Source organism: Pungitius pungitius, chromosome 12 (genome assembly GCF_949316345.1).
Source record: "Pungitius pungitius chromosome 12, fPunPun2.1, whole genome shotgun sequence".
Lineage (NCBI taxonomy): Eukaryota > Metazoa > Chordata > Actinopteri > Perciformes > Gasterosteidae > Pungitius > Pungitius pungitius.
In genome coordinates this window covers 3,521,443-3,591,931 of record NC_084911.1, presented here as the reverse complement: position 1 = coordinate 3,591,931, position 70,489 = coordinate 3,521,443, and the positions used below count along the sequence as shown (strand labels likewise).

Sequence of the window (70,489 nt, the reverse complement as noted above, 5' to 3'; positions counted from 1 at the left end):
ATGAGAAAGAGCTACACAACATGAAGCCGAGTGTGGTGCCGCGGTTGTGTAACTGTGGTTCGGCAGCTCTTTCAAGAGGCTCCCAGCGACCCCCCCCGCCCCCCCCCCCCTTTCACGTGACTTTCGTTGAGGGGACCTCGTATCAGCTGAACAGACATCGCGTTTCTTATCAAACCCACAGAGAACGGCTTCCTCGCCCACTGGCGCTGATTCTGTTGTATTCGTGGGGAAAGTTTGCAGCAAAATGGACCAGACCAAATGGAATGTATTAGGTCTGCAGTGGAGAGTGGCATTCCCAAACGGGCCTTATTAATTAATGACATCCAGCAGAAGCTTTCGTTGTGCCTGAAGCACGATCCGCCCGGAAGGATCAATGTTGGTGTTTTTGTTTTATCCTCCTTCAAATGCAGCACTTTCAGGATAAAGTTAAAATGTTCAGCGTTATTGGCCACTCATTGAGGTACGACGGAAGAGTATTAATAGAACAGCGATTGAAGTCAGCGTGATAACACCACTATTGATGTTAGTCCCAAATAGAATACAAGATGCCTGTGCATTGAGGGTTACACTGCCAACAGGAACTGCTGATTTGCCTAAATTTAAACAAATATTGGCTAAAAACGAGCTCTGGTTGTAGCCCACGGGAAAAAATGTAGTCCCCTGTTTATTTTTCCCCGGAGCTCCCCTGGTGTCCCTGTGGGGGGGGGGGGGGGGTGGGGTCCTGTGCATCTAACCTGTGTTTGCAGTCGCTCATAAGGTTCTGTGAATCCAAACGGAAAGTTTGGGGAGCTTTCGCATTCCGCTTGCATCATCAAACGTGCATCAGACACCGCGGTGCTCCACGTTCCACTTCCTCCAAACAAGTCTCTCCTCCTCCAGGAATCCGGCCTAAAGTGTGATGGTAGAGGAGCAATTGTTTTTGTTTAGTGAAATTTTCCCTCCGAGCTGCTGGCACGATTTCTCCTCCTCGCTGTAACTTTGAAGCACGCTGCAGCACCCCCCCCCCCCCCCCCCCCCCCACACCACCACCCCCCTCCACCTTGCAGCTTTGTTCCTACACAACACTCCCCGGCTCGCTCAGCAACTCGAGCTGCGCTGGAACATTTGTGCATCCGACAGATCTGCGGCGTGAAGACGGTTGTACCTGGAATCTCTCCGGACAAAGAACCCCCCCCCCCCCCCCCTGCCGAGAGCAGCCTCTCCCTCCACCTTTTGAGGTTATGAGTTTCATGTGAGAGATTTGGGATGAGTAAAGGTCCCATGAGAGGAAAGAGGACTAATACTTGATGTCATATTCTGTCTTTTCCTTTACAACCTGCCTCTCGCTACTCTGCTGCTGTTCTATGCAACATTCGTCCTCCCATGATGCATCACTGATGGATTCCCTCAGCTTCAAGTAAGTACACCTGCTTTTCACTGGTATTATTCATGGTTCGAATAGCAAAATAAGACTTTTCCTGTTTTTTTAGATGCCAATAAATGTATATTTCGCTTCAGCTGATGAATAGATCGTAACTTTTGAATGACAGGTCATCAAAAGTGTTTCAAATATATGAAATAACTTAGTTACAGATCTCCTACTAAAGCATGAACTTCTTCCGTATTGTAGCATAGAGGAGCTTATTAAAATGAGATAAATTAAAGTTGAGGTTTGTCATTTTTTTTTTCTTCCTCTTTTGTCAAAGCAAAGCAAAAGTAGAAGAAATCTTATCTTATCTTATCATCGCTCGAAAACTAAAATTAAAATCACCCAAGATGAAAAACGAGGAATAACACTTGGATGACATTTATAAATGATTTATTTCTTGAAGACACATCATTAGTGAATAATTAATATCATTCCCTCAGAAACACTTGAGATAAACTAATTCAGTTTCACAAATAGTCTCCACGGGGCGACGCCCAAGATACACATGGATTCTTTCACAGGTACCGAATGAAGGAGGAGCACAGTTGGGTCTCTTCATCTGCTCGCCTCATGTCCATCAACCACATTTGGTTCAGGCCGGGGGTCGTGCTGCTGCCCCCCCCCCAAAACCTTTGGGCTGTCCTCCTCTCGCGCTTTCAGGAGCAGTTTGTGTTCCATTCTGTTTATTCTCCTCGATCAGTACGAAGCAGTAACTCCACGGTGCCCATGTTTACATTTCATCTGCCTTTTTTTTGCCCCCCCCCCGTGTATTACGAAGGGAAAAGAAAAGTTCCTGGCCATTCTGCATCGCTACATGGAGATCCACGGCACGGTCTACTATGAGACGCAGCGTCCTCCAGAGGTGCCCACCTTTGTTAAGAACCACGGCCTGCTGCCTCAGCAGGAGCTGCAGCAGCTGCTCAGACAGGCCAAGGTGAGGCTTTTTATGATCTGAAGATGGTTTTGTTGACCTGGACGTGAGCCGACCAGCTTATAGCTCCATCGTCACCTCCCCCTTTTTCATTTTCCCGCCCAGCTCTTCATCGGGTTTGGCTTCCCCTACGAAGGTCCCGCCCCTCTGGAGGCCATAGCCAACGGTTGCATCTTCCTGCAGCCCAAGTTCAATCCCTCTCACAGCTCTCTGAATCATGACTTCTTCAGAGGGAAGCCCACCTCCAGGAAGGTGGGTTGTTGTCTGTTATCTCAGCCATCACGATCAAGGCGTTTTAACTTGACCCGTTTTATAGTGAATGTTATATCCCATTTATTCCTCCCCAGGTGTCCTCCCAGCATCCCTATGCAGAGCAGTACATTGGCAGGCCGCATGTCATCACCATCGACTTCAATAACTCTGAAGAGTTTGATGCGACCGTCCGTGAGATCATGAGGATGAATGTATGTTGATTTATTGGTGTTTTCCCTCCTGGCTCAGCATTGCGCATTATTATTCCGGCCTCGTCATGTGACGGCCTTCCGCTGCATAATGATTTCAATAGTTTGCTGTTGCACACTTTAAAGCCTGACTTGACCCACTTCTGGAGCCCTCAGCCTTTCAGTAGACCTCTTAATTATGGCAACCCACGGTACAGAAAAAGTGCTGAGCTGGGCCCCGCTCCGTGCGCCGCTAATTGCTTGAGATATTATGCTCCTCGGGAGGGAGATTGTGCCCACACCTGGGTCTACATGCAGCAGATCATATTAATCAATCACGCTGTGCTCAATCTGTCGCCAGAAACCGCCGCGGGCCTCTCGCAGCGCCAGAGATGCATGTGCACCTGCAGCTTTTCTCGAATGGGCCTTGTGTGTCCCGCTGATTGAGGCAGAGTGAAGGAGACAAAAGCAGATGTATTTGTATTGCACATATCCCACCACGAGGCAAACCAGAGGGAACTTTAAATTGTTATTTTCAATAAAGTATGGGAGGACAAACAACACTAATCACACAGTCGGACCGGGAAAGTTTCCTGTTAATTTAAAAGAATTAATTGGAAGTAACGGCAGCTTAATATTCCTTAATCTTAATGAGCAAACCTTCGCGGTTCAATGTCAAATTGTCCAATAGATAATTCCAATATGTTTTGTATTAGAAAAAGGGATGGTTTGGGAAAGACCATTTCCCCCACCCCCCCTGGCTCTGAATCCATTACATAAATATGCCCAAAAGGAAAATTGCATTGCGGAATATCTGATGAAGTGCCAGATACATTTCATTAAACTCGAATGAAATAAAGTAATAACAGAGCGCTAAAAGCATCACAACACTAAAAAGAACCATCTATCAGTTTAAAGCCCGAGTGCCAGTGGCCTGATAATAAACAGTGAGATCTCTCACTCGAGGGCTCGTGAGGGACGTTCATTGCTCAGTGGAGACTCTTGACACAATGTCTCATGATGTGTTCATGATAATCGAAATCATCAAAAGAATATAGGTTTTAAATTGTAGCAATAAGCCTCCTTCAAAGACCAAAGACATTAAGCAGCCGTTTGTCTGCAGCAGCGGCGGCCTTCCCCCTGTTACAGCCGTGTTCCCCACAACACTGAAAAGCCATTGATCAGTGTCTCCGTGGACCGGAATCTATTTCCTGTCATCAAAGAGACAGACAATGAGCGACGGCCCCTCGCATCGACGCTGATAACGGCACCCGAAGGACACAGGACGCACAAAAACATCATCCTCCTAGTACTTGATGACCTGAAGGCTGCGTTCGGTTGAATCCATCGCTTGACATATTGATGAAGTCATCGCTAAACATAATTAAATCACTTTTCAAAGCTGTCACCTGTGATGTATTAGGTAATTGATTTTAATGTATGGCATGATATAAGCCACTCGCGCTAATGAATGTGTCAGCTTTGATTAACTATCAGATGCTCTGTTCCTGTAATTATATTTTCTTATTTCTGAGGACACACACACACAGACACACTGTTTCTTCATCCGTGTGGACATGTGTGTTTGCAGGTGAAGCCCTTCTTGCCGTATGAGTACACCTGTGAGGGGATGCTTGAAAGAGTTCACGCCTACATTCAGAACCAGGTGGGTCTCAAAACTCAACCAAAGTCAGAAGGCATGCTGGGTAAAGTCACGATGACGCAATGGAAAGTATCTCCATTTGTTGTGTCAAAGCAGATCGAGTTGTTTGGATAAAACACAGTAAGAGAAACCGGATGAACTGTTGAGCCACTTGTGCCTGTCTTATTATCGCTCCATACAATGGAAGGAAAGTAGTGCTTTCTGAAACTATATCGGCTTTGTTAATAAATAATGTCCCTAAATCACCATGGCTACAGAGGGAGTCCACAGCGGTAGTTCAAATAGAATATAATTATAAAATCAAGATACACAAGGTACACATGTTCCTTGTCATTGATTACCAGACATTCAAATTTAGATTAAAGCATCCAAAACCAAATACGTTTCCACGAGGAAAATAAAATGAAAAATATTATGAATCCAAATAGTGGCATTTCCATACGGCCCATATATCCGTCTCTTAACCCTGTGTGTGTGTGTGTCTGTGTGTGTGTGTGTGTGTGTGTGTGTGTGTGTGTGTGTGTGTGTGTGTGTGTGTGTGTGTGTGTGTGTGTGTGTGTGTGTGTGTGTGTGTGTTTAGGAGTGGGAGATCGGAATCCCAGTTATTGGACACTGGCAGCTCGTTTTAATAAACGGGTTCGAAGGCCAATGGGACGTGTCGGGGAAATGTTATTACCTGGGTCTTATGAATAGCCCCAGCTGGATAATTACGCCTCCAAACATGGTTTCCCATTGGCTGGCGTAGCTGCATGGGTATCATTTCCTGGAGGATTCACGAGGTCTTGTCAGCTCTGATAAGCGCCTGTGGATCGTAACGGTTCTTTTTGTCATTGTACCACAGCTGCGTGCGCAATTCTTTTATTAAGTGTTTGCAATACAACAACTAACGCTTTTTTTCTTCCCCCCTCTGTTCCGCCCCGGCAGGACTTCTGTCGCCCCGAAGCTCCGTTCCCTCCGGTCAACTCGTCCTGGCTCGCCGGCGCTTCGGGCCCTTTCGTCCTCCCGCCCAACTCCAGCCTCCTCACCTGGGGCGCCAACGCCGGCGCCCACGCGGCGTGGCCCCCGCTCAGCGCGCTGCGCCTCCTGGCCTCGCCGGAGGGCCAGTCGTGCGTGAGGGCGTGCCGGACCGCGGGACTCGTCTGCGAGCCCGCGTTCTATCGCTTCATCAACATCCGGGAGGCCTTCAGCGCGTAAGGGGAGGGGATTTTTTTTTAATAACGTTGAACGTTAAACGCTGAATTTGAAGTAAACATCATGTATCGGGAGTTTAAAAAAAAATGTTTACATTGATCTTTGGGTGCTCATAGGACAGTTGTTTCTGAGGGGGGGGGGGGGGGGTGAGCGGGAAGCTAATCGGAAGATCGCCAAGTTATTTCGCACAAATGGAAAGATCCTGGATCCCAAATAGCTGCAGGAAAACCATACGTGTGTGAATTTAGCATATAGATTAGCTCCTTCATAGCAGCCTCTGCTGTCGGTGGATGAATGGGTGAGAGGTTGAAAAGGGTTTTTTTTTCCAGTCTACTATACCCATTATTGTGTACACAAATTCATCTTGCATTGTGTCCCAGCACAATGCCGCATGCGCACGATTGATTACTTCTGGATTCATCGTGGACTTCTTGAGTTGCTCATTCTGCAAAATAATAAATTGGTTTCAGTTCCTTTCCCTCTTCGCAGTGTCATGGCTCATTAGCACTCGCAGTTACACAATTATGCAGCAGCACAAACTACAAAGGGAGACACCAGGGCACTCTTTAACTGTCATACCTCCCTTCACGGGGGGCAGAACTGTAACATTAATATGAATTCTGATTGTGTGACAATGATCTTCAAGTCCTGACCGTTCATTCTAATCTTTGTCCCCCGTCCTCGCCTGTCCTTCGTTTCCAGACTGGACCTCCAGTGTGACGGGTTGGAGTCGGAGATGAACCACCTGTTCCCCGCCTTCTCAGCGGAGCATGCGGAATGCGGCCTGCAGCGGGACCCGCTGCTGTTCAGCTGCGCCGGCTCCAGTGGCCGATACCGGCGCCTGTGCCCCTGCAGGGACTATCGCGTGGGCCAGGTGGCGCTGTGCAGAGACTGCCTATGACTGGAGGAGGGTGCTTTGTAGTCGCCCCGTGGCACGTGAACTCTACTCTCAGGGAGCTGCATGATTGTACTTTGAATGTGGTGGGTTTGAGGCTTTTCGACGTGGCTGCAGCGGGACCACAGTTGGCGACGCGAGGTCTCGGCGGTAAAACCACCAGCGGTCGAACTGAAAACGTTGATTTAAAAAGAAACATTGCAAATGCTTGAAATTCACAAGTGTGTTTTTTTTCGGTGTTGTGTGAATACCTACAGTCATAGTGGAGTTTGGATATTTGTACTAGATGCACCCAAAGGCATTTGCACCATGTTGAGATGTACTATTTTACATGTCATGTAACAAATATATTTGTACATAAGTGTTGTTTAATAAAATACAGGCAAAGAGTAATCGATGCCTTATTATTTGCGGGAATTAATCTCTCAATCTCTTGGCCCAGGGAGTCATGTAAAACAATAGATCCACATACTCAAATCTGATTGGTCTAGTTTATCCGTCCCTGAGACCTCGTCCATTTGTTTTTTCCCTCCTGCGAACATTCCTCCCGTCCGCGGAACATAAATATATTTCATCCTCTCAACAGCGTTATAAGAGAAGCAGCTGATCTACTTATAGGAGCAGTTTGAAGAATAATCAGGATATTCCTCGTGAATTTAATGAGGATTAAGTACGTGTCCACACAAACACAGGAATCCTAATTCTGTGCAAATTGGACTTTGTTACCGATCTCTCACTGAAGAACGGTTTCAGGTTCGAGGAAGGAAAGTGTGTGAAAGCACAGGAAAGAAATGGACGACTCCTTTCAGGACTTATCTGCAACAGAGATGCAAATAACCCGAAGCTGCAGCAGGATTTTAATGAAGAGGCTGTTGGATTCAGCACCAGAGAGAGCAACAGGACTCATTTCAAGCCGAGCGTTTGGTGTCCAGTGGCCACGTGTGTGTGTGTGTAGAGGGCCAATGACTGACACTTTTTTTTCTTTATGGCGCTCCGGTCATCCACCAACAATTTAACATTTATTTATTTCTGAGCTTCAATTCCTCGTGTTTCTGTTTCTTGACACATTGTGAAATATAGTCAACATGAATTAATCACATCTCCAAACACAATCAAATTGCTAGACAATTTTATCAATAATGTATTAAATACACAAGTTACAATTATCCTTTTTTCACATTAGTCCAACAATATTTCTTTTGAGCACATCGCAGTGAACACATACTGTACATTATGATGTTAAAGTCTCCAGTTTTCATTTGCATTTGAATCCATTTCTCTTCATGGCTATTTTAAAGCCCCTTTACAGGTGGACATTTTAACATCCTCAGAAACAACGCGATGGGACTCGAGTCATTAACGCGCGAGCTGCTTCTCCACTGGAGCCCAAAGCCTTCCCTTCGGATCAGACGCTTTTAATGAGACGGCCTCAAGGGGCCTCTGCTTTCTCATTTACTGGTGCTGGTGTCGGTTCCATTGATCGTGAGGACTATTTCCCAGTATGGCCCCGATTTCGCCCGTTGCACTTCCTAATCGCTGCCCTCATTTTGAGCTTTTCCTCCCAGGGGAAGGATAATATTTGTGTGGTAGCTGCAGCCAGGAAAGCTGTGACTCTTTCAGGGCTTTCATGGTGTGAATGCAGGTATTTAACAGAGAAAGTTTGTCAAAGAAGGGGTATAAATACACCACTTGAGAGTTTTCTCAAAGGGTGTTTTTTAACACCTATAATTCTGCGCCCTACATTTAAGTGGGGACCACTTTATGCGTTTTTCACCTCTTCTAAAAGGGCAGAAGCTTCAAATGGAAGACGCCTTTTCGTCTCTGCAGCTGTGGAGGGTCGCCGGTGGCCAGAAGATGACGATATGACCGGTCCAATCAGAAAGAGTCACCGACCTGTCAGGAAGCCGGACCCTTTTAATCTGTGGGCCTCGCTGGTCGAGCGACGCAAAGCACAAAGTGACGAGACGTTGAGTGAAGTGGATCTTAGAAAATGTTTCCTACGATCCACCTAAAAACAAAGACATTCTGTTTTTGTCATCTTTTTTTGTGCTCAAGGTTTACTCTGAAAGCGGATAAAACAAATGTCCCTTAATGGCAAGCGGCAAATATCAAGATTGCCATGGCAACGGTGAAAACAACAAACTCAAGGTTGAAAAAACGACAGCACAAACCAACGCTAAAACTTTACATTATTATTACTATTCGATACTTCTTGCTCATCCTTTCTCTCCTGCTCTTTAGTATGAGGGACGGCCTCCCGAAATCATGAATGCATGACATATAATGGCTCTCTGATCCCCTCTCCGTGTGTGTGTGTGTGTGTGTGTGTGCTGATGCCTTTCTCCATAATGGAGTGCACCTGTTGTATGAATAAAGAACCGCAGAGACCTTTTAACATAATGAATATGTGCTGCAGCAGGTCAGCGATGTGCCCGTTCTAGTTGTGTTGCTTATAACGGTATCATACACTTCATTAAGCTCATTTCTTTTCCTTCCTCCACCTTTACGTCTCTCCGCCCTGAGCTTCTCCATCACATGTGAACGAAAACAAGAGCGTTAAATTCAACAGCCAAGCCAGCACTTTATTGCCACTGCACGTCCATTGTGAAATGGTTCGAAGGGGGATTTGTTTCTTTGCTCTTTGTTCTGTTCTGACTCCCTCGGGTTACAATGCAGACAGTCAATACTCCGTGTGCGCCTGACGACATGAAGGCGTGAAGTGGAATCTGCAGGATTGGGTGTGTACCCCCCCCCCCCCCCACACACACACACACAGTGGGGACTGCTGCATTGCCTCGGCTCAGGTCGATCTGGGAGGAGGCAGCGCGGACACAACCGAAATACGTGGAATCACAAAAGCTCCCCCGTCGATCCTTCAGCTCCACGTCCGCTCCTGAAAACCAATATGCACTCGAGCTACACTTGTTTCACTACTCCACACACTCAGACTCAGAAACCCAGCTCTAAATGAATGGTCGTGTGACCATGAACAGCTGGATGTGTTTTTTAAATAACATTATTGAGAAAGCGTTGACCTGGTTACTGTACATAGACATGTCCCTGTTGCCAATGGGTGTAACAGCTGGAATAAGAGAGAAATATCTGTGTGTTCCAATTCACATAAGAACATATTTAGTGTGCCAGCAACATGTCTTGTTGGTCCCGATGCTGAGCGGCCAAATGCACAATCAGGTGGCAACTTGCCGCACGCAGGCCAGCGTGTTATCCTCCCCCGCTGTGACCCCCAAGACTCACCACCGCAGAAAAATGAGCAAAAGGATCAAAGTTCAAATGTATCAATATCAGCAGCTGTAATGTAAAGCAAACAAAGTGGGTATACATCGAATGTGGTTGTTCCAATGAAACGACACTCCGAGGAGAGTCCAGAGTCGTCTTCGGGTTCACATCTGTGACAGACGTATGTCCCCCCAGGGAGCGTCTCCCTCTGCTGGACATGCCACCCTAACCCCCGTTAAAGGGACACGCTGCACACTACACTCATGAGTGCGCATTTCCTCGGTAACGCGCGTCCTGAGCGGCCCCCCCAAAGCAGCACAAAGAGAAGTCGTGGAGGAGGTGGGGGGGGGGGGGGCTACTCCGCGGCTATTCTCCGTTACTGAGTCACGGCTCGCCTCTGCCAGCTGGCTACAGAGTCCCAGCTGTCGGCCTCTGTGCCAACGCCGAGGCCACTCCATTAATGGACGCATTGAGCCCACCAGGCGTAGGGGAAGTAACCCTCCACTGTGTTGTGTGCCAGCGTCTCACATAAGAGGAGGAGGGGGATCTGAGAGGCTTGGTGACCATGTACCTTTAGTCCTGGAGGGAAAAGAAAGAAGGCTGACAGCTTGAAGGGAAAGTAGTTAAAGAGAGAGAGAGAGAGACCGTCCATCCGCCGTGTGGCGCAGCGCCCTGAGTGGACTGTTAGGCTGTAACAGGAGTGATTGAGACAGTGGGGGGGGGGGGGGGGGGGTGCACAGGAGAGAAGTGGAAAAGGTCTCCCTGCGGAGAAAAGGATTTTTTTCTTAAAAAGACGAGCGGAGGAATCGATACAGGTGGTTAAGTGGCTCAGGCCTGGTTCTTATAAAAGCCTGACAAGAGATGGAAAAAGGAGGAAGAAGTGTACATGACAGCTTTTATTAGTGTGCCTTCAAAGTGATCGTCCGCTAACGTCAATGAAAGGAAACACAGTGAAAGGCGAGAGGTCTCAAATGGGAATCATCGTGGCCTTGAATCGAGTCGTTAGGACCTAGATGTAAAAGTTTTCGGGGAGATCAAAAGTATCATGCGGCTTCTTCAGAGTTTACTGAGAGAACTTTGGATTAATTGAGGAGTTGAAAAGGCCCGTTCAGTAGAGAAAAGGAAACGGCTCCACCGCCATTCAAAAAGTAAAGTTTGTCCCTGAAGCCAGAAAAGCATTGTGTGAATGCTTCTACTAAAAGGGTCACAACGGGCAAAACATATCGATGAGGAAGAAAAGAAGGTGTAGGGGTCACTAGTGGAAAGGTGCAACTGGTAAGAAATGGTTAGTTGAGTTGAGGTCATGAGCACGTGGAGGGGATCACCTTCAGGGGCCTTCGGCCAATCGGACCCTCCCATCACGTGAAGATCCCAGCATGCAATTCTATTTTTTAACCGACTCAAATGCGGTTTGGTTGATTTTTTTTTCCCACATCCACCCATTGTTACCAGGTCCGAATCCCTCAATGTTGGCTCTGCTGAGACAAAGATATGAAACGAGTGACAATCATCATTCCTTCCATCTGCGTTTCTGACCGACACAGGGAGGATCGGTCAGGTGACAAACAGCCAGTCGCGCTTCGATGGGACGGGTGCACTCGCGGAGACGTTGGAGCCAGGCCCCCCGGTCGCCGGTGACGAGCGAGTTGGCCTCGTGCCAAAGCGCACATCCGGCGCGGTAAACGATTCGTCTCTTGGCCAACAATGAAAGATGTTCCATCTCCCCGAGAAGCTCCTAATGAGCGTACGCGAGCCCCCGCGCACGCGCATGTTCCATGAATGATTCAAAGCTCGGTTAAATCCATTCTCCCGACGTCCCGATCATCCGCGACTCTCACTTCCCTTTCACGAGGCTCCGGGGCGTTTCGTTGGCATGGAGTTGACCCCGCGTGTGCTCACGGGGGAACTTTGGGTCTCCCTCGTTGTTTCCAAACGACAGTCACTTTGTTTTCTGTCAGCGGGTTTTCAAGAGAGACACAGCGGTTGTCTCTGCATGCAGCAATTCTGCACGCTGCATCGGCTATTTTGAGAAATGGAGCTGCAGGAGGTAGTTATTCTAATCAGATAAGCACCCACCAGAGGACGGTTTCCCGGGGTGATCTCCACACTGTAACCTCCCACTTTGATCGTCCTTAATTCATCTAAATGAGCTGCTTAAGACGGTCACAACTTGCAGAAATGACTAATTACATTTCTGTCATGCAACGCACCAAAAAAAGAAGAAACCCCCCCCCCCCTCCCTGACTTGGCTCTCCTCCTTCTAACATCATCCGTGCTGAAAGCAGAACATTGTGTCGTATCCCACACACTCTGCTCCATGCTCACACGGAAGAATACATCGATACAGAAAGTATCTGGGTGCCTTACGCAATAGTCTGCATGGTGATATCTTGCCTTAAAATGACAGGGTATGAAAAGAGAATAAGATATTTCGGGAGAAGGTGCCCTCCAGTTGCTGCATAGTTAATCACTTAATTCTTTCCCTCTAGAGACTCAACAAAACCCACTTGGTTTGTTTGACTGATGTATTTGTTTATTTGCCTCCTTGCAGCCTTATTAGAAGATCTACAATACACGGCTCCAGAGTTTTAAGTGGGTTTTAGGGGGGGTTTATGGGGTGGACTACTGCATGACTTGGCACAGGTTTTTTTTTTTTTTTCTTCTGCTGGTTGCCTGGCAACTTAAAGTCACGACAAGACTCTAGGAAGTTACAACAAGAAGACGGGAAACAGGCCGCTGCATGAAAGCAAGGGAAGGAGTGAGCTTCAGAGCTAACAGCCCATAGCACATCGTGGTGGTAAATCTATACACGTGTGCATTTCTCTTGTCAAATACTCCCCATAAGTAAAGGCCTGCACTGGATAATGGGTCATTGGCCGATAAAACAACAATGGAGAACAAAAGATAACCTGGAACTGGACGATGACCCCTCTTTTAAATCTCCACAGTGGGTTCTTCTTGCCACCACCTCACAGCCTGCGTGCGCTCCAGCGTCTTTCTCCTTTGGAAAAATGAAAAGTCACTGACGGCAAGCATCAGGATGATTGATTCGGAGCAGGATGGAGGAAAGAGCCATTTGTCACCTTGAGTACAGTGTGTTGCAATCTGGCTTTATAGCAGAAGACCAACATATAGTTCTACTTATCGGGCAGAAATTCAGAGGACACCATTGCACCTGGTCGACAGCTGCAGCCGGATCGGATTGATTTTTTCCAAAATGCAAAGATGAAATGGTGAACAATTAGGCAATAGCAAGCCCACAAAATGTCAGTGTCAACGGCGATGAGGTAAAGCAGCCAACGTGCACAATGCTTTTCCCCCACAGCCCAACGTGGAAACACTGCAGGTGGAGCACACCCTGGACAAAGCTTGACCATTTCGGCACGCTCTCAGAGCTGCAGCCACTGCTCCCAAAATGTCACGCGCTGGGAGAGGCGAGGGAGCCGCTACCCGGGCTGCTGGTGCCCGCTGAGCTGCAAGAAGCACCGAGGTGGAGTCTGTTGTGCTTTTTGGGAGTCGGGCGCATGTGTGGCTCCTGGTTTTCTCTAGACTGCCGGGTCTGTTTACTCCGAGTCCTTTTGTATTACAAGTGGCTCTCAGACGTAATTATTTGAACCCATTTGTGATTTTCCGTCTCACGCTGGCTTTGGCTCATTTTAAGCCGCTCTTCTGGGTGTTTTCATTGAACAAGTGTGCACTTCAAGAATCTCCTTCTCCTCCTCTTTGGTGAGAGGAACGGGGATTTCATGAAGCACACCTCATTTCTCTTGTTTCAAACCCTTGAGGGTGAGCTCGAGGCCGGCACCGTTTGATGTGGGTTTCACAGGGGATCGATGCCATATATATTGAATTAGTCTTTCTGCAGATACACGTACAGTATAACTCCTGACACTCCTATACCTTCAATTTAAGCAAAAATATGGATGTAAAAAATGATCTCTGAACAGTTAGGACAAAACAATAATCTATTTTTTATCTTCCAAGCCCAGAAAGTCACTGTACGGTGTGGGTGCGTGGGGGCTACAGACAAGGCACAGGACCTCAGGGTGGCGGGTTTCAAAACGCTTTTATTTCGTGCTCTGCTGCAATTCGCCGGTATCCCGCTCGCTCGCTCGCTCGGGGTGGCACCCTCCTCGCTCGCCCGCCTCACTGTCATTATAGGGGCGAGAGGACACACGTTAATTCACCCCAGCTGGTTGTCAAGTGTTTGCACCTGGCACTGTTCCCCGAGCCGCTCCCCCTCTCTCTCCCTCTGCGGCCGAGCCAAAACCACGCCCGCCACCACATACCCCCACCGCCCGACTTAGGCCGGGGAGCCGTCCGGCCTAGCTTACTCCCCCCCCCCCTCCCTCCATAGGGCGAGAGAGGAAGTCCGCCACGACCATCTGCGTCCCCGGCCTATGGACCACATTGAAGTTAAAAGGCTGCATGGCCAGATACCACCGAGTGATCCGGGCGTTAGTATCCTTCATGCGGTGGAGCCATTGGAGCGGGGCGTGGTCCGAACAGAGGGTGAATGGGCGTCCCAGGAGGTAGTAGCGCAGGGAGTCCACCGCCCACCGGATGGCCAGGCACTCCTTCTCCACCGTGCTGTACCTGGCCTCCCTCTCCGATAGTTTCCGGCTGATGTAGACCACGGGGCGGTCGACCCCCTCCACCTCCTGGGACAAAACGGCCCCCAGCCCCCTGTCCGATGCGTCGGTCTGCAGGACAAAAGGGAGAGAAAAGTTAGGTGTGTGGAGGAGCGGCTCCCCACAGAGAGTCTGTTTTACCTTCTCAAACGCCCGCTGGCACTGCTCCGACCACTGGACCGGATCTGATGCACCTTTGCGGGTCAGGTCGGTCAAGGGGCTGGTGAGGTCCGCAAAGCCGGCGATGAACCGCCTATAGTAACCCGCCAGCCCCAAAAACCGCCTCACCTCTTTTTTCGTCTTGGGGCGCGGGCAGGCTGCAATTGCCGCTGTCTTGTCTACCTGAGGACGCACTTGCCCACCCCCCAAGTGGTACCCCAGATACCGTACCTCCCTCCGTCCAACTGCACACTTCCCCGGGTTGGCGGTGAGCCCGGCCCGCCTCAGCGACCCCAGCACCGCGTCCACCCGCCGCACATGCTCCGCCCATGTGGTGCTGTGGATAATCACGTCATCCAGGTATGCGGCCGCATATGCGGCGTGCGGGCGCAGCACCCTGTCCATGAGGCGCTGGAACGTGGCCGGGGCACCAAACAAGCCGAAGGGAAGCATGGTAAATTGGTACAAACCATACGGAGTGGAGAACGCTGTTTTCTCTCTGGACTCTGGCGACAGGGGAATCTGCCAGTAGCCCTTAGTTAAATCCAGTGTCGTAAAAAAACGTGCAGTGCCCAGCCGGTCCAGGAGTTCGTCGACCCGGGGCATTGGGTAGGCATCGAATCGTGACACGTCGTTTACCTTGCGGTAGTCCACGCAGAACCGCACAGTCCCATCCTTCTTGGCCACCAGAACGATGGGGCTGCACCATCCGCTGTTGGACTCTTCTATTACCCCCATCTCCAACATAGCCGCTAATTCCTCCCGAACCACTTTTCTTTTGTGTTCGGGTAGTCTGTAGGGTCGTGACCTTACCGTCACCCCCGGGGGTGTCTCGATTTGGTGCACTATCAGGTCGGTGCGGCCTGGCCGGGGGGAGAACACATCAGCAAACCGCTTCTGCAACTGGGCAATGTCTGCTCTCTGGTCCTCAGAGAGATGACCCTCACACGGGAGCGGGGTGGGATTAGCCGCTTTTGGCACCTCCGGCCCCAGGTCCTCTCTTTCCGATACTGTGGAAATCAGAGAAACAGACTCCACCTCCCTCCAGGCTTTCAGGAGGTTGAGGTGGTATATTTGTGTAGCCCCGCCCCTGTCAGACCGGACCACCTCATAATCGACATCCCCCACCCGGCGTGTGACCTCGAAGGGCCCTTGCCACTTAGCCAGGAGTTTTGAGTTGGAAGAGGGAAGTAATACAAGTACCTTTTCTCCCGGTGTGAACTCTCGCAGCTTGGCTCCTCTGTTGTACAGCCGCTGTTGTCGTTCCTGGGCCTGGAGCAGATTCTCCCGTGACATCCTACCCAGTGTGTGGAGCTTTGCTCGCAGGTCCAGGACGTACTGGATCTCGTTTTTTCCGGGGGTCGGACCTTCCTCCCAGCTTTCTTTAATAAGGTCCAGCACCCCTCTTGGTGACCTGCCAAACAGAAGCTCAAAGGGAGAAAATCCCGTGGAGGCCTGGGGGACCTCCCGGACTGCAAACAACAGAGGATCAAGCCATTTGTCCCAATTACGTTCATCGTCGCTAATAAATTTACGGATCATGGACTTCAGCGTCCTATTCATCCGCTCTACCAACCCGTCGGTCTGGGGGTGGTACACGCTCGTGCGGACAGACTTAATGCCCAGTAACCCGTAAAGTTCTCCCAGTGTGCGCGACATGAACGAGGTGCCCTGGTCTGTTAGAATCTCTTTCGGGATTCCAACCCGGGAGATGACCTGAAACAGAGCCTGCGCGACGCTCTTTGCAGAGATATTGCGCAATGGCACTGCCTCCGGATACCGGGTTGCGTAATCCATGAGGACTAACACAAAGCGGTATCCGCGTGCGCTCCGGTGAAACGGCCCGATTAAATCCATGCCGACGCGCTCGAACGGGACCTCCACCAGCGGTAGCGGCCGCAGCGGGGCACGCGGTATGGCTGGTGAATTAACCAATTGACACTCCGGGCAGGACGCACACCAGCGGCGCGCGTCCGCCCGGATGCCTGGCCAATAAAATCGGGCCATTATCCGGTCTAGTGTTTTCCCGTATCCCATGTGACCCGCCATCGGATTATAGTGAGCCGCCTGGAAAATCATTTCCCGGCGGCTTTTCGGCACCAGCAACTGGGTGTTTTCCTGCCCCGTTCGAGTGTCACGACTCTCTATACAGTCTGTCCCTAATCAATGAGAAGTGCGGGTACGACCGTGCTGCGTCAGGGCGCACCAAATGACCATCAATTCTTATCACTTGGTCGTAGGCTGAGCGTAGAGTATCGTCACGAGACTGCTCGAGTGGAAAATCTTCCATGGAGCGGAACTCGGGAACCGCCGGAGTTTCCTCCGGAGGCTCCGCCGGTTCCCTCTCCCCCGGCGGCGTCGGACGACCTCGCGTCACCGCTGAGCACAGCACACATACCGCATGTCCCTGTCGGTCGTGAACGCACCCCCGCAGCCTGCCCCATTAGCGTGTTAAATCCCTCCCAATCCGTTCCCAAAATTACGGGGTGCGTCAGGTGGGAGCTAACCGCAACCTTTATCCTATATTTTCTCCCCCTGAACCTAAGTTCGACGGACACTATAGGATACTCGTGAATATCCCCGTGCACACACCTAATTTTCACCCGCGACGCTTCTACCAATGCCCCAGGCCGAACCAGGCTCTGGTGTATCATGGACTGCGAACAGCCCGAATCCACCATCGCCTGGCGTGTACCCCCCTGGATTCTTACCGGAACGCGGTACGTCGCTCCCGGGCCGGGGGAGGGTGATGGAGCGCCGGCAACCCGGATCACCTGCCCCACCTCCATCAGCGGGCACTCCCTCCGCAGGTGGCCGGGCTGCCCGCACCTCCAGCACTCCTGCCCTGACGTTTGAGAACCTCCCGGCGGGTCAGGAAGGGTGCCGGGGCTTGCTGGGGTCGGGGGGTCCCGGTGTAGGGCCGTCGGCGCCCGCCGTGGGGCCGGTATGGGCCGCCCCGCGGTCGGCTGCTGGCTCCATCCCCGTGGTGTGGCTGCTCCTCGGATTGATGGCGGCGCGCCCTCCCGGTCGCCCCGCCCGCTGGGGTGCACCGCCAGGTGGTCCTCGGCCAGGGTGGTGGCTGCCTCCAGCGTCGGGGGGCGGTGGTAGCGGACCCACGCTGCCGTGCGGGCCGGGAGCCCCTCCACAAACTGTTCCAGCACCACCTTCTCCACGACCTCCGATGCCGTTCCTTCCCCGTTCGGCCGGAGCCACCTGGCGGCCGCGTCCCGGAGCCGCTGCCCGTAGGCGAAGGGTCGGTCCTCCGGTCCCAGCCTGGCGCTCCGGAATCGCCGCCTGTGGTCCTCGGGCAGCAGTCCCAGCCGGTCGACCACGGCCTTCCGCACCGCTGGGTAGTCCCGCCGGGCCGCCGGGGGAACCCCCATGGCGGCCGTCTGCGCCTCCCCGGTCAGCAGCGGGAGCAGCCTAACGGCCCATTCCCCCCCCGGCCATCCGCACGCCTCCGCCGTTGCCTCGAAGGCTTCCAGGAACGCCTGGGGGTCGTCCTCCGCCGTCATGCGGTGGAGGGTCAGGCTTGCCATTGCTGATGGTCCCGGTGGTGGTGGTGATGGTCCCGACCGCTCCACCAATTGCTCCAGCGCCTGGGCCTGCCTCCCCACCTGGGCCTGGAGCATCCCCAGAAACTGCCGGTTCGCCTCCGCTTGTTCCCTCTGCATTGCCGCCAGTTCTCCCATCATTTGCCCCAGCGCGAGCACTGGTTGGGTCGGCATGCCCTGCTGCCCCTCGTCTGTCATCCTCCGCCGAGTTGGGCGCCACTGTACGGTGTGGGTGCGTGGGGGCTACAGACAAGGCACAGGACCTCAGGGTGGCGGGTTTCAAAACGCTTTTATTTCGTGCTCTGCTGCAATTCGCCGGTATCCCGCTCGCTCGCTCGCTCGGGGTGGCACCCTCCTCGCTCGCCCGCCTCACTGTCATTATAGGGGCGAGAGGACACACGTTAATTCACCCCAGCTGGTTGTCAAGTGTTTGCACCTGGCACTGTTCCCCGAGCCGCTCCCCCTCTCTCTCCCTCTGCGGCCGAGCCAAAACCACGCCCGCCACCACAGTCACCTATTGTTGTTTTGTTTTTCCTCAGCAGCATGCTTTAAGAATAGATGCAGACGGAGAATCACGGTGTGTATACACAGGGTTTGTGTGTGTGGGCATGAGAATAAGCAGGAAATTATTTCACTCTTAATAAAAGAGAAAACAGCAGCCATTGCATTTCGATTTCACTGGTCGAAAACATATGGCGAAATCATTTATTTTCACTGCAATAAGAGGCACGGTAATAGAAAACCTCCCTGGGGTTCAGACAGCTCATGCATAAAAATACCTTCATTTTAAACTAACAAAGGAGTCGTCTAAGCATGCAGCATCCAGACAACTATTTGTATTGTTATTAATCTGTGCTTTAGTTTGACCTTCAATCTACCCGCTGGGATCCAGAATAAGAACATTTGGTGACACACACACACACACACACACACACACACACACACACACACATTTACAGGATATCACACATGGGAGGGACTCACAGTGCGGTGGAACAGCCGGCTGTTCTTGTAGAGGAACATTTACAGTTGATGCCCATTAACGCAAGGTTCCCACCTTAAAGACACAAGTCCCCCCTTGTGTGTTCACTCTCTCATATTAAATGTCAATATGTGCATTTCTGTGAGGTTTCTCCATTATTGGTAATTATCTGAGGACCTCAAGTGGACGGGTTGATGAACAACAGGCTCAGGGAGAGAAATGTGAGGGGAAAAGCTCCTTGTTTCCTTTCAGGCTAACGGGGCTCACCTGGCGTGATGTGACCACCTTTCTGACCTGCAGCCTCCCCTCTCTAATTAGAGACAAGTCCCCCCCCCTCCCGCGCTGGCTCTGTTTTTGACCTTTGCACTGCTGCAGTGTGTTGGTTTCACATCTGACAAGCTGCCTGATCACATCAGCTCTTTGTTACGGCAGCTGGGAGGATTTCTACTGTTGAAATGTAGGTTTTACATCGCCGTGGATGCTTTTTAATTAGAATTAGCAGGCATGGGGGGGATTTTAAGGAGCAAATATAACATTTGTGTAATGATGAGTAAGCCAATAGGCCACTGCAACACTCATTTAAACAGAAGATCTCATTGAAGCGGATGAAGCTGTGGGGTCCCACAGTCACCTCGTGCAGCTCGTCTGATCACGAGCTTAAATGTCTTCTCATGACAAACAGAATGGGATTTGCGTTGCTTTATTATTTTGTATTATTAAATCCCTCTGTTTCTGCCAGGAATGAAGGCAAATTAACTCTCGCACCTGGTGTTGTTATCACATTGTGATGCTGTTTATGAAGAGAGAACTTTCTCTGATGAGAAGATTAAACACAAAACTAAGGTACCGTTTGCATTGATTTGTGGATGTTACAATTATTCATATCTTTCCAACTGTCCCTGATTATTTTTCAACTGTTTGATTTTTAGACGACTTACTAGTTATAGTTATATACTCAAGATCAGTATCACAAGCATTTCTAATGTTTTTTCCTTAAAAGAAATGTTTCTCTTTTTCAAAACGAAATTTTTATGTTTTGGTGGTTGATTCAAGTTAAATCAAATAATCAAGCTTTATCTCCTGGTTAATGCACAAAAGACAAATAGACTATTTCCCCTGATTAGGACTGGTCGAAGAATAAATATTCTTCTCCAAATAAATGGATAAATAAGCACACAGACACGTCATTTCATCAGGGAGTAAGGTACTTTAAATGATCTGATTCACAGCGTTAAACAGCTTCTGGATCAATTCTCTCCTCGTCATGTTTATTTCCTCAAAGCCTGGTCTATTTTTGTCTTAGATGGTCTCCATCGTAATTCGAATGGACTTTTTCTCCAGCGAAACAGAGAAAGAAAAAAAACGACTGGAGTGTGACTCATCAGCAATACTCACCTCACTCAGTCAGAGCTTAAGTTAGTTCAGCCCGGAATAGAAACAACAGTTCAACATGGTGATGGAGGTGGATGCTGGCAGGTAGCACAGGGGGGAGGGGGGTGGGGGGGGGGATGGGAAACCCTGCCGGCTCCAACAGGCCGAGGCTGCGTTAGGTGCAGAGTCTCGAGCTGGAGCAGTTAATATGTGAACCTGTCTGCTGCGTAATGATGACTCACTGAGTCCTACCTGTAATTGCCTGTTGTGTTGTAGCAGATCTTTCTCTCTGCACGGGCTAATCTTTCTGTTTACTGAGCAGCTGAAATGAGGTTTCTTCACACTCTGGATGAAAATATTTGTATTACACGTTGGGCATTCGAGTCAATTGAACGGGAGCGCTAAGAGGATAATGATAAGGCTGCAGCATCTGACGTTGTTGGACTACGATTACCACGAATAATTCAGACTGCAGGTGATACATCAGTGCACACCAGGGGTCAATCATTATGTTTGTGGTTTGCTTCGCCGGCGGTGGGTCCACGGTCTTCTATTGTAACAATATCCAGGATTAGATTTTGTTTTCAGTATTTAAACTTCTGCTCCATCGGGCAGAACAGAGAAATAGTTCCTCCAAATGGAGCCATTTGCCATATGTGTCCTCCAGTTATTGTTTTTGGTGAAATAGACAGAAGAATTTATGGCTATACATAATCTCGAAAAACTTTAAAGAAAAGAAATTAAATAAATAATTTCTTGTTTTCTTTTGTTATTATGTCATATGCAAGTATGCATATTGACATACTACTGCTGGGTAATATGCAACAAATCATAAAACAATTATAAATCCTATAAATCTTACAAAAAAACGTTCATGCATTTTCCCTCTAGCAACATGTATCACTTTTCTGTGCGGGTTACTCTTTTTAAGCAGAACTGCTTATGTGACAACAAATCACAAGCGACACAGACAAAGATCCCCTGAAGATCAGCTCCTGTTTGACTCATCCCCCTCTGCTGCCGCCCACCCTGTGTGGGTCCTTCACTGCTTTTATACCGTCTGGTTCTTGTTCACGTGGATTATCTCCGAATTGATTTTGTGGGATATCTACAAATTCCAGAACATTCCTCATTTTCATTGGTTAAGGTCCAAACGCCGTGTGAGAACCGTCTGTGATAATTATGATGATGTGTCATCTCTGTGTCCCGTGACGAGGGATTTGATGGGTTTGTCTTTGCGCCCCGGGGCCCGTTGTAAATCACTTGCACCACTGGTGGTGCTCAATTATTTATCCTGAATAAAGCGGAGACGGTTGCTGACGATATTTTTCGTTGTGCCTGCGGCTGATTTGGAATAAGAGCTTATGTGAACTCCACTTCCCCCTCTCACGGTGTGTCCCCTGCTGGACTCTAGTACCTTTTTTTTGTGGGCTGCCAGAACCAGAAGCTTTAAATCTCACCCCCTTGCAGATGCTGCTGCTTCAGGAGTGTCAACCAGCTGCTACAACAGCTGATGTGAGGCTGAAAAGGGACAGCAAACTAATATATATATATATATATATATATATATACATATATATATATATATATATATATATATATATATATATATATATATATATATATATATATTGTTGCATATCATATTTAAAATGCATTGTTTACATTTCGTGAGTCTAACGTCAGGCATCTACGTCATTAAATTCTTAATTTCCTTCATACGTGTATGAAGAGTCCCTGGAGGGCAGCTTAAAGTTCTGATCAGATAAATTAATTATTTAAACAACGAGTGGAAAGGAACGGAAGTGTGCGTCTAATATAAATTATAAGCGACGAGTCCTCATTTTACTTCAGAAAAGTAACGAACGCTTCACAATAAAACGATCAGTCACGCGGAAGAAGCGTCGGGCGGACTTCCGGTTTGAGCGGAAGGGGAGGAGCCAACAGCCGCTCTAGGCGAACAGGCGAACCTCAGCGACACTTTGTGCTCTTTCTGGTTGTTTTTCACGACGCGGGGAACTACCTTTTCCTCCGCCAGCTGACACCATGGATGACACGCAGACAGCAGAGAGTTGACAGCCGCGTTGACGCACCAATACACTCGCGGCTTTCAAAACAGCGGTGAGTTAAAGTTCGTCCGGTGGTTTGTTTCCGTTTTGTCTCCAAACCCGCACAAGCAGGCGCAGGGATATGCGTTTGTTTTGTATCCTCGGGTGTGACGTAACGGCGCCACGCGAAAAGTCTTCCTCTGCACACAGATCAGCTGACCTGTTCACACGGATCGATAAACCCGAGGAAGTGCCGTGCTTTTCAAACGATGTTTTCCGCTGTGTCATTATCCAGTGTTTGCGGTTATCTAACGTAATCCCGGTGGAGCCCCTGCCGCCATGGTGCAGGAATACCAGTCCCCGGTCCGGGTCTACAAGCATCCGTTTGAGCTGATAATGGCGGTGAGTAGCGTGACATCAAAGACTCTTATGATGTCAGAATTATCCACGCTTTTTTCACACCAACTTCTGTTTCTATTTGAAAACTCCGTGGACTAAATGTTATGCTGCTGTAGGTTGTGTCAGAGAAAGTAGACCCTTCCAGAAGTTTCCCCTCCCGCCCTCTTTCCTCCTGGTGCTGTAGTAAATGCATCAATGTGCAGGTCGATGAAGATCTATTTTCAATGCAAAAGTTATTGGTAAAAATACTCTTGATTATAGAAGTCTTCTGCAATTTTTTTTCATGCTATCGTTAATTTGATAAACCTTGAATCAAAACTTGTCATATGATAAACTATAGAGGAAAATGTCTCTGTGTGATGCAAAAGTAGGACAACGTGAAAATTGAAAGTGCATTTCCAAGATTCCACACTACACATTAAGCCGAAGACTTAAGCTGCGATGACACTCCGCTCCTTTGGCTCCATTTCCTTCACCAAGCCGTCCAAAGCGAACACCTGCACAGGCCTCATTTCCAGCCAGGCGTCCCTCACATAAAGTCCACATTCATCACGCATCACTGCACGTTATTGAAAAGGATCTCATAATGGGCCCTTTGTGAACGGTAAATAACTGCTCATGTGAAAAGGTCCCGCCGCTTGCAGCCCAGAGGAGGGAACCCAGTGCGTATAGTCTGTCATTTATCTCTGGACGTTGTCGTCACCCCCCCCCCCTCCTCCCCCCCGGCTGATGTCACAACCTGCGTCCTGGACAGCGCTTAATGTTTAACCAGTTACATCACCGTTGTCTCTTTCATCACGCGGCTCGTCGGTCCCGGGTTTGTGTTTCTAGGAGATGGACTGAGCTGTGAGTGCATGGCCGACACCCCCCCCCCCCCCCCAACCCCCACCCCCCCGAAACAAACAAAGCACCGCTGCACAGCCGACGTGGAATATGAGGACGGAAAGGGACATTGGAGTCAAAATGCACCCAGTTATGCTCAAAGTTCTGAGAGGAATAGGAAGGTCAAACATTTCAACGAGTCTGCTTTTAGTCGATGCTGCTTCTTCTACCAGGGAAACGTATCCCAGTCATGTGTTTGTGGCTTTGGGGAACTTCATCTCATTGATTAGTAACTCCAATGCTGTGCCATGTCAATACAAACCGCATGTATACGTGTGTGTGTGTGTGTGTGTCGCTGAAACACTACCACGTGAAAAAAAATGCATATTGATCCTCTTCGTTGTAGAGCCATCTATCACTTTAGATTGATTTGCTGTGGTGTAATGCACACAATATTAATTCTCACCCTCCACCATCCGTATAGGTTTTATTTTTTTCCTATGCAGCAAAATGGGACCACTGGCAGCCCCCTGTTGGGACACGTATGAAACCTGGTGACCTTGTTGAGCAGTCTTTGCCTTCTGTAACTCTTGAAAGGTCTCATCCGTATGAACTGCTTCTAGTTACATAGGCCAAAGGACGGTTTCTCGCCCCCCCGGCTACTGAATCAATATTTACAGGTGGCCTGGACAGATGATCGTGCAGTGAGCCGCTGTGAGACTAGGTCCACTCTCCTGGCAAGACGAGTGACCACATAACGAGTCCGTTGGAAGCAACTCCCCCGACCAATCGGAGAGCGGCCTCGGAGTGGGCGGGACAAGAACCTGAACCCTCACTGGGAACGGAATGTACAGAAGACCTGTGCTCAAAAAACAGATGAGAAGTTAAAGGGAATGCCAGTTACAGGGATCAGCTGCGCGTGCATTCGAAAGCTTGACACTTCTTTAAGGCAAAATTAAGGAATTCATCTAACTCCTAAAAGAAGAAGGCTCCATTAAAGTTGTGCAAAGATGTGCATGTACAGAACGCACAGATGTACAGAAGCAAATGCAGACAAAGCAAAAATACCTGAACTAATGGCAAAATAAGGAGACCCACTTCTCTCCGTTAACAACACACAGACGGAAGAACAAACTGTCTTTCTGCCCATCATCAAAAACAGGAGAACTGCTTCAACGTGTCTATCCTGTTGAACAATGCAGAGCTTCCTTCCTAAGAAGGAAAGACTGAAATAGGCTTGAGGTCTCTGCTAGTTAGTTGTGAAACTACTGTAGAAAAGATATTATTAAATAACCGTGAGCAGGGGACATATATATAAAATATATTTCCCCCCTCGCTCTCAGGCCTACGTGAGGAGGTTCCCGAGGTCCCACCTGATCCCGGTGTTTGTGGACAGCGAGATCCTCAAGGAGACCCAAAGCAAGGATGGCGCCACCCTGGTCACTGAGAGGCGCTGCGTGATCGACATCGAGGCCCCGCGGCTTCTCAAACGGGTACGCCCCCCCCCCCCCCCCCCCCCTTTGAAGAACAACAAAAGGGACGTTTTGTCCAGACGTCGGACAGCGTGATACTGAGTGACTGTTTCTGCACGCAGATAGCCGGCGTGGACTACCTGTACTTCCTGCAAAAGAACACCCTGAATCGCAGAGAGCGGACGCTGCGCATCGAGGTCCACAACGAGACCTTCTCCAACCGGGTCGTCGTCCGTGAGTGCTGCAACTACACGGTGAGCTCCACGGGTTCACAGTGAGCCGCGTGCACTGAACCCTGGTGTCCTTAAAGTCAACGTAGGGCGACTCGCATGTGGTCACTTCATCGGTGTTTTATTATCAAGTACAGGTTCATCCGGAGAATGAGGACTGGACGTGCTTCGAGCAGACGGCTAGTCTGGACATGAAGTCCTTCTTCGGCTTCGAGAGCACGGCGGAGAAGCTAGCCATGAAACAGTACGCTAGCAGCATTAAAAAGGTTTAAATCTTTGACTCTTAAAGTAAACGATCCCAGGATTGTGCCTGTGGTATCGGGGTCCCTTGAGCGTGTCTGTCCTCGTTCTTGTTGCAGGGTAAAGAGATGATCGAGTACTACCTCAAAGAGCTGGAGGCAGAAGGGGTAACGCACATACCTCGTTGGACTCCTCCCGTTGACCCCGGCGCCGCCGGGCTTCAGCCGACGCCCCGCTCCGCTGCCAGAGCCATCCCGGTCAGCGCAGCGGAGACCGGGCCGGACAGCAAAGAGCCGGCCGGCCCCCCGGAGCCAGTGGCCGGCTCTCCTGACGGTCAGTGACTGCTCTCACTGATGCTTAAGATATGTGTACTTCCTGCTCTTTCCTCCCTCGACTTGCTTTATGTCTTTGATCAATGTCAAAGAAACAGAATACCGGGCAAAGCTTTCAGAACCAACGTGACCTGTTCTCTACTTCTAGTAGCGAGTAGGTGGTTTGTAGGGTCTCCGATTCCTGCAATGTGTGCTAATCTTTACGTGTGTCGTGGCCTGCAGACAAACTGGATGCTGATTACATCAGACGTTACCTTGGTGACTTGACACCTCTGCAGGAGAGCTGTCTCATCCGACTGCGCCAGTGGCTCCAGGAAACCCACAAGGGCAAGGTCACATGAACACCAGTGCTGCACACGGGCCTCCGTTGGCTGAAAGATCAAGAAACGATCATTAGTTAGTGATTTTTAAAAAGCCGTTCATCAGAGTGTTGTTGCTGTACAGATTCCAAAGGATCAGCACGTGCTGCGCTTCCTGAGGGCCAGAGACTTCAACCTGGACAAGGCCAGAGAGTTCTTGTGCCAGTCGCTCACCTGGAGGAAGCAACACCAGGTGGATTTCCTGTTGGACACGTGGCAGCGGCCACAACTGCTTCAGGACCATTACACCGGAGGCTGGCACCACCACGACAGAGGTACCGGCGGGATGCCCCCGGCCACCACTCCCCCCTCTTCCTCAGGATATTTAGCTTTCTGTATTTCTCAAAGTCCTGATGGGTTGAATTGGCCTGTTAATTATTGACTGACACGGCTGAGCGCCGTCTTCTGGAAATGAGTCATTGCTCTGCTGAGCCGCCAGGTTCAGGTGGGGCACAGGAAGCACCCTCGTGACTCATCCTGACTATTGATCTGTGTGTTTCAGACGGCCGTCCTCTGTATGTCCTGCGCCTTGGACAGATGGACACGAAGGGCCTGGTGCGCGCCTCAGGGGAAGAGGGACTGCTGAGACAGGTGACTTGAGAACTCTCACCGGACTCGAGCCCCAACGTGCGCGTCGAACGCTGGCGATCAACGCTGCGGCTTGAATGTGACGCAGGTCCTGTCCATCAACGAGGAGGGGCTGAGGCAGTGCGAGGAGAACACCAGGGTCTTCGGGCGCCCCATCAGCTGCTGGACCTGCCTGGTGGACCTGGAGGGGCTCAACATGCGCCACCTGTGGAGGCCAGGTGTCAAGGCCCTGCTGAGAATCATCGAGGTGGTGGAGGCCAACTACCCAGAGACGCTGGGCCGCCTGCTCATCCTGAGGGCGCCCCGAGTGTTTCCAGTGCTCTGGACCCTGGTGAGAATGATGTCTGCACTGCATTATTCATGTGAGCGCCCATTTGTTTGGGACCAAGAACCGACGAAGCTGCACGTTGCAGATGAAGATATTGCTCTTTAAATCAGAGAAGCTAACATAGTTATTAGTACAGTTATTATAATGTTTTTTTTAATTAATATAAAGTGCACATGCAGACGCCGTTCCTTTCTTAAACCCGACTAGTTCAAATATTCTCCTGTTTCCAGGTCAGCCCCCTGATTGATGAGAACACCCGCAAGAAGTTCCTTGTTTATGCCGGAAACGACTACCAAGGTCCAGGAGGGTTAGTGGACTATATTGACAAAGAAATCATCCCTGACTTCCTGGGAGGCGACTGCATGGTGAGTTTTAGCCTTTTTAATTAAACGCTGACGGGAACCAGGACTTTTGCTCCTGATTTTGAGGTGTTGGGCTTCTTGGTGTGTCGTATTCGTCGAACTTCCCTTTCAACTCTATTCACCAACGAGCCAAGAAATCCATGTGGTTCATCTGCTTCTCTTTCTCTGCAGTGTGACATCCCTGAAGGGGGGTTGGTTCCCAAATCTCTGTACAGGACAGCAGAGGAGCTGGAGAGTGAGGAAAACCGCCTGCTGACAGACTCCATCTACAAGAGTGCCAGTATTTTCAAGGGAGCCCCGTATGAGGTACAACCGCAGCTCTTTTAAATCCGCACACGTAGCAAAGAGCCGGTTCTACCGTTAAATAGTTATTGTAGACGAGTGCATGGATTATGTTTTGTTGATTAGGATGCCGCCTGCTGGTTACATATCTCAGTAAACAGAACTGGTCTTTATTATTCTGCCTTCTTTTGTGCCGTTTTCCCCCCAACGACCAGATGCTGATCGAGATCAACGAGGCCTCCTCCGTCATCACCTGGGACTTCGATGTGTCCAAAGGAGACGTCATCTTCCACCTGTACCACTCCAAAAGGGCCCCGCAGCCCCTTAAGAAAGACACTCTGGGCGCCCACGGCCTGGCGTCCCCGGGCGCCGCCAACGCCCAGGTGATCGACAGGAACTGGGTGCTGGGCCAGGACTACAGCATGGTGGAGAAAGCCCTCACCTGCAGGGAGGGCGAGAGCGTACAGGTCAGAGAGGTCACTCTCCCGCCGTCTGCTCCCCGCCGCCTCAAAAGGGAAGCGAGAGTCTCCCATCGGCTGAACTCGATGCTCTGTTCAAACAGGGCTCCCACGTGACGCGCTGGCCCGGCTTCTACGTCCTCCAGTGGCGCTTCCACAGCTCGCCGGCGTGCTCCGCCTCCAGTCTGCCCGGAGTGGACGACGTGCTGGCCTCGCTGCAGGTCTCCTCCCACAAGTGCAAGATTATGTACTACACCGAGGTGCTGGCCTCCCACGACTTCAGGTCCGTTTCCTTTGCTGTTGTTCTCTCTCGTCTCGTCCCTGTACTCCTGCAAAAAAAAAAAACAATTTTTTTTGTTTTGTTCTGTTAATCCCAGGGGATCCATGACCAGTCTGGGGTCGAGTCACAGCGGCTTCTCCCAGCTCAGTGCTGCCACCACGTCCTCCAGCCAATCGCACGCCAGCTCCACCGTCTCAAGGTAGCATCTGCCCGCCAGATGTTGATGATGAAACCGCAGCGAGGCGACTCCGCTGACATCCTACTCCGACCGTGCCTTATGCCTCCGACCAGAGGGAGCCTTACACTCCCTTAAAGAGACGTCGACCCGACCGAACGGAGTGTCCCGTCCATAGGATGACTGACTTTTGGTTTTGTTTTTAGTAATATTCGTGCTTAACAGAACTTCTTCAATGCCGATGTTGAATATGTGCGTTTGTGGTTCCATTTGCTGTGCATCTGCTGGATTGATGAACGCAAAACGCGGCGCGTCACAAACGGCGGTTTTGGTCTGAGATGAACGGATCTACATTTAAAGTATCTCTGCGATGCGCGCGGCGTCTCCCCAGATAGCAGCTGCTGCTGCTGCTTCTTTTCTCCACCAGGTGTCAGTGTCCTCTGTGACTTAACTGCTCTCAGATCTGCGTCGTGCTCTTCACACGCGGCTACACTTCCACACGTTCTCTGGTGTTTTAAGAGAAAGAGATAATTGTTTAAATAAAGAATTTATCCCAAGTATTAAAATGGATCCTGATTGTGTTTGTTCCGTTCTACTGGAATTTGATGACTGCAGAAGCAGCATTGGAAGTATTTCTAAAGCTTAGTTATTAATCACTTTACTGCAATAGCGAGTAGGTGACATCTGTTAAAATGTGCTTTGTGCACTCTAGATTTCATGTAGGGTTGCTTTTTTTTTTTTTTTTGGACTCTTCTGAGGCTGCTACTTTAAATGCAGTACAGCGAGCGGCCCCTTGCGATCTGGCACGGTGCCAGGCCGACAGCTGATTTACATAAAACTTTAATTTCCATAAACTTATCAGAGGCTTTCAGCTCAATCTTGATTGAATTTCCCAGTGTTTCTTTTCAAACGCGTGTGGTGTTGATGCTTAACCCAACATAACTCTGGAAGTCGGGTGGATTTAGTTTTCTTTGGGATTGATTTGAACCGGAGCCCGGCTTCCTGCTGGTGATGTCGGGGTCGTTACAATGAAAAAGCGCAGTGACTTAGCCAAAAGTTTATTTACTGTATCGCCCGTCTTGCTCTAATGACCTCCCAAGACGCACATTATCCAGATGAATAGCAGCGCCTCTTCCTCCTGATACACCGAATTTACTTTAAAACACCTTGTTCCCTGAGCACTGATGTGATTTAAGGCCAAATTATTTTACTGCCTTTCACAGGGTTGGAAAAAAAAAAAAAAGCTGCATTACACAGGAAACAACAACACTTAGTAAGTCCTCCTAAATAAGGCATCACCTGTAATGGATTGACCTGACTCAACCTTGAGAAGGAGGGACGGGTGTTGGGATGATTTATGGTTACATTATGTATCCTTGACTCATCAGAAACCGTGCTGATCCGCTCAGAACCTGTCTCTGTCGCATCGGGGCAGTAATTCATGTTGGGGAGTTATTGCGATGGCTAAATGTCTAAATATTGCGCTTTGACATTTTATTATTATTTTTATAAGTTATTACTTATGTTTTTGAATTTTCCCTTCGACTATTTCACATGAAACCAACTGGAACCTGGTGGTGGGGGATGCTCTTGGTCGCAGTAGTTTACATGAACTCTGTCCTCACACAGCACAGGTACCCAGCTCCTCACCCCCTCCCTCCTCCCTCCCTCCCTCCCTCAGCTAGATGGACATTCAATCCTTTCTGGTTATGACAAATGTATTCTGCACCTCTTTTTATGAGATGAATTTTGTGGGTTTAACGCGTCTCTGTCCCTTCGAAAGTACTGCAGATCTCAAACATTAGAACAGCATTTGTCTCCGAAAGAAACCAGCCCGAAGATTTACTCCACACCCAAAAGACGGAGAAGCTGCTCCGTCTCTTTAATCTGCCTCATAAAGCGCGGGGTGAGTGGTGGTGGTGTTGTTGTTGGAGTCTGGGGAAGCAGTCGATTTAAAATGTTGAACAAACACTAGATGTCTTAATGCTTCACAGAGGAGGACGTGCTGCTAAAATAGTCTGCGAGTTGCTACGGATACAAACGCCCCGGCCTTCCCTGGGAATAGACACGTGGTGGTGAATAATCTTTCCAGAAACACCAGAGGCGGGCGTGGAGATCGTCAACAAGGGGCTGCTCTTTTGAGGGTGTTTTTTATTTTAGTTTTTCTCTAAATAATTACCCAGGCTTTCTCAAAATACCAACATTCTTAAGGGGCCATGGGTAGAAACATAGTGAAACCCGACGTGTCCTGATCAAACTATTTCATTCCACCGGGGGCCTTTGTTCAGATGTTATGTCGCACTCCCGCTCACTGCGGTTCGCTTGCTTCCTTGTTTCAAACCTGACCTTTCCATGGAAAGCACTGGACTATCGTAAGAGACACTTTGTCCAGGGTTGTGTTGTGTGAAAGTGGCGTTTGAGTCGAGCCCTTTGTGTTAGCGGGAGAAGTAGTGCGTGCTCAATGCCGCCTCCACCTGAGTTGTGGGCCTGTCTACTCGACTAATCTCACGTGGACTGAAATTCGTTTTCTGACGTGATGTCGGTCTGCTAGCGTGCCGGGGTCTGATTAATATGTCCACAAACAAATAGATACAGTCACATCTATTTATCTCTGATGCTTCATAGCTCCCATATCTTCTAACATTGATTTTCTCCGTTACCAGAGAGACCATCAATCTATCTCGCTCCAATTTAGGCCAATTTCTGAGCATTGCCCTCATTTGCAAATAACTGTCAAGGCTCTACTGAAATCATCTCTTGTTTTTCTGCTGTATATCTCTGGTGTTTGCTTGGCCTCCCTGACTGCCATGCTGGACATTTCCATTTCTCTCACTCACAATTAATCAGTCAAGGAGGCGGGTCCTCAAATATCCAATGCATGTAAATCGACACGCTCATGAAACCACAAAACGCACGTTTCTGACGGGTTACGCTAATAAATTACATTCATTAGTGTTGATTGTTTTTTGGTGAAAATTAGTCTCATGCAAACTACATGTTTCCAAGGAAACGTAACTAAGCGCCATGAATCATAACAAGATTATGTTTGCGTTTCTTCACACTTTGACCGCGGCTCATTATTTTAGTGCGCCACAGACTCCGTTACAAGTCATTCATCAATTAGCGGTAAATAAAATTAATTTGTTGCAAACCCCGAGCCCTTGTAATGGCAGATATTTTAACATCGTAGGAAAACCACAAGTGTAATTAATAAAGTTAATGAGGGCTCCAATCCATTTGGCTTCAGTTTGGTTGCTGACTGACAAATCGAATGGAGAGCAGAGGCTCCATTAATGCAATCTGCGGTTTTCCTGCTACGATCACTTAAAGTTTCTGCCACGAAAAGGGCCAAATTAATTACCTCACACTGCCGCGTAATGACGAGAAGAGAGACTGGTCGTTACCGCGGGTGTTATCGTTGATGAGCACCACCTTCCTCCTGCCTGTGGTCCATCTCGCTCAGCGGTGGCTCTGGTCCGATGTTACCGAGGCCACGCGTAGCCCGTGGGGGTCACCAATGTTTCCGTCAGGCCACTGTGAAGGGCCGCTTTTAAGGCGTCCATCTTTGCTCGTATTCCTTGGCGAGCCTCACCCTCGCGTTTTTTTTTTTTCTTCAGAAATCCTCCCCGCTTCCACCATGTGAAAACGTTCAAGGCCCATGTCGATTTTGTCGAGCTCCTCTCGGGACCGGCTGCCATCTCGTCTGCTCGTCCCTTTTCACCCATTCACACTCTGTAGAGGAGTATGCAGTGTTTGGTTGCCTTCATACCGTCACCCCACCTTATGCAGATTTTTTCACCCGTTCATCAGAGCTGAACAAAAATAGCTGATTAATCAGGTGAGATCAGTTAAATGAGGTTTCTTTCTTATTCCTTTTCACACCAAAGTGCAAAATGTAAACCCTTAAGTGTGAATATTTGCAGCCGTTCTTTTCCTATGTTTTAATAAAAAGGCTGCTTCTAATATTATTAATCTGCAAATGATTATCTCAATTAATCGTTCAGCCCATGAAATATCAGAAAACATTGTTGTCGGGACTCAAGGGGAGGTCTCAAACTCACATCCCTCAGCAAACCGTAAGCCTTTCAGTTTATTAATACATCACATGAAAAAAAAAGCAGATCTGTGGAACTGAGAAGCTTGAACCAAACAGTATTTTGCCTTTCTGCATAGCTGCGTCCTTTTGAATAACTTAATGTATTAAGAGTCAAAAGGTTATATCTCTGCTCGCTTACTGATAGTTTGACTAGACACAGACCTGGTGTGTGCAAGCCTCTATTTACTGACACACTGGCCTATTCTTTCAACACAGGACATCAGGGGGTTTTTTTTAGACAGGAATGCTGGTTTCTCTCGTTGTTTCAGACGATCCTTTACAGATGCAGCGAAGCAGAGAACACGAGCAGATGAAACGCAGCCAAGCTGTGTGTGGGAAATGTTTCCTGGCACCGCTATCCGCGGCTCTCCCTCCTCCGGCCAACATTACGAGGTAGTTACTGTAAGCCGGGCCCATGAGCGATCCCCCGATGCATGCTGGCACCGCACCACTCTCCTTCTGCTTGGGACTTCTGTCTCCTTCCAACTACGTGCTTCTGTGCGCTGTATAAATTAAAATAAACTCTTCTCAGCATTTGGGGATACTTATTCTCTTGCTGACAGCGAGTTAATTATTATTTTGGGTCGGACTGCAGGACGTTAAAGCCGTTGGCGGATGAAGAGAAGCGGATTGGTCCAAACTGGCGCTCGCTGCCGTGACTCCCTTTGGCTCTGGTTACGAAGAACGGGACGCCATGTGGCTGTTTATGTCGATAAAGACCATGTAAGGTTCAATGTGTGCTATTTTAAGCCATGATTTGGCTCAGAGACGGTTCAGGTGTGGCCTGTGTTGCTAAAAAGTTAAAGCAGCAATTTTTTGCCTACAGTTGAGAAAATACCACTGATGCATCTCCCTGTAAATGCCAGAGGTGTGGACTCGAGTCATGTGACTTGGACTCGAGTCAGACTCGAGTCATGAATTTGATGACTTCAGACTCTACTCGAAAAAACGTACAAAGACTTGCAACTCGACTATAATAAGAGGACTTGAAATGACTCGAAACTAAAATGGTAAGACTTTGGACTCGACTTGTTGGCTTTGACTTTTGACTCGACTTGGGACTTGCCTCATCTTTGACTCGACTTGACTCGAGGGCAACGACTTGAGACTTACTTTTGACTTGCATAACAATGACTTTGTCCCACCTCTGGTAAATGCTACAGCTAGCAGCTACTTAGCTTAGCTTAGCACAACGACAACATTTAACATTTACATTTAGATGAAACATTTATATTATTTATTTACTTTGTTACTGTCAAACAGTATCCTTGGAAAATGTATTTCTCTCTAAATGTTTGAAAAAGTGACATGTATATTGTCGTGCTTTTTTTCATATGATAACGCTAAATGTACCAAAACTGCTCTTAGGATTTTAGAACGTGCAACATTTTACAAACGGCGCCCCATAGCAGGGACAGGTCTGCTTCAGTGAACGTTTCTTTATTCGGGGGGGTTGGGGGGGGCGGTGTGATGGTGAAGAAATGAAATACGGGCCGTGACAGGTCGGCCTATTGTATATGTGCCCCCCCCCGAGGGGAAAGTCGTCACCTGTCAGCGCGGCGGCGGCGGCTATCGGCTGGTGTGCTCGCCGCGTTTGTTGCTCTTCAGCTCCGTGTTTGAATATTGAAATGAACAATCTCCCCCTCATTGGAGTCGCCCGGAGCTGACAGTGTCAGCGATGGAGGCTTTTCACCCCCCTCCCCCCCAACTCCACCCTCTGTCGGTGTGCCTCCTGTGTGGTGTGAAGGCATTGTGGTTGTAATTGCCTTCAACACTGGCTCAGGCTCAGGCTCAGGACCGGGGGGGGTGGTGGGGGTGGGGGGGGGGGATCTCTCGGCTGTGATCGGTTAAGCCCGCGTGGATGAGTGTGAGAGCCAATTTGTGCCAGTTGCTTTGGCGTTGCCGCGTCCATGCTGTGCTGAAATAAAGTGCACGTCTTTTGCTCCGTGGATCATTAACACAGTGGACGGTTCAACGAATTCAGAGGTTTTTAGAAACCTATTTCGAACCGCTGAAAATACCTAAATATTACTTTACTGCAGTTGGAGGGTCCCCATTGCGTTACCTTGTTATGTGTTCGAGACGGTCGGACAAAATTGCCAGTGCTTAAAAAAAAAAGGTCTAAAGAGCCTGTTATTATCTGGTAGAGCAGCAGCATCCTCTTCATGTGAGGCGATGCACAGTTAAGTGTGGAGGCCACACATCCACAGCCTGTTAAAGAACCGGTTTATTTTACTACTCTGATGTTAGGGAGAGCTCTCGAGGTTACAAGTTCATTAAAACACATTAAATCTGGCTTTTAAACATCCCATATTCTGAAGAGCGGTGAGGGGTGACCTTGTAAATGAAAAACAAGTATCCTGACATGGTAGATTTTAGTCTAGTGGTAGAAAATGAGCGTGTTCCTCTGACCCTGTCTCTTTTCGTAGCTGTTTTAGCAGACTCTGGGGTGACCTAATGATGAGCTTCCTCTGCCTTTTTAGAACCATGCTGAGGTAGTTTAAGTGGCCCGATGGTCATATCCACTTAAGATGCTTAAATGTTATATCAAAACATTTTATTCTGTTGCCACAACAACACCGATGTGAACAAGCAGCAAGCAAATGAATGAGTGAATGAATAGCGTGTGTGTGTGGAGGGAAGAAGGGGGGGGGGGGTGCAGTCACCATATGTGGAGGAGGCGCATATGTTTCTATTGTTAGATGTCGTATGATTAAAGGAGGCATCCTGCCGAGTTTTGCATCTGTTGTTGTTTGTGTCTTTCTCAGTGTGTGCAGTCTGAACCGGGAGACAACGCGATGTGGAAAATTCATCGGATTTTATCATGGAGAACGACAACAAGTGCATCGAGTGACGTGACAATTCCCTCAATTGCTTTCCCGTCAACATTATTTTCTTACTGCGATAAACCAGCTACAACCTTGAACATAAACATTTTATCCGTGACCGGCAATGTCCACCAAGGAGGCTGCGATGCGACAATTGTATCACCATTTGTTAATGAGCATTTCCCAGCATGCAGCGGTGAAACATTTTAACGTGCGGTTCCCACACAGAGTGGGTGCGACTGCTGTTTTAATCACAAAACAGTTCAACATACAACTTAGTAATTGAAAAGGATTCATAGAATTTGCTTAAAACATTTCCTTGATTTAGGGCAGTCTAAGTCGAAGCTGGAACGCATCCTTTACGCTTTGTCGTATTATTTAAAGTACGTGCAAGAGGGAGAAAGAGGAGGTTGACCTGTGGACCAAACTAGAGCCCAATGAGTCCTTCTGACATTAAAATGGTCATTTTGATTTAGGCTCTCCTGAGCGACGCGTAACGACGCACGATATACATTCTGGCTGTTCCCTAACGCGTGTCACGTGTTGACAGCCCTTTGTTCCGCCTCTTGCTCCCATGCGATCAGCGTTGTGTCTGCTGCAATCGAGATGTCACTCAGTCGGGGATCAAGCGCTTCCTCTCATCAAATCAAAGGTTCCCGGGATGAGTCGGCATTATTCAGCAGGGAAAAAGGTGCCACTAGAGAAGCCGAGGCCTTGTACTTAAGCCGAGAAAAGGGCTTCTCTGTCTCCTGCTGATCGGAGGCACATGGGGGGGGGGGGCGTTGTGGTGTTAATTGCAATTACTCGCTAAAGGAACACCTGTCATAACGCGCCCGCCTGCCGCTTATAAAGGTTACGTCAGCCGACTCAAGCCTGTGATCTTTTGATCCCTCCATCCTGTGATCATTGACGCTCCCTTTCCCCTTTGCCAATTTAATCCCACATTTGAAAATTTGAAAAAAAACGGTGTTCATTGCCAGGGCGGCAATGAAAATTCATTACCGTCTTTTGCCTGAGGTGAGTGCTGGATATGTGCAGAACCTCATTCTCACGCTCCCGGGGGGGGGAGGGGGGGGGCTTCACCGCTAAAACACAATTTCAGTTGGAATAGTTTTTCCAGGGGCCTGCGAAGTCCCGCCCCCGATGCTGCAAGATGCGGCTCTGAGGCGACTCGTGGTGTTTCGCAATTACCTTCTCGGTCCGGTGGGCTGTGGACCGCGGCGTTGTGTTTGATGAGCACCGGGGGCCGAATATTGCTGCGACACACTAAACTGCTTCAGATCGCTGCAGTCAGGGCAAAAAACATCAGTTTCATAACCACGGGCCGCCATGTTGGGGGGGGGGGGACATCGTGCGGCGTGGTGCCAACACGTTCGGGTGCATTGCCGGGCCAACAGGAAGGTGAGCTTTTTTTTTCCCCAAGACATTTTTCTCTCAAAGCAATTATAGCGGCAGATTGCAATTTGCCACATCAAAGTGGACAAAATGTTCTTTTCGAGTTGACTTTTCGTGGCTCTAATGGATTATTTAGTTTCCACTGTTGCCCGTTTCTAATTTAAAGCGAAAGCTAATTTTGTAAAATTGTCCGAAGTGTCTCACAAAAACAGTGAGTCAGCAGTGTGAAATGTGCCGTGATGCCTTCACGGTAATCAAACACTCAGGATCAATGTGGTTTTTTTTGTGTTAGAGAGGACAAAAGCAGGGCCTTGTGTCAGGGCCTTTAATCATTTCTGTAAATACTCCAGGTTTAGTCCTGTTTCCTTCACTGTATCCTGTTCCCAATGTGCTCTGACGCTGTGCTTTGTCTGCAGTCCGACCCACTGGGTTCTGGGTTGAACCATCCATCCCTCGCCAAGGGCCAAGAGCAGAGGCGACTCGTGGTATTTACGTCCTGCGGGGCACGAGCGACGAGGCCCTGTTAATTGCGCCGTTTAGTTTGAGCCGCCCCCCCCCCCGTCTCCCCCCCCCGTGTTCATTACTGCGCTCTATAGCCCGTAAAGCTGTTAATCGCCATGTGAGCTGCTGTGCCCCCCAACAAAAAAACAAATATCCATCCCTCAATGCGCATTAAACATTGAGTGTGGTCTTGACGTGTTTGTCGAATGGCTGGGTTTTTGCGCTAATCAATAGCAGCTAACGGGGCCAGCGCGGAGCTCCATGCCGCCGGGCCCGCTGGGGGATGATTGGTCCCGATACTCCATGCGCCGTTAGAGGCGAGTCACGTGAGCAGCGGGCGACGGACATAAAGAGGTCGTTTATTTGCGGGTTTGGAGGGACGGGTGAAGATTGGAAGCCGGGGGTTTGTGTTGAATCCCAGATTCGTGAAGGATCCACTGAGGCCTCTCTAATGAGATCGGAGGCTGATGCTTACGTCATCGGGGGGGTCGTTGGGTCGTTCAGTCAATGTACAGTGTGAGCACGCCGCCTGTAAAGTGATCACGGCTTTAGAAGAAGACGTTTTTAGATTCACTTTTTACACCAAAGAGACTTGTTTATAAATTAAAATGCTATGTGATCATACATTTAATATCCAGAAGCCCCAGCCATGATGTCTTTGAATACATTCAACATGTACAACTGCTCAATGGGAGGAATAGTACAGTGGTTGATTTATCCTGTTCCTACTTATATGTACATGGGTATGTGTGTGTGTGTGTGTGTGTGTGTGTGTGTGTGTGATTCCACATATAATGCTAGAGTACAGCATTAGAAAGAGACTAAAGCCTCTTGGTCCTGATCAAAGTCCAAATGAGATGAGGATGTTGTCAGTAATGTGTTTTTTTTTTTCCTTTCCCCATTGATGCATATTTTATGCTTCCACCGCGAAACCAGAGAGTGAAGCGCTGAGAAAGAAGAACTGAGCCGCCGAGGGACTCGCAGATGAAAGCTCCCTCCGTTCAGGGGGGGGGGGCCTTGCGGATGATGTGGCATCAGAGCCCTTTGTGACAGAAGAACAGTGCGTGTGAGTGTGAAGAGGCGAAGAGGTGGATCTCAACAAAAAAAACCCTAGTTCACGTGGGGTAATGATTCATCTGGATGGGGATGATCGGTTGTGGTGTGGACGTTGATATCAGAGGCTTCTTGTCACAATGATTGTTTTTATAGCCGCGGCGTGTTTGTGTCATTTTGAACCTGAACCTATTTTTTAAATCATTGAAATAAACAAAAATGCAGTTACATGTGGTTACGGTCTTGTGATCACCTCCCGATGATTTAACCATGTCACTTCCAGGGACGCCCTAAGGTGCAAAAAAAAAAAAAAGCTGCTTCTTCAGTTCAGCGTATTAGGGTGAGAATGCCGAACACTGGTGCTCCACACACACACACACACACACACACACACACACACACACAGGACATGCGTACACTCTCTAACCCCGGCAGCGAGGACAATTCACCAGGACGGATGGCCTGCTCTCTCTCATCCAGTCTGTGACACACTTTTGGCAAGTTTTAAGCTTTATAGCTTTCGTCATCAAGTCAATCAGTCGAAAGGCTAAATGACAAGAGATGACTCTGAAAGGGGATTATGTCAACATTCCCAACGAAGCCTCTCTCACACACACACACACACACACCTATAGTCCAAGAGATTAGACCATTTAATTTATCTGTAGCCTCATCAGAACGCGGAGCGGATCACTGCCACGTGTGCGACGGTGAGCCGTGCTTCCAGAGCTACAACAACACAATTCGCTTGTTGTGGAACAAATGATGTTTGTGACCCTGTTTCCCTCTTTGTGCGTTTGTCCTCCGAAAATCTCCTTTTGTGTGCGGGTCCACTTTGTGGGCGACGCACCGACTCCCCCTCGTCTGCAAAAGCACTTTCATTTGTTAAAGCTCAGCTCCCATTGCAGGAGAAAATGAACACACCTTTTCAGGTGGTCTGAATTGATGAAGTGTTTGTTAACACCATTGTTTGGTTTGTGCGCTACCATTTGTGTGGATGTGAAGGGTTTGTCCCTCGTGTGTGTGTGTGTGTGTGTGTGTGTGTGTGGGCGGGCCGTACGTCACAGATGAGGATCTCTATTATCTAAACGTTGTTTTCCCTCCTCGTGAGCCCGTTGTGTGGGTTTGTTTGTGGGATTCAGTTGTACTGAAACCACGGTGAGAAGAATCCGAGGAGCCCCAAGGAATAAAACTATAAATAAATATATAAAAATGTATATTTGCATCCCATAACTTTCGGCGGGGAACGATCCAATATGAGTCACCCCAGCCGAGCCGCTCGTTTCAGTAGATTCTGAGCTCACTGCAAGGCGCTGTCCGCCTGTCGCTGACATGTTTGTTCATAAATATGGGATTGATGGAACGGAGTCGCCCCACAAAACAATTTATTATTAAAATAACACCGAATGGAAGCCGGGGGGGTAACAAGCATGTTGCATCGTACACACGAACGCTGAGCTGAAGGATGAGGATGATGCAGGGGGAGGAAGGCACAAAATGCAGATGTGTGTGTGTGTGTGTGTGTGTGTGTGTGTGTGTGTGTGTGTGTGTGTTTGTTTTAACATGCGAGAGGAATCCGCTTTCCCCGAGAGCCCTAAAAGAGTTTGTTATGTTGTGCGTTCTCTTTTCCTACAAGCACTGCATTTGTATCCACATCCAATATTCTTTAATGATGTCTCCTGTTTCTATTCCCCCTGTTAACTTTGTCTATTTTTTTGTTGTTTGATCTTTTTTTTCATGGCGGGCCTCTGTGGTTTCACTCGGAGAGAAAATCATTACCAAGATGTGTTTCTATTCCTTAGTCTTCCAATTTGCAATTAATGGATTCATTTTGCCTGATGCACCATCTTGTGTTGGTCATATTCTACTTGAGACCAATCCCACACCGAGCGAACCAAGACCTTCCTGCGACTTTAATCTCTTATTACCCCCGAAAAGTGAGCATTATGCAACGCCGGCTGACAAAGTGACCTTGGATTAGAACCTGGCCAGAGTAAATGTCCCGGGATTATGGTAAACCAGCACTGTGCCGATATCACACACGGGATCATGAGCGGCCACATTTTTAATGGTGCGACATGCAGAGCATCGCAGAACTCGACGTCAAGGACCTCGGAGGATTAGTGCAGTAACTCTGACGTAATGTTCGTAATAATTTAAGCCCACAAACATTTTATCAGGCTTTTTTTAGGATTTACCTTCTGTATTAGTTTCAGTACTAATAGCGTCACTCGCCCCCGTCATTTTTATCCGTCTGACACTGCGACGCATCCAAGCACCTTAATGTTGAGTATTTATTACATTCAATATCCTCAGCAGCTGTCTTATCTGATGCTCCAAAAACACCCATTTGCATCCCCAGCAGCCATCAGCGTGTGCAGGCGTGAGATCGCACGACAAAACAAACCTGAAAAACTGTTTTCATCAAAATCTGCAAAAATAAGAGTGCAAACATCAAGTTCTGACAGTTGGCAACACGGTGATAAAAATTAAACTAAAATGTACATATATTGGGCCGACTAATGCAAAGGATTATTTTTACATTTATCTGTATTGATTAATTGATTATTTAGACAAATAAATCTTCATCATTCAACGTCTCTGCTGGAAGAATCATAAAATATGAGAATAAAATAACCTACATTCACATTTGAGAGGCGAAGAATTAGACATTTTTTACCTTTACTTAAAACATTTTTTTTTTAAATTGCTCAATTCAATCAATTCACTGACCAATAGTGCCGTCTCTTGTTAAGTTTGGCAAAGAAGCCCGTGTTCTCCCGTTCCCATTGGTGTTAAAGACGTCACATGACTGACATGCAGCGGTGGGCTCCAGCCTGGGTTCTCCTGCGGGTTCTCCTGCAGGTTCTCCTGAGGGATCTGATTAAGCCCGGCCCTTCGCAGTGAGCCGGCGGTAGGAGTCACCTGGTGCAGAGGAACGCGACGGCATGTGACCACGTCGATGACGCTCATAGTCTCATCTACATTACCTCCATGCTACGTGTGCCCCACTGGGCCCCACTGGAGGCCTTTTTCTGGCTCATTAGTCCACTGTCTCCACTCCTGTCACCGAGGGACCCTAATTGTGCGGAAAAGCTGTACTGTCCAATGGCGTCATCCTACTGTATATTCCGCACACAGGCAAACCCACGGAGCCCAACTTATTAACATTTTCCTGACAAAGCTACTTGCCCTGAAAGGAACGCCCAGACAGAGGTTACAGCAGCAAAGGTCAGAACTGAGTAAATGAGTTTTATTGAAGGATACTGCAGATTTCAATGTGCTTAAAATGTTGGGAGGCCACTTATCCTGCGGTGCCAAAGCACCATTTCATGCCGCTGTCCTTTATTCTCCAGAGAACTCTTATCACCTCCTGTGTCCTCTCCTCCCGTCTCTCCGGGGGATGAGTTAGTGGCGGCATATACCTTTTTTTTCCTGCTTCCTCTGCATTCCTGTTGCGGCAGAAAACATCTCCTTCATTAGCACAACGAAGGCGACGCGAGGGTCACTTATGGCGTCGCTGCGCGCCTTGGAAACGACAATTAATTAAAGGCGGATTATATCTCGAACACTGAGATGGCTGTTGTCCATTAGCGTAATGATGATCTTCAATGTAGTCTCCAGTGTTAATTAAAGTGACATGGGCTTCTTTTTCCCCATTTGCACATGAATGGATTATTTAATCTTCACACCAAACAGTAATTAAGCGGGTTTGCACGTCGTTACAGGAAGATCAGTCGTAATCTCCTCAAACCCTTTAGACAAATTAGATGGCACGCTCCTCGTCCTCCACGACTGCAGATACCTTCATTGTGTTTTGAGCTTTTGTCACTTTAAAATGTGTGTAACATTGTAGCAAATGTAACATTTTTATTCAAAGTGCTTTGGAACGCGAGCATCCCTGCCTGGAAGAGGATAAAAACACAAAAAGACAAGATGTGCCTTTTTGCTAATGTCGCTGCGGCCATCTTGGATCGAAAATGTCTAAAATCAGATTATATAAAAATGCACACTTGATTTCATTTCCTTGATGAAATCCATTTCCCAGTACAAGCCCGAGCTGACTTAGTTTTTAGATCTTTTCAGGACCACATTTCCAGTTGCGCCGGCTTCCTGCCAGCTCGGCAAAAACACTGTTAGCATGGGGCGGGTAGCTAGCGGTCCTTAATGTAAAGGGCCTAAAGCACATGCTGCTTTAGTAATAATAATAATAAACACAGTCATTTAGCTGTGTGCTGTTAAGCCACGTCCTGTGGTGGATGTATTAACATCTCTGAGCTAACCGGCTATGGGCCAGTAGCTAAAAGCATGATTAACATTCAACGTGGTGTTTGAACCACATCACACTGGGCAAAAAGCATAACCCCTGATACATGTATAGTCCCTGCTCTGTCTAAATAGTCATAATACTATGCATACATAATATTTGTTCATTGTGGTCAAAACCAATTAGCTTTCACTCCTTAACAATGTAAGTTATTTGACCACGTGGAGGCGTTAAAACGTCATTTTATTATACCGGCTTATTTTTTTGCTGAATATCTGAATCAAATGAATATTTTTGACTTTATTCGTTTTCCGCGCAGTCGTCGCGATGCGGTCCCTCTTCTCACCTAAATAGAACAGAGAATCGTGGTTACGCCCCGACAGGATGAGTGTCTCTGCACACCGGGTGACAAGGTGGGAAACGGGATGAAGAATTGCATGGGGGGGGGGGGGGGGGGGGGGAATCGTACACACACACACCCACGTTGGAGGTTGCTCATTAAGTGTGCTATAAGGAGTTGGTATGTGAACCCAACCCCCCCCCTGAAACCTCTAGAGTCTCTGTTTTAGAAGCAGTGACTCCAGAGCACAGATGGCTGACGGTTTGTTGGTTGTAAATGAAAGATGTTGTCGTTTGCTGCCTAATTTCTCAGGCTAGATTTCAGGGAGGCCTTTTGTCGCCTTTCACATTTCCAAGCTCCATCATGTCCTCTGGTGAAGGTCCTTCAAGATAGAAAACTAAAAACACATTGATATCCTAAATATCCTTTTCTTCGAGAAAGTCCTTCTGTGCTTTTCTTTCATTGGATAAACGCTCTTCAGTTCATTTGCAGCATTGATCCTTTCTGACATTTAATCAGCAATTCATTAAAAAAATTACATCGACTTTCAGACAACTGATCGGAATTTTCTTATTTCTAAGCTTTAAGACTCATTTCTGCAGCTCTGTGAGTTACAAGTTAGAAATAGTTATGGAAACTACTTTAATATATATTTTTTTCCAAATGTCTTGATTTTGTGGAAGGAAATATATTTCATAGCACGAGTGACCTCATGTGACCCCATGTGAAATATTCACTGTGGTTAAATTCACAATAGTTGCATGAGCTTACACGCTTACACTCACAAATCGTCAAAATGAAGTTAAGAATACAGTAGAAGACAACTTCACACCGTGGATTAAAATAACCGGGAATGCTGCTGTGCAGTAACCCCCCCCCCCCCCCCCACCTGCTGTCAGGTGCATGAAAAACACCAGGGTCTTGTTTTGACAGTTTGTTTTATTGAAAAGTTGTCATAGTGGCCCTCTGCCTCTGAGGTCATGGATTATTCATGGCTTATGGAGGGACGGGGAGGGGGCCCCCCCGTTGGGTCTCGTGTCAACAGCAGGAACAAGACGCGCACACGTTGATTGGTGGACAGAGCCGACGCCTCCTCCTGGTCCGCAGCCAGGGATGAGCCAGATGTGCTCTCCCTCGGGTCCCCCCCACTCCCGGGACCGGCTTCGCCCCGTCCTGAGGTCACAGCCGACCACGGCAGCGAGAGAAGCCGCGATGCAATGCACAAATAAAGATGTGGTGCATCGAGCTGCATCTCTCCATTCCCCTTTTCTTTGTGGACGCCATCCGAGGCTCTCGGTGCTTCCTCCGGTGCTGCGAAACACAGACGAGGCTTTTGTTGAGGCTCGTCTCAGTTATCCACCTCCGTTTCATTGCTAAAGTCTGTTTCCCACCCACGCATTCTGCTGTGACCCTGACCGTTCTCGCCTTGTCGATCGGGTTTCATTTTCTGCTCCTCTGCTTCGTTTGAGTCGTTCGTGTCTGCCTTTAGTCACCTTCAACTGAAACTTCACTGCTTTCATTTTCAGCTCCAAAAATGTTAGTGCCGCTTTTTTTGTGCCACAGAGCCAGAGGCTACAGCCCTAACACCTTACCCTAACCCTAACGATTACAGAACCATCTCCAGGACCAAGCGTTGAGTTTAAGTCATTTGACCGTGAATCTTTAAACCTCTCCTACATGGGTCCCTTTCATGTCTTCTCTTGTCCTTGCTTTTATGCACCAACTGTAAAAATCCTTTTCATGGCAGAGAACAAATCGTTCACCTCTCTCCAGAAATGTACAAATCCATTAAGGTGCTTCGGTGCCTAAAATACATGACATCGTTCTGCAGGATGAACTTTTCGTTCAGAATGTAGATGGAACTCAGTTTTTCCTTGACAGACATTCCATCTGTCCGGCTGAGGCCTTTGTCATTAATTTGGTTCGCGGTGAACACACACCTGCGGAATGTTTGTCCATCAGCAGCGCGGGCGCCGACCTTCACTCACTCCATACCTCATAGACATTTTTTGTTGTACAAGAATGCGAACAGTACACTGCACGCGCAGTCCTCCGACGCCACCTGCATCCATTCAATGGAGCGCAAATGCATTTGTCCTCACAGTCTGACTGCAGCAGCGTTTTTTATTTCTTGTTTGCAGGTGTAGAGTATATGCTGCATACATCTCAGCCGCCTGTGTTCTCTCTACGGTTGGATGGCTCTTTGGTGTCTGTGCTGGTTTTTATTGCCGTGCACAAGTTTACTGTTGGCGTGTATTTCGTTCTGTGTGCGCAGTAGAACTTTTTTCCTGCCTCACGGTGCACCTGCAACCGTCGGGTCAGGTTGGGACACCTGCGCTTCCTCCGTCACTGCTTGCCTCAGCGCTGCTGCCGTGCTCACAGTGTGTACTCTCTCACTCACACGCACACACACACACACACACACAGAGTGTTCATCCACAAACTGTGTGTGTGTGTGTGTGTGTGTGTGGTGGAGGTAGGATGGGATGAAGGGCTCTGCGGTGGCTGTTTGTGATTGACCTGATGAGGCAGGGCTCCCGGAGGGAGCAGGATTTGTGGCATCTTCATGAAAGAATATTCCTGCAGTGCCGGCTTCTGCCACCTGGCGCCTGTGGGTGAAGCCCGGCCGTGGCAGCCGGCCAACGGGGAGAGATCGAGGTAGGATAGGACTACTTTAAAGAGGGGACGGGATGGAGGGAGATTGATGATGAGGAGGGGGTTAGAATAATTCAACATTCATGCGGTGACATATTTGTGGTAAATATTATTGATGTCCTGGTGGTAATTACCCGGCAGGCATGTGGATCCCCCACTAAGCACATCGACCAAAATGATAAATAAAGACAACATTTTAGCACCAATACAATCCATTCACGTGACGCATAGCAGTGATAGCAGTATAGTTTTGTCTTCATATAGAGAGTATTGGGCTGAAGCATCGTGGCCATCTGGATCTAAATATGACTTTTTGTGCTGACAATATATCACAAACAATGCATTGCATCTCTCGTTGCTTTGTTTCATTATTTTCCGATGAGCAAACTGATAGTGGAGAATTTAATTGAGACTAGCATGTATAGATTACATAAAACAATAACCTTCGAATGCCATCCACTGCTGAGTCCACACAAGTTGCAGCAATTGACCCGTAAACAAGATTATGGGCAGAAGAGAATAATCCCATCTGCCCATAATCCTTGTTTTTTTTTCATGAGGTTTTATATGCTTTAGTATTTTTGTTCACTCAGCGACAGATAGTGACCAAACCCAAGAATTACCCCCTTCTGGTCTGCTGTTTAATGCCCAACATATATCTTCCTATTCATCTACATTGGTAGATAATAAGCCCTTATTTCAAACACGAGGTCCTCAAAAGTTGCAGTAATAGCTGAACCATTTCAATATTCTTTAGTTTTGTTGTACAAACTGGGGCCAGTTTTTGCAAACTTAAATCTAAATTTGTTAGATTTGTATGATCAACACTGTCAGGATGTGTTTAAAACAATTGAAAATACTCCCTCCCCTTGAGAAGTAATTAGATACCTGGTGAACACCACAAGGATGCATCAAAGAAATAGTGCTGTGATTTTGTGTTTGAATTTCCCTCGAGGGGGGACATTTCTGGCAAATATTTGGGCCTAGGCTCTTTCGGGTGATACACTGGAAGGGGAATTTCCCATGTCAGGAGGAAATCAATTATTCATTCGGCGTCATGCAGTGTTGAGCAGCACCCTGACAGCTGCAGAAGTAGCTCTCAGATTAAGGACAAGTATGGATGGATGTGTGTCTCATGTATATATATTTCTTTCCCCATGCGAGCCCAGGTTTATTGCATGTCCCTCCATTGGCGACGTTTAAAAGCCCCCCAAACGGACAACTGCTCTGTGGCAAAACCACAATAGTGATTGTGAAATAGTGCATTAGCAGCATCTATTAGGACGTAGTGCAAAAGCGTCGGGAACGTGTAGAAAAGGACTCGGTGTCGATGGGGACGATGAAACAGAAAAACGCATTTTGGGGTTCGCCAAGATGTCTGTTAGAAAGACATCTGTTGCATGACAATATTTTCTCTCAACGGCACCTCGTTGATTTTTAATTAAATACCCTGCTATAGGCTATTAATGAACTACACCACGATCGCATGACTTCATGTTAAAAAAAAATATAGCCGGCAACATGAGGCCCGAGATTCATGTCAAGAGAAAAATAACGACCTGATTTGGACAATTGTGGTGTGTAGGTCAACAAGGCCGGGGGGAGGTGGGTGAGGGAGTGGATGTCGATTTCTTGGCATTTCCCTTCGCCTCCAGTGGCCACTCAAGAAGAAACCGTCCTGTGTATGTGTGTGTCTGTTCTCACGTGTCAGCGTGTGCAGGTATACTCGGGCATACTCGTGTGTTTCTTCGGGACTTTCGGCTCTCAACTCAGAGCGTTTTTCAGTGAAATCCAACCCCAGATTGGGCCCCAGCAGCTGTCCCTGATGGCTGCGGGGAAAGCCATGGGCTGGAGTTCTGCCTGGGGAGAAGCTATTGATGTAGAGACGTCCCTCCAGCTCGGAGGGAGAGAAAGGACACCAATTTGTGGGACATGTGACCCGTCTGCGGTGGCACCGAGTGGCCGCGCTAACAATAAATAAAGGGGGGACCTTCGGTCTCTGCCATCTCCTCTCATGTGAGCGCAGACAGCTCTGATTAAGCTCAGAGAGAGTCTGCAAGGATTCATGCGAAATTTTGTGAAAGCTGTGATGATAACCACCTCTTTTTTTTAAAAACTTTTTTCTGTCGATGTTGTCATGAATACTTAAGAACGTGAATATTGCAACATTTTTCAAAGGCTTCAACCGATCAAGCCGTGCAGAACGGACATATATTTAAAATGTACTCTCTAGTGCACAGCAACATGGAGGCTGAAACCGTATATCGACTTTCGACAAAGGCAGCGCTTAGGTTGTGGCTTGAAAAGATCCATCCCGTGTTGGTTTTCCTGTTGGAAAGTTGCATTTGCAGTTTTGGGATGGCGTGTTTACGTTGGCAGTTAGTACAAAATTGCCACTATTTCCCACGAGACAAAAAAAGCACGTACAAAAGTAGCAACCGTTCACTCTGCTTTTAGCTCTGTGTTTGGTCCCCACCGACTCTCATCGGGTGCTGAATGCTTCCCCGTGATCACCAGCCATTTAGAATCTTCTACTTTTGGATTTTTTTTTCAAAATGAGTGTCCACATTCTGCAAATAAATATGCTGCCACAGGTATATGATTCAAGTATCACAATTTATTACAAAAAACTAGAACCTTTTTCATCTTTCCGTGTTGCCATGCTTTAAGCATTTAACAATACAGTATAAAATTTCAAACTAAAAGTAATATTGTAAAAGCAAAGATCATGGATGCTGACGCAGCATTTACAGAAGTTAAGACATGCTGTTACTGTACAAAGAACATTCCCACTGAAGTACAAACATCTGCAAAATGTGTCACTGTCATCAATGAATTGCATTTTTTTTAATAAACTATCTGATCCAACATCATGTGGGGTGATACAAGAAACACCTTTTTTTCAAAATGAACCTACAAGAAAATAAACACACTTTGCAAATCATAATGAATGTGCTGAGATTTAGTTTTTTCAACAGCCCAAGGCACTCAGGCTCAAATGTTGGCAAAATATATGTCATTCTTTACATAAAAACATGTCAAGCAGTTGGTGGGAGGGAACAAATAGTGAGAGAGAAGCAAAGTCGTTTATTTCCTGACATCCTGAAGAGGGACCTCCCTCTTAAACAGAAGTCCACCTGGTCCTTTTTTCACAGTGAAAAACTCTGGCAGTCGAGACAGAACGACGTTTGAAGGAGTCAGTTGATTGGCTGACTTGCGTGACATCTGTTTGGCTAAAAACTAAGTAACTTCCTACTCATTTCGTTTCCCGAGGGCGTCCTCTGCTCTCCGGAGCGTCGGCGGGCTGCTTTCTCCAAACCACAAGAAGGCCCTGCGCTGCGTTTCGGGCGCCCCGGAATGCCGATGTGTCCCATCGCTGGGACCTGCCTCCGAAGTATTTGGTAAAAATCTTATCGAGTGTCCACGAATTACGTTTTTTGAAATATATCTATGTCAAATCCAGATGCTATTCACTGAAACAATCTTGATTTCTCAAACTAGTTTACCAACGCTGTTAACAAAGGCGTCTCTCTCCTCTCCCCCTCCGCTCAGTTGAGCTGGCGACAGGCTTCAAATGTCCACTTCGAGGCCCCTCCGTAAATGTCCAGGCTCGTCTCCATCCACGCAAAGACGTTGCCCACTTGCGCCTTGCTGCTGCACGTCGCTAGATTGTAAATCTCTCCGACGGATAGTTTCCGATCCCAGATGTGAAAATTGGCCAGATCCCCGACAAAAGCTTGTGTCGCGTCGAATCCCCCGCCGAGCGCGTCCTGTGGGAAAGACAAATAGATTCAATCGAGGAAGGTGTGTCTCTCCGCCTCCGGCGGCCGTATGAAAGAGATCCAAATGGTCCGGACCGACTATATTGAATGAGGCTTCTTCAATCCGCCAGGGGTTCTCGATGAGCTCCAGTTAAAGATCTAATCATCTTATGATTAAACATCTGATTTGCAGGGAACGACTTGAAAGTAGGGAAATGGAAGTATTACTTTCATGCGATCTGTCACGTTGCGACACACGCGTGATGGTCCTCACACGTCCTACAAAGGAGTAGAGGCGCTCTCCGGATGTGGAGGGTGTGCGGCTTGATGCCCCCGTGGAGCATGTGACGTGCGCGCGTGTGTCGGTGTGCGTTGACGCGTGGCGTGTGTTGCGTTTACCTGCTCCTGGCCCAGGATCAGCAGGCCCTGCGGTTTGATGGGGTGGTACGGCGCCAGATTCTCTCCGCTGCCTCTCTTGACGCCATCTTGGAAAGCTTCCCAAACGCCGTCACGAGTGGTCCAGGTCACGCAGATGTGATGCCACTTCCCGTCGTTGATCAGAAACGGCAGCTTAGCGACCTGGGAGAAGACAAGACGGCACGTGAAGGTTTGCCGCCCCCGAGAGCCCGGACGTGAACGCATTGGAGACATTTCCTCGGCGGGTTGGACGTGCCTTGTCGTTTATGAGTATCTCCATCGGGTTGTTGCCCCATTCTATGAGGACCAGCTCGTTGGCCTGACCCGGAACTGCGTAGGAGAAAGGTGTGCCCACTCCCGGCGAGGCGTTGGACTTGAGCCACATGCACACAGTGAGGGCGTACATCTCCGGCAGACTCTTCTTCACTTTGGCGTACATGTAGTTGGTTCTCAGGGGGAACGTCAGCTGGAATTTATCCAGGGGCCTGTTGTCTCTCTGACCTGCGGAGAGGTCAAACGAACCGTTGGTGGCTCGGCACGCTTTGGACAAGAAACGTATCAGCGTTATTCATTCACTTTGTCTGTTCAGATAAAGATTGGTCGTTCGTATCGCCCACATCCCGGGGGGTTTACATTCCGTTGGATTTGCATCTCACGCAACAAATCTCCAGATCTTCTCTGCTCTCGCGTGATACGTCTAGCACCTCAGAGGTGTGCCGACGTTAACCTCTGTGTCGGTTTCTCACTGTTTCCCTGCATCGTTTGACGCGCCTGAAGAGCGCACTGTGCGTTAACCTGTGAAGTGGCTCAGCGGGTTTGGAGGCACGGGTCACTCCGTGCGTGTTTGGAATGGTTTAATCTGCATGACTTAGAACAGCAAACTGCAGAATGTACCGCCAAGATCCAGCTTTGGTGCGGATGATTAAAACGTTACGAGTGCTGAGATCATAAAAGCTTATACTATCAAACCGTTATTTTATTTTTTTTGCATCGCGTTTAATCTGCTCTGCCCATCGATTGCTAATTCTAATCATTCTACTCATCTCTGCACTGACTCCCACACCTCGTGTATACTATACTAGCTTTTACCTTTCTCCAGGTCGGTGATCCTCTGGTGGAGGGATGTGAGCGTGGACTCCACTCTGCCACGCTGCTCCGTCTCGTTGCGGAGCCCGGGCTTCCCCTCCTCGATGCTGTTCACTCGGGACAACACCTGCTTCTCCAGGTCGTCGATTTTACTTTGGAGAAGATCTTTGAGGCTGTTCGCCTGCACCGAGTTGTTACTTCTGCTGAATTGCTGTTAGGAGGGAGGGGGTTAAACATTCAGAGTGATGTAAAGAACAATAGTGAGCGTATAATAATACAAATTAACCTCTAAAATAGTAACTAATAACATCTGTTCATGTTGGTTCTCTCTTTATGTTCTCACAAAATGTGAGGGACACAAATGACCTCTATTTTTTCCTTCATAATATTATTATGCTCATAATGCTGTAATTATTGGTCTTTGAAGATTATAAGGGGGGTTAGGTCGTAATTTGGAGCTTTGCGCAGAGTCCCCCAAAGTGACAAAACTGCCCCCAGAAACAGCAGCCTACCTCCAGGTTTTCTAATCTCTGCTTCAGTGATTGTAAAGTCTGTGATAGTTGCGTCAAAGTGTCCGCGGGGCCCCTGGAGACGTCCCCCATCGTGTTTTTGCTCCCGGGGTCCTTCCTCCGGGCCCCGGGCCGCGCGTCCCCGGGCTCGGCGCCGCTCTGGCTCTCACATCGAGACAACTTCGAGGTCAGTTCCCTGATGGTCTCTTTTTGGTTCATGATCGTCTCTTTCTGCTGCAAAACCGTCTCTCGCAGCTGCATGACAGTGGTCTTCAAGTCCTCTCCCGCCACGCTTTTCTGCAAAGTGGCTGCGCAAATGTCCATATCCTTGGGCACGGACGTGCAGATGAACTGCGTCTGTGCGCCAAAGCCTTGAGACGAACTCTCCAAAAACAGGCAGGAAAATAGAAAAAGTCTCCAACTGATTCCGCTCTTGGTGGCCCGCATGTCTGCGTCCGCGCTGGGTCGTGATTTGCTTTTTTTTTGGCTGAGGAGCCGCAGTGACTTGACGCGCTCGTGTCCCGTCGTTGTTGTTGTTGTACGCGGTCAGAGGAGGTGCAGCCGCTTTTATACGGCGAGCGCGGTTCTGCGCAGAGCGGGTTCACTGCATCACGACCGGAGGGGAGGGGGAGGGCGCCCGCGCGCGCGCGCGCGCTGTCCCTGTTCCATCGGCTCCAGGAGCGGCGTCACATTCTGGAGATGAAACCCATTTTGCTTTCAGGGCTGTGTTGTTAAATCTTTCATCACTTCGACTATTTGTCATATCTCGCTGTGTATTATTCATGTGGAAAACTCGCATTTGTAGGCAGTGGGCTGTTCGCGTGGCGTTTTTGCGCGCACGGAAAACTCTCTCTCTCACACACACACACACACACACACACACACACACACACACACACACATGCATACACACACATATATGCACACAGTGGATGGAGATCAGAAGTTACCGCAATTTGTTGCCGGCGGAGTCCCCGCAGATTGAGCACCAAGGAGAGCGCCAAACCACGTGGCCTGATCGCAGAGGAGCGTCTGAGATGCTCAGTTTTCGGTTGCTGCATTTTTTCCATCCGCTCGGCTCAACTGAGAGTAACGTGCAGATTATCTTTGTGTGAGCGTGAAGACTGCAGATCGTGTTCTAATTGGTTCTCTTTTTTGTTTTTGTGATCAACGCTCGTGTTTATTCAATGAGGATTTCTTTTGTTTTATTCAAGTTTTACTCACAGGCTGGCTAATATATACCCCCCCCCCCACCCGCACACACTCACACACACACATCTCATTCCCACGGAACCTGCTGTAATCGTCTCTCAGTTTCTCAAATGATATTCTGCTCCTAAGCATTTCACATCTATTATTCAGGAGGGGCGATTTTGTCATTTTTCTGTTTCCCACTCGGCTCTTATCTATTCGGTCAGTATTGACAAAAAAATCAAACATTTTAAATAAGTAATGAAAAGATATCGGCTGACATTAAAACATCCGATGTCTGACATTTCGATTTCTCTGGCAATGTGGTGGGTTTGTGAACGAGGCACATGCTGTCGTGGCCTCAGTCCCCCTTTTGGGCCCTGACCTGTTGCCCTGCTGTAGAGAGAAGGAGAGAGTTAACCTGCTGGAGAGGTGTTTACAAATTGTGTTTTTAATCAGTTCCATTTGGTACTAATATGTCAACACAACCCCTTTGTTGCTTGGTTCTATTTTAAGGTTAAATCCAAGTATTGAACTAACTGGGTTTGTTTTTATTACCTTAAATCAGGTTTAAGTGATTTTGCTTATATTGCATCCTTTTTAATTACCACCAACATGTCTCTGCCTCGTCCGCAGTGACTTAACGGCGTGCCTCGGTTACTAAAATCATTAAACTAGTATTTCCCGGGGGTGGCGTTCCCTAAAAGCCCCGTCACAGAGAGATGAACACGGCGAGAGGTACAGAGACGCAAAGGTACCCATCTGAAGACAGAAAAAGTGGACCGTTTTTTAATATGTTAGCGTATACATATATATTAGTCTGGGGATTTTGGTGCATTTTAGTAATGCAGCAATATCTAAGAGGGATAGAGCGGTTTAGAGATTTTCACCCTCCATTCGTAATCAGAGATGATGGACTGTTGATACAGAAAAATATAAAAGAGCTTACAAGTGCAAGATAAAGTTATTTCCTTTGAAACTTTTAGTAGAGCTTTTGTACGAAAAAAGGAAGTCAGGATGATGTAACCGTCTGCATGCGTGTAACCCGCTGCTATTGGAGAGCTCCTCGCTTCGGCTGCTCAAAGAGACGTCTGAATGGTGGAGCACACAGGTCAAAAGGTCTCCTACTTTGTCCAAGAAGAACCAACAGAAGCAAACCAACCCAGGGAAGAGTCAGAGAGCGGTCATTGGCTTTATAAATATAATCAGACTTTATTAGATGACTTTAGGACAGCGCATTAGTCCAAAGTCCATCATAAACACTCCGAGAAACCTCTCCCCTTCCTTCTCCCTCTCCTCTCCTCTCCTTCCATCTCCTTCTATCTCCTTCTCCCTCTCCTTCTCTTTCTCCCTCTCCTCTTCTCTCCATCTCCTCTCCTCTCCTTCCCTCTCCTTCTCCCTCTCCTCTCCTTCCCTCTCCTTCCTTCTCCCTCTCCTCTCCTTCCCTCTCCTTCCTTCTCCCTCTCCTCTCCTTCCCTCTCCTTCCTTCTCCCTCACCTCTCCTCTCCTTCCATCTCCTTCTATCTCCTTCTCCCTCTCCTTCTCTTTCTCCCTCTCCTCTTCTCTCCATCTCCTCTCCTCTCCTTCCCTCTCCTTCTCCCTCTCCTCTCCTTCCCTCTCCTTCTCTTTCTCCCTCTCCTCTTCTCTCCATCTCCTCTCCTCTCCTTCCCTCTCCTTCTCCCTCTCCTCTCCTTCCCTCTCCTTCCTTCTCCCTCTCCTCTCCTTCCCTCTCCTTCCTTCTCCCTCTCCTCTCCTTCCCTCTCCTTCCTTCTCCCTCTCCTCTCCTTCCCTCTCCTTCCTTCTCCCTCTCCTCTCCTTCCATCTCCTTCTCTCTCCTTCCCTCTCCTTCTCCTTCTCCCTCTCCTCCCCTCCACAACAACAGCTCAAGTAGACACTCAAATCTCAGTGTTGTTGTCCTTCCATGTGTACATTTCCCTCCGGATGCCACAAGTCCTCCCCCCCCCCCCCCCCCCCCCTGCGCGCATATTTAGTCGCAATGATATTTTCCAACACCCCTGTGCCAGCTGTTGAAATCCTGACGGCGTGGGGGGTGGGGGGGTTCGGATGAAACGATTATTCGTGGTTCCCGCGTCACCGGAGATACTAATCTGATCCAGACGCCCAGCCGCGTCGGAGCAGAGCTGCCCGCCGTCCACCTGTTGCGGTGAGAGCAGCATCTCCTCAATAATGCATTCAAACACAGTGGAAATGCTTTCTCCAGCGCCGGAGATCAATAGTCGCAATTTCAAATGTTGGCATTCTGCCTCGACTGGCTGGCCCTTTTTTCTCTCCCCTGATTCCTTGCTCCCTCTCACCTTCTGCTGTGGAGACATTTTATGTTCCTTTTTTTTTTTTTTTTTTAACACCCGGGGAGACTTTTGGGAAACTTTTGCTTTCAATCTCTATAATTGTAGGTTTCACACAGTCTGCGTGCTTTGTATCAAGGAAGAATGTATTTGACAATTTAGGGGTTTTTTGAGGAATACTTTTTGAAAAGCCTCAATGTGATATTTTGTAGTTTAGTATGAATGTATAAGCATTCTTTAGCATCATGCGTTGGCAAATATTTAAAAAAAATACCCATGAAAAACATAAAAAAGGAATGTCAAAGAGTTATTTGGCCTCGTCTGCCCACTTTTCTTCTTTTCTTCAGATCGATATCACATTTCTTCTGTAGTAATGACATCTTGGTAATTAGGGGGTGAGCTGCACACATGCTGTGTAAACATGTGAACACTTTGCCTGAGGAAGCTAAAGGGCACCAACACTGTCGGAGTGACCATTTAAGTATTTCATCATTTTTTTTCGATATAAGAACAGCCTAATTAAGCCACCTCGGCGTAGAAGGCAGCTGCCATTTTGGGTTCGCTGGAACTTGAGTATGTTGAAAGCTGTTTCGGAGAGAGGAAAATGTCAAGCAGTTACCAGCGCAGTGTAAAATAAAATAGTCCGTGGAGGATAATTAAGACAAAGACATTCATACTCATAACTTCTCTGCTCTCCGAGTCTCCCCGCGTGCTTCTACAGATGGTATTTTTCATAGTATGCTTTCCCTCCTTATGTTTTATTAAAATTTGTGATTGAGTTATTTCTCTTCCTGCCTGTGTTGAGCGCCCCTTCTGAAATTGATACGATGCATCAACGGATATTGGATCATTTTCCGCGCCGATGCGACAGCGCTTTCCTCCCGCTGAAGATGACGAGGGAATCCATAACAGCGTGCCCACAGAAGTCTGGTTTTATCTGTTATTTCCCTCATTAGCCAGAATGTGTCAGGACTGCACACGTTACCGCTACATCCAGGCCAACGTCTCACTTGATCATCGTTACACTGTCACGATGTCTCTGACATTTGTTTTCTAGCCTCCTCGTTGCGCTGAAGGCTTGATGTCTCTGAAAAGTGGAGCCGGAGCTGCTTCAATGTGTCCGTTCTGTCCGATGGCCGCCGTGGGGCCGAGGTCCGATTGAATACAAGTCTCTGAGGGAAATAACCGTGCTCCCGAACTCGGTTTATTACCGGCCCGCAAAGCGTCGTCGACGGCGTCAATCTGTGGTTTCGGGTGTTCTTCGATACAGCGCGAGGTTCCTTTAGCGAGCAATCAGGAATCAGGAAACGTTTATTGTCATAATACTTTGGGCTGATGGTCCAATGTCAATGGACGATGAAGCAGGTGTGTGCCGTGGGGCCCTTTGACTGCGCGTGTTGAGTCCCTGAGATGCTTCGGCAGGACCCCCCCCCCTCCCCCTCCCCCTCCCCGGGCCCTGTGGAGCTTGGTCGACCCCGATGATGATGGCTGTGTGTCGGGCTTCTGTCGGCGTGATGTTGGGATCTGCTGATAAGTTCGATCCTCTTCGAGAGCCTCTTAGTCCTCTTCCATCGGCCCAAAGTAGTTTTCCTTAAGTACCTGGGCGTCGTTCAGACAGCCCACTAAAGAGGACTACGTCACCATGCGCTGTAGGGATAATAGGTACATCATTAACGGGGGGAACTCGCCTCCCACGGCACATCGATCTCTCTTTTTGACTATTGTTTTGGGACGAGCGCGGGCCGCACAGCAGTCCTCCAGCACCGGAAGGGATGTTGCATTTTGCATTAGGCATCAGAAATCCTCGGCATCACATCAGGAGCGCTGCCTTGTGGATTTGGATTTAATTCTCAGCTCAGATTGAAGACCGGCATGCAAATTCTACAAAGACATTTATGCATTGAATCAAATGAGAGGAACTCTTTTGAGTTACAGATTCTTTCCAGCAGTTTCGCAAATAACCTGCTAAACCAAAACCGATGATTTATAGACGTTTCCTCCAGAGCCTGACAATCCAACATTGTTTTTCTTTTTTGCAATGCAATTCGACGTCAAGTTGCCCGCACCACGGCAGGTCAGGACACACAACACTGTCAGGTGAGGTCAGACTGTCCCACCGTGCTGCAGTGGAGTGAGAGGTAACCTGTACGCTCGGATTGTTCAGCCACCGCGCGCGTCGCCGCGGTTTCTGCGTGTTTGTGGCGTGTGCTCGTGAGCAGGTAGCCAGGCGTGCGCAGCGTGTGTAGGTGGGAGCCTCTGCGCTCGGGGCACCTCTCGGCTGTCAGAGGAGCTGTGCGAGCATGACGCGCTGTCAGCAGATGCAGTCTAATGATGCGCTCTTGCTGGAGCAACACAAAAAAAGACAACTGACTCACTTTTTCGAGGCGACCATTTTCCTGCAGGAGAAAACACACCCTGCGAGAGAGAGGTTTCTGAAGTAAAAAGTTTGGGGTTTTTGTGGTTCGATCCCACCTGCTGCGTCACTGTTCTACTGATCAGCATATATTACGACACCTTGAGGACCTTTGAGTGCTGCTTCGGGCCTTTTCGAGGTGTTTGTTTGTCTTCCAAATAACTGGAGTTTTGCCCATTAGAGACAAAACAGGTTCATGTTTCCTGTTTTTATCTCTACGCAACATTCCAGCAGGTGCCATGCTGTTCCACTGATAAACAGTAGGGGCCGTAATATGTGAAGATGTGCAGATGTGCACCTGTAAATGCAGCGAAGAAGAGAATGTGCACTGGCAAGCAAGAGACATTTTGATTACACACATTAAGTGTGTTCTTTAAATAAAACTGATCCCCTCTCTCACTAGGCCTCCCTTTCTAACATTATTTCGCGACCCCGGAGAAGAGTTCACCTTCATCCGAGAGTTCATCTAGAGCCACCGGATCCCCTCCATCGCTCACGCTGAGGTCACATTCGCCGATCCGTAAGTTGAAGTATTTCCCGGTGAGTATTAAAGGCTCACCAGGCAGCTGGGGGATGCATCTGTGACGTAATGTGGGAGAGGATCATCTGAGGCTGCGACACAATGATCTCTTCCGTACATCAAGGTCGCTTCCCCCTCAACGCGCACGTGTGTGTGTGTGTGTGTGTGTGTGTGTGTGTGTGTGATGCTGCTGAGCTGTAGAAATTACAACTCCTCCTCCTGCCTCAGTGAGATCAGACGGTCCGAATGTCGATGGAGTTATCGAACAGCTTCCTCTCTCTTAGAGGTCGGTAATTGAGTGAATTGCTCCTCAAGGCTTGTCGATGATGCTGATCCACCCCCCCCTTCGATCTCCCCCAGGCGGGAAAATATTTCTGTACCTCTGTGCTCTTTGTTGGAGAAATATCTCAGACAACTGCAGCAATCTCTTTTTTTTTTTCTCCCTTCCTGCCGCCCTCTCCGGTTTGTGCGCCCACTCTTCTGCTCCCTGCACAGATTTAAATGTCATTTCGCACTATTTTCCTTCTCCAAGAACGGTTTAATTCTCCTCTCCCCACAGAAAAACCACTAACACTACACACACTACACACACACACGCACACACACACACACAGACCTTTGACAGGCCTCCCTCAGAAGAGAAGCAGAGAGCCTCCTCTTGCCCAGCTGCATCAATAATATAACTGAACCACCTCCACCAACACCACCGTTTGCTTCTAAAAATAGACGTCCACTTTTGTTTAATATTTCATTTGGCTCTGCTATCGGTCCATCTCTCTCCCCCCGTGTCCTCAGTTCATTGTCTTTAAATAGGTGATGAGGAAAGATGTCAACAAATGACTTTATGCTTCCTTCCCCACTTATTTTCCATCCACTCATCAAGTCAGCAGTGCTGCAGATTATAATTCTTGCTTCTGTATGAGAAACAAAAAAGAAAAAAGATAAAAGGGCCTTTTGTTAGAGGCAAATATCATTATAAGCGCTTCGGAATCACAAATAAGACACCCGGGCGACTGCTGGAGTAGAAAAGCAATAACGGCAGAGAAATCAGATCATTTCAATCTAATTAGATTTTTTTTTATTTTTTAACCAAGATATTTATTGGGATCTGCCGGATTTAAATATCTTCGTTCTCTTCTTTTCCCCGTGCCTGCCTCCTTTTTTGCCGAGTGGCCAAACGTACGAAGCAGGGACAGCAGAGCCCTGCTTTCTTCCACAGTACGACATCAGTGTGTGTGACCTCCGACCCCTCAGAAGGCTCCCTGGGACCAGTCCACCATCCACGCGCTCTGGAAGCGCTCAAGTGGGGCGCCGATGGTTCCCGAGGGGGGGGGGGGGGGGGCGGGGGGCGAACGAGTGCACCTTCCCCGCCGCTGAGTGGCTCTTTAGTTTTGTGGTTGACGTTCAGGCCGCAAAAATCTCAGACCCCCCCTCCCCCCCCCCCCCCCCCCCCCCCCCCCCGAGAGACGTGCTTTTTGTTGTGTGATGCGCTCGGATGGAGATGGATCCCGACAGTGATGCTGGCCCTGTTTATCCATCCATTTTTCATCACAGTGAACGGCGTGTTGCAGCATTACAGTTTAGTTCTCCCTTTGCTCCTCATTCATTTACTTTTATCCCTTTACTCTAATACATTAACTTCAAACAACAGTAAACAGTGGATTCATTCTCATTGGTTTTGCCTCATGAATCATTCCAGTTGTGATTTCTGCAAACGTATATTTTCCCAGCCACAGTGTAATGAGGTGTGAAAATTGTTTCTGGCATGCGGGATTACTGTGGTGCATGTTCAAGGCCGCCGTATCACAACCGCTGACTAATCATGATGGAGGCTGTTTTATTAACAAATTGGTGGTTTGAGTCCATGTTTACAATGGAATGCTTCACTGAAACACAAATAAGGCTGTTGTGTAGTTCCACTGGCGCACATGCAAATGCGCAGCATTGCAGTAATGATTCTTCAAGGCGGCTTGAATTCAAGCACTGCAGCCTTTTGGAGGAACAGAAAGACGTTTGTTCAATAAAACGTTCTATGTTTATTAAAAAAGTTCTTCAAGCCACATCGTCTGAAGTGTGAATATCGCTGATGCAGCTACGGCTTTGTGATGCCTGTGGGGATTTTCCGAAGCACCTACTTTAAAATCAATCACAGCATAAAACAATCCTGCACTCGGAGGGCTGAACTTCCCACTCGGGCTGCGTCTCCTCTCTCGCTAACCTCCGAGACATCTTCCTGTTAGCAAGGCCGTGTTTTCACGTTCACTTTGTGACAGCCGTCTCCACAGCAGGTGGACTGGTGTTAATGTGGTTCCTCCCGTTACCGCGAGGAGACGGCGAAGACGAGCTACCCCCCCCCCCCCCCCCTTTCGCCCTTTAAATCGCATCAGCGACGCCTTTTGTACCTCCTGCAGTCCGTTGCAAAGAACCGACTCGCTGCACAGTGACTTCTTTCAGATGGATGGATCCGGGTCGGAATCATCTGTGTTCATTTAACTCTGTGTACCCGGTAAGGAGCCCCCAATGCCTCCTCCCTCCCTCCTTAGTGAACCCCCGGTGGTCCCCTCTCGGCGGCCTGTACTTTTTCCTCCGGGGCGATGGGCCTGAAGACCCCTGAAGGAGCAGACCTTCCACGCCTCGCACGCCTTCCCCAACCCCCGGTGATCGATGGAGGCGCCGCCGGTGATGCCTTTCACAGCCGAGCAAAGGAGGGCGATCGGTGGCCATCGATCCGGGGGGGGCGGCGGTGTGTGTGTGTGTGTCCGAGTCACAGCTAATGTTTCCCCCCCCGTTCCTGGGAGCCGTCGGGAGCAGCAAGGCGACACCTCGGGTCGGTTTCGTAAAAAGAGGAATTAAATCTCTCTGAATGTTCTTGGGTGTTTATGCTTGGACAATTACTAAAAGCTGTGCTCTCCCGGTGGATTCCACAGGACACTGTAGTGCATCCTCCCAAAACGGCCCGCGGGTACTCGACGTGCACATAAAGCGCCGCCTCTATATTTACTCTTTAAAAGCCCGGCCAGTTCTGCAGTCAGGATGCTTTTGGAACAGCTGCTTCTTCAAAGTGGACAACATGTACTTTGCCATCTGGGAATATTAGTGTACCCACACAACCTTTTAGTCAAATGCCTTCCGGGTCCAAAGCATGTGATTACTTATGGGGGGCCGTTTGTAAAACGTTGCACGTTCTAAAATCCTGCGCAGTTTTCGTACATTTAGCGTTATCATGTGAATAAAAAAAAAGCAGGACAATATTCACATGTCACTTTTTCAAACATTTAGAGACAAAATCGTGTAAATACATGCAACAACTTTTCCAAGTACAATGTTTGGCAGTAACATAAAGTTGTTAAATAAAAATGTTAAATGTAAATGTTAAATCTAAATGTAAATCTAAATGTTGAGTTTTAATGTCAGACATGACAGGTTTTTAGAGCGTGCAACATTTTACAAACGGCGCTCCATAATAACTAGGGCAGTAATCATTGCAGACAAGCTCTAAGTGGGATACAGCGGCCATTCGAACTGTGAAAACACAATTGCTTTTATCATATTCGCCTCAGTACGGCTGAATTTGATGTGGCCCTCTGCACCAAACACTTCCTTCTACCCTGCCGCGGTCGATGTCACTTTGGCTTTGTGTAAGACAGGCCGTCTATTGAACTCCGGTGTGCCAACGGGAACGTGGAAAGGTCTCCAAGGCTCAGCCGCCTGCCTGCACCGGAGACGCGCCTCAGAGCTCAAGCGGCTGTCAATTGAAACTCGATGTGCCTCGCAGGTGCCAGCTCCGACTCTGCCTCTCACCAGCCTTTGTGTGTCCGATGAAAGGAGCGAAGCGCCTGCGCCGCGATTCAGAATGCAAAAAAAAAAAACCCGGCACAATTTCTGCAAAGTCAAATTGACCCGCCTCGGGACGCGCTGAAGGTTCAATGTGGTCAGAGGAGCGGAGCCTCGCACCAATGCACTGCGCGTCGGAGCGTAGGTGCAGTAAGTAACCTGGTGTGCGTGAGTGACTGAAGCATGCGCATGCTGCCGTGAGACGGTGAAGGAGCAGCGATGCAGCAAAAATGAACTTAAGTCTGCAAAAAGATTCATTTTACAACCGCTGTTGAGCTCATTCTGCTCTGCTTTTAAATACATTTGTATCTATTAACGCTTTATTGATGACAAGTCCGCTTTGTGTCTATAGACTTATTATAACATTATTTGTTTGACTAAATGACTAAATACTTCCACCTCAACCATCCTTAGGGCTTCTTTGCTCTAACAACGAGATGAGCAATATTATCGCGTTGTCCTCAGGTTCAGAAAAGTTTCCCATAAGCATCATGAACAAAGGAACGTCTCTCCCACCAGCCTCAGCGGCACTGACCGACTGTGTGTGTCTGTGTGAGTGCGCATGTGTGCGTCCTACTGGAGGCGGTGTGCGTCGGCCTGATGTGTGGCGGGAGGGGCAGCTCCGGCTGAGGGGTCGTGACCCCGCTCTTCCCCCTACACCCACACACACACACAGAGTGGAGTGTGTGCAGGAAATGGAGCCTGAATGGCAGTGAGCACAATGGCCGCTCTTTAATATCAGCAGCTAATGCATTCGATGGAAACGGCGGCTGAGGAACGCTTTCATCTCGCTCTCCTGAAGGTGAAGCCGCGTCGGCGGCGGCCTGACCCCAGCCGGCTCAAATCCATCCGTCTGCTCCGGTTTTCCAACGCACAAATCTTCCAAAGGCCACCGCTAACGGCTAATTGCTAACTAACATCCACTCGTTAGCCGTTAGCCGTTAGTTCCTCAAACTAAAGTGTATTCCTTGCCTGGTTTAATGGAGCCGGCAGAGTAGTAGTAGACTTTTAATTGTCGCCTGTATCTTTGCCTGTCTTTAAAGGTCGCTCTCCCCTTATCGGACAGAACATGTTTCTGACTTTTTGGAGTGAATTTCCGACTGTCAAATCCAGCATGTTCTCTGGGGCACCTCATAGGGCAGCACGGAGTGTCCCTGAAGCATTTGCTCCATCTCTAATTAAAGAGGAGCTCCAGAAAGGCCCGAAGTAGCCCGAAGCGCAAAGCCTTAATATTACACAGCCCGCGACATATTAACCATACGGTGCGATAGCAACTGCGAGTCCATCGACTTCTACTGCGTCGTCCACATCCTCCATCAAGGAAATAACAATAAAAGCAAACTTTGTCTGAGGCTGGGCAGAAAAAAAACAGCGACAAGCAAAGTCCCCGCTGATCTGAGGTCTGTCAGAGCGCCCGATGTGTCCCCGTCAAATGTTATACAAATAACCAACTTTAAGAAAAGTCTCCTTCTCATTCATGCAGCTCGGTGTCAGGAATCATTCGAAAGGTTGTTTATAGTTTGTTGTTCTGCAAACTATTTCATGCAATGTTTTTGAGGGCATCTGTGGAAAGTTTTTCTTGGAATTACAGAAAGATGATTGGACCACAAAGAACTTCGGCACAAAACGAGGCACCCTAGATGCATGTTGTTAGCCCAGATCCTCACTAAATCAATACTAGGAGTTGGACTGGATGCGGGTGTACACACACACACACACACACACACACACACACACACACACACTGATTCCAGAGCGTCAGAATAAGAGATGCTCCGTGTCCTGACTAACGGCTCCAGTTCGTAACTTTTTTTTCTTCCATCAGCTGCTTCCCGCCGTCCCACCAGTGCCCGAGAATCCACTTGTCTTACCACTGAGAGGCACAAAGGAACGGCCTTGTGGGCTGAACACATCGATACAAACCCCTGAGCTGATCCAACATGATGCCGTGTGCACGGTGAGCAAAATTTGATACAAGCAAATCCATTAGGAATCGACTAAATGTCATCAATAAAAACCTGTGGAGCCCCGGTGAAGAGAACCCTGCTGTCTCCTTGGGAACATCCGACTCAGACAGCAGCAACCTCCCTTCACCAGACACGGTGTCTTCTTCAGTCAAGTGCAGCACATCTGCACCCACACGAGCTGGAGCCATGTGCTCCACGGTCCAGATGCTGAAAAGAGGGGAAGCCTTTGAGCACGGAGCGCCGTTATGTCGGTGCTGACGAGCCAACGCCTCCTCCGGGTCTCTGCGTGCAGCTGGAGGCCCGCAGCACCAAAAACTTCCGGCCCGTGATGTCACCGCTCGGAAAGTTCTGCGGGGCGTCGTGGATGTGGCCTTTTGACTCACTGTGTGCGGCGGGCGCAGGATGACGCGTTCTACTCCGCCGCTTGGATCCGCCCACGGCTCCAGTCAGCCGCGCGGTTCCCGGCGGTGTAGTGATGCGCGGGTCGGGATTTGTGTTTTTTTTCCTGCGCCGGCTTCTTGAGAGAATCGTCGTTTGAGAGAAAGAACAAAATCACTTGTTTGTGCACAGCCAGGTTTTGCAGCCTGAAGGTTACATATTTTTCTCCTTCAAGCATTACTGATGGTTTGTTTTTTCCTTCGCATTCAAAGCTCTCTGTTGGACCTTCACTGCAAAATAGGTCTTTTTTACCCAAAGCATGTTCTTCCAGACCCCTCACTGAACAATAAATTCATTTTTTATTGGCTTCTATCCATGCACGTTCTATTCCATGTCATATATAAGCTGCGTTATTTTTGGTATTGTTGGTAAATGAAATTAATGAAAACCTTTACCCACTTGATGACTCTTATGATTCTAGAAGAGTGTGTGCACGTGTGTCTGTGTCAGCGTGCAGGCTGTTTGTGATGACATAGGTAGAGGACACGAGGCCCGTGACCTTTGCCACAGTCCAGATGCCAGATGCCAGATGCCGGAGTTGCGTGGCAGCGGCCAGCTGGAGGGATCAGTGGCCTACATAGGTGCCGGTTGGAGGGAAGGCTCGACACACTCCGGCAATTAACCTGCAAGTGTAGCAGAGATCAGAGAGGACTCTACTCATTGTGTTTCACTCACCTCTTATGGGCCCTTCAAATTACAACAAAAATGAGGTGGTTCACTCCTCAAATTCTTCATGTAATGCCGCCATCGTCAAAAATATGACCAAGCTAAGCTCTGGTTAATTTACCAAGCAACTTGGGAGGGCCTGTGAGATGAATAGCAGGGGGAAGTCTAACAACCCGTGCTACGTGCTGCATTTGTTACCATCCATACTGTGAGATCTGCAGCAAAGCCAGGTCGTAACTCGCTGTGTCATTTGAGTGCGTGGGCGAGGCCGCAGGCGCCGAGGTCGCTTTGATCTCGTCCGTTTGCGTCACTGGAGAAGATCTTCACGTGAGAAATCAGGGGGGCGGGGGGGGGGGGCGGCAACAAGCAGGTGCAGCGGCTCCGCGGCTCAGTCGTGATGTGGCTATTCTCATCCTGCAGCCTATTCCCGAGTTTCTAAAGAGACGGATCAATCGATGCCGTCTGCCAGCGAGCCCACTGCAGGTCTCCGTGTGGAGGATGTGTGTGTGTGTGTGTGTGTGTGTGTGTGTCACAGTGAACACGCTCACCCGCACCCACAAACGCGCCTTTCAGCTTGACTCATTGTTACGGCGCCGCCCTCTCTCCGTCAGTCGTGTGACGGGGAAAACATGCGCCGCCAGTCGTTACTCTGCAGCCGTGCAGGGCGGACAATCCAGCTGTTTGACAGCTGCTTGACCGGACAGAGGGGCACAAACCTCACGTACACCTTTTTAGTCCTGCATGCCAAACAGCTGTCGGCATGCGGGAGTGAATCAATCAATTCACTCCCGATAAAACATTTATTTCTTCATTAAAGGAGGGCCTCCGTTCTGTGTGGTGCCTCCACACTAATGAGTTACACACTGCCTCCACACTGTGTAACTCATTACAGGAGAGAGAGAGAGAGAAACGACAGGTGGCAGGAAAACTGAGAAAGAAAAGGGGGTGACATTCACTAGTGGGAGAGAGGATCTATTTCAGGTAGAAGAAAGACGGGACGGAGGCTGGCTGTCTTCGATGCGCTGATGGAGAGAAGGTCAAGAGGACGGCGGTCCGCTGCCTCACAAATTGCAGCTCAGCCGGTCGCCGGCGTTTCCCTCCCCCGTAAATGCTCACCTGTAAATTCCGGGTGAGCACGGACCGAGTGGAAATAAGAGACATCGCTGTGTGCGTTTCTTTGTGTCTGCCTGGGGACGCGTCTCAGTAGGATTAAAGACGCACCTGCCATTACTTGGTTCTCTTTTTGAAATCCCACTTTTCATGTCATCAAGTCAAGATTCTTAGCTGTTCCAACCTTGACTGTGTAGTCATGGTAACCCTTCCGTCTCACGCTGTCTGCGTCCCTCGCTTCCACGGAGGCAGCAGCACAGAGATGCTGTTTGGTTTCATTTGAAGGCTCCTCCGTGTGCTAAACTAAGCCTCTGAGGGGTGCGATGACGTCCTGTTTGTCCACTGTGAGGATCGGGTGAGGTCAGCTGTATTCGCATCACTGAGTTTAAAAACGTTATTTTTACTTCATTAGAGCAAGTTAATATGGACTTTCACTAGTGGCGTCTTGCTATTCAGAATTGGCCATTTGCATGTTTTATGATGTTGATTTCGTGATCAGACCAGCATGCCCTTCCAGTTTTATTCCTCCAGGGTTCGACGTGCATCTCTCTGACATCTCTGCCCTCAGACACCATTCACCCCGTGGTCAATCGTTTTCTCAAATCCTGCTGCTCAGAGTGTGTTGTGAAGAAAATCCCTTTTGGAAAGAAAATTCAACACTAGAGTTAAGTGACAAATAGATTTTGTATCAACTGACAGTGTTAATTCAGTTGTTCCCAATGCACCGAAGCTTGTGTAGGTATGTATGGAGGGTCCGCGCGCCTCACATCTAATGAGCGCGTTGACGAGCCTTTCATTTCTCCGCTTGCTGTTGACAGATGTTGTTGCTGTAGAGCGACTCAATGGCAGGAGCACGCTCACACACACAGAGGAACTCCCACCGGAGCACATTGACACACGCTGCTGGTCCCTCGTGGGGGGGTGGGGGCTCTTATGCTTCGTCATCCCGGGGGGGGGGGGGCTGACTCAGCGGGGCCCCCCCCTCGCTGCACCTGGATTCGTACCTGCTGTCTCTCAGAGGCCCAGAGTGACAGCAGGTTTTTTAACAGCTGGAACCCTGCTGCAGACACTCGCTGTGTGTGTGTGTGTGTGTGTGTGTGTGTGTGTGTGTGTGAGTCGTGGTGTTGGTGGTGTTACGGCACGTCTTGGCGGACGCTTGCACTGTCCTCTTGGCGGGCGAGCTGACACGCTCCTGGAGCAGATGGTGCCGACCGAGAACATGAACACTGCCGTGCCCTTGGATGAGACAGGAACCCGCTCCTCCCCTCATTTCTCCTTCTTTTCATCTCCCTCTATTTATCCACCTGTTTTTTTCCTTCTCTTTTGTAGAAAGAAACCAGGAGACGAGAGAGAAGATGGGCACGAAGCTTTCCATTGACTGCGCCAACATTTCACTTTCCCCCCGTTACTCATCCACTTAACCTTTGACCTCTGACCGCTGGTGGGAGCTGTAAGCGGGGATAACCCTTCATTAAGCCTGCCTGTCCACGCCGGTCAGTACCGCTAGCAGTGCTGACCCAGTGCTGCACAACCCACAGCAACCGCACCCCCCCCCCCCCCCCAAGATGTCACAGCGATGTCTCACCGACGCAATGGCTGCCTTCCTCCGTCCTCCCGGCCCACCCCCCCCCCCCCTGTCGGCTCCTCCGCCGCCTGTTTACCTGCAAATCACTTTTTCATCCAGTCACCGCGGCGATCGGTGTGATTCGTTTTTCTTCTTCCGATCCCCTGCAGCCGTCAGTCCGGGCCCGGGCCTGTGTGTGTCCCGACCAGCCGCGCGTCTCCGTGCCCACAATTTGTTTTCGTCTCCCCGGCCCCCCGTCATTTCTAACAGGAGCTGATTGACTCTCGTCTCCGCGAGGGGAGAGGGGGGGGGGGGGGCGTCGTCCGTGCACCACTTTCTGGATGACAGGATGACACATTTCCGTCCGTCCCGCGTCGTGATGCTTCCATCACTCCGCTCCGTTTCGCGGGCGAGGCCTGTTTTTCACGGTGCCGAGTTTGATTGCAGCCATCAGTCACGGATGCCCGCCGAGAGCTCGTTATCCTCCCCTCGATGCATTTAACAACGCAAGAAGCCAGAGCTGAGCCGGGGACAGTCCCCTCTGCTCAGGCCGGGTGGGTTCGCGTTGGTACGTGAGGTCATCAAATGGAGAGATTATCGCTCAGGACGGGGAAAAAAAATAATTTGCCCAGAGAGAGAGAATTGATGCTATTTATGGAGTGAATCCAAGGTGCAACCTGAGGCCATTCAGCTCTGAAGATTCACATGGGTTCAAGCAGCAGTTATTGGCAGTTATAAAAGGTAGAAAATTGTATAGACCAGTGGTTCCCATCACATAAGAATAGCAAAGACAAATGTGTTGAATATGCAATTATGCTGCAGCTAAGAATAGCGACAACATCCAGCGCACAGCATGCTCTCTGACAAGAGAGTTTTCTAGATGAATGTCGCATTGACGCGGTAAAGGATTGTGTACCAATGACATCTCAGTGCTCCTCAACAAAGGATTAAATAAAACGATTATGGACAGCGGAAAACAAAACAAATCTTCATTTTTTGAATGAAACCCTAAACACTTAACTTTAACTTGAGGTAATTCCTTCACTTAATGACCTGTGTTACAAGGTGTCACGTTTTAGCACGTGGCTGCAGCAGCTACTGTTCACAAAAGGAAAGTTCTGTTCTAATAAACAAATGTAAAGAATAGAGAAAATTGTGTGTATTATTAGATTCCGTCTTTCAAAGTGACATCATCCAGGGCCTGACTTTAGTGCTGTTTTTGGGCCCCTGCATTCACTGCATTAGAGCTAAGTGGGACACTTAGAAGACCTTCTGCAGTGTCTGCTTTTCACTTCCCGTTAGAGAGAGTTGGCGACTGTCGAAATATCCCATGCACAAAATACTACTAAATACTAAAAGCGGTGCTTACATTTGTCCCGTTACGCAGCAGATTGAGTATGTTATGCCCCCACCCCCCTGCCCCCCCCCCCCCCCCCCCATTACAGAAATACCTTGTTTTCATCCGACCCGCACGGCCCGGAGCATGTCGCCTTCGATTTAGTCAGCAGCTCGGGACTCATCCATCACGGCTCCTTGATTAGCGCGGAGTGCACAGGCGCTGCGCTCTCTGAAAGCATAATGATGCAGCCCTCCCCTCCCTCCCCCCCTCCCTCCCATACGTTACACACTAATGGACTGAGCCCGGAGCAATCTCACAGGGTCTTCACGTACACTAATAGGGGGATACTGTACTGCAACTGTATGTGAATCCAATGGATCAGGTGGAGACGTGTTTCGGTGACGCCGCGTATTGTTTTATTTAACAACACTCGTGCTCCTGCTCTTCCGGGAGTGATGAAAAGAGCCACAGATGGCACCAGTCACCACTTCTTTAAACTCTAATTTTATCACTTCGTTTTCCCCCGTGGGAAGCGTTGTCACCTCTGTGTGTGTGTGTGTGTGTGTGTGTGTGTGATTCTACTGATGTGTGTGTTCACTGCTCCTTTGCTGAATATTGCGGCAATTTCTGGCGGCCTGGCGGGCGCCTCGGGTTTATTAGTTTACACTGAATGAAAGCCAGGTGTGTTTAAGCAGAGCGGCCCCCCGGCTCTCGGTGAGGAGTCACTATTGTGACAAAGCCGCGACGGCGGGCCCTCGAGGGAGATTGTGATGTGTTGAGGCAAAGCACGTACACACTGTGGAGATTATTAGGGGTCCGCTGGTGGAGAGACTGCACCAAGAGTCACGTACCAGTCGGTTGGACAAAAGCAGACTAGCTAGTAGTCACGGTGCAAACAACACAAAGCGCAAATGTTTCATCGGGGGAAAAGGAAAATGCATTTTTTCCATATTTCAGACCCCCCGGGACAGAGCAGCAGTTACAGTGAACATAACTCACGCTGACTGAAGAATCCAGAAGAGGATAAATAAATCAGAAGCAAAAAGATTGACTTCCAGCCCGACGCCCTGACCCACTAAAAGGGGATAAAAGCTGGAGGACGACCCTTAAAACACCGGGACAGCTGTGTTTGCTCCTCTCTTTATTTTGCCTGAATCTTCCCTCTTCCTCTTTATACTCCCGAATGCAGTAAATGTCTTCCTCTTCCACTCCGACCTACAGCTTTGTTTATGTGTTTGCACAAACCGGGGAGAGTGCTGTGGATGGACCCGCTCGATTCCTCTAATGAGGTATAATACGTGTTGTGCAGCAGAGAGGAGTTCAGAGGCGTGCAGGACTGAAAAAGAGCAACAATCAAGCAGGGTGCGGCCTAGGAGGAACGATTCATCTCTCCTTT

General features: G+C 48.7%; 3 protein-coding genes across 3 annotated transcripts in view; 2 read left to right on the top strand and 1 right to left on the bottom strand.

The window, feature by feature from the left end:
• Nucleotides 1-6,945, top strand: part of LOC119220229 (alpha-1,6-mannosylglycoprotein 6-beta-N-acetylglucosaminyltransferase B-like) — a 30,534-nt gene extending 23,589 nt beyond the window's left edge. Inside the window, exons 11-16 of the mRNA XM_062566197.1 lie at nucleotides 2,187-2,342; nucleotides 2,445-2,591; nucleotides 2,687-2,803; nucleotides 4,371-4,445; nucleotides 5,367-5,632; nucleotides 6,336-6,945. Of these exons, the coding sequence (XP_062422181.1) occupies nucleotides 2,187-2,342; nucleotides 2,445-2,591; nucleotides 2,687-2,803; nucleotides 4,371-4,445; nucleotides 5,367-5,632; nucleotides 6,336-6,534 (960 nt within the window). The 3' untranslated portion in view covers nucleotides 6,535-6,945. The remainder of the gene's footprint in view (nucleotides 1-2,186; nucleotides 2,343-2,444; nucleotides 2,592-2,686; nucleotides 2,804-4,370; nucleotides 4,446-5,366; nucleotides 5,633-6,335) is intronic.
• A 15,428-nt stretch (nucleotides 6,946-22,373) lies between these two features.
• LOC119220829 (SEC14-like protein 1) lies at nucleotides 22,374-28,930 on the top strand. Its single transcript, XM_037477094.2, has 15 exons — nucleotides 22,374-22,583; nucleotides 22,806-22,912; nucleotides 25,075-25,224; nucleotides 25,326-25,457; nucleotides 25,571-25,699; nucleotides 25,793-26,006; nucleotides 26,228-26,337; nucleotides 26,450-26,639; nucleotides 26,867-26,955; nucleotides 27,041-27,283; nucleotides 27,511-27,645; nucleotides 27,814-27,948; nucleotides 28,140-28,391; nucleotides 28,487-28,665; nucleotides 28,760-28,930. Exons 2-15 carry the CDS (start codon nucleotides 22,850-22,852, stop codon nucleotides 28,863-28,865), a joined length of 2,127 nt encoding a protein of 708 aa, XP_037332991.1. The 5' UTR covers nucleotides 22,374-22,583; nucleotides 22,806-22,849; the 3' UTR covers nucleotides 28,866-28,930.
• Nucleotides 28,931-48,569: 19,639 nt separating this feature from the next.
• On the bottom strand, nucleotides 48,570-52,301 carry nptx1l (neuronal pentraxin 1 like). Its single transcript, XM_037477404.2, has 5 exons — nucleotides 51,749-52,301; nucleotides 51,240-51,447; nucleotides 50,407-50,651; nucleotides 50,133-50,312; nucleotides 48,570-49,742 (listed from the first exon to the last, which is right to left on the bottom strand). The coding sequence occupies exons 1-5, from the start codon at nucleotides 52,190-52,192 to the stop codon at nucleotides 49,521-49,523; spliced, it is 1,299 nt and encodes a 432-aa protein (XP_037333301.2). The 5' UTR covers nucleotides 52,193-52,301; the 3' UTR covers nucleotides 48,570-49,520.
• Between the last annotated feature and the right edge of the window lie 18,188 nt (nucleotides 52,302-70,489).

What these genes read in the sequence shown, in the direction of transcription:
- LOC119220829 (XM_037477094.2), top strand. Translation starts at nt 22,850, where the DNA reads ATGGTGCAGGAATACCAGTCCCCGGTCCGGGTCTACAAGCATCCGTTT. An exon ending in AGGAAACCCACAAGGGCAAG is followed by an intron (nt 26,338 to 26,449) that starts GTCACATGAACA and finishes GTTGCTGTACAG; the next exon opens with ATTCCAAAGGATCAGCACGT. An exon ending in GGGAGGGCGAGAGCGTACAG is followed by an intron (nt 28,392 to 28,486) that starts GTCAGAGAGGTC and finishes CTGTTCAAACAG; the next exon opens with GGCTCCCACGTGACGCGCTG.
- nptx1l (XM_037477404.2), bottom strand. Translation starts at nt 52,192, where the DNA reads ATGCGGGCCACCAAGAGCGGAATCAGTTGGAGACTTTTTCTATTTTCC. An exon ending in AGAGATTAGAAAACCTGGAG is followed by an intron (nt 51,448 to 51,748) that starts GTAGGCTGCTGT and finishes CCCTCCTAACAG; the next exon opens with CAATTCAGCAGAAGTAACAA. An exon ending in GATCACCGACCTGGAGAAAG is followed by an intron (nt 50,652 to 51,239) that starts GTAAAAGCTAGT and finishes ACCTCTCCGCAG; the next exon opens with GTCAGAGAGACAACAGGCCC.